The sequence below is a fragment of the Hypanus sabinus genome (assembly GCF_030144855.1).
Source record: "Hypanus sabinus isolate sHypSab1 chromosome 1 unlocalized genomic scaffold, sHypSab1.hap1 SUPER_1_unloc_5, whole genome shotgun sequence".
Classification (NCBI taxonomy): Eukaryota; Metazoa; Chordata; class Chondrichthyes; order Myliobatiformes; family Dasyatidae; genus Hypanus; species Hypanus sabinus.
The window spans coordinates 331,017-403,105 of record NW_026778912.1 but is presented as its reverse complement, the minus strand read 5'-3'; the positions used below and the strand labels follow the sequence as shown (position 1 = coordinate 403,105).

At 48.8% G+C, this 72,089-nt stretch overlaps 1 protein-coding gene across 3 annotated transcripts; it reads left to right on the top strand.

Moving 5' to 3' along the window:
• The first annotated feature begins 50,543 nt into the window (after positions 1–50,543).
• Positions 50,544–67,061, top strand: rbm42 (RNA binding motif protein 42). 3 transcript variants are annotated; one of them, XM_059957452.1, is made up of 10 exons: positions 50,544–51,071; positions 55,116–55,248; positions 58,678–58,765; positions 59,746–59,814; positions 59,943–60,088; positions 62,484–62,609; positions 63,541–63,651; positions 63,803–63,920; positions 64,713–64,907; positions 66,427–67,061. In XM_059957452.1, the coding sequence occupies exons 1-10, from the start codon at positions 51,001–51,003 to the stop codon at positions 66,537–66,539; spliced, it is 1,170 nt and encodes a 389-aa protein (XP_059813435.1). In that variant the 5' UTR covers positions 50,544–51,000; the 3' UTR covers positions 66,540–67,061. The 3 variants fall into 3 exon arrangements, with proteins under 3 accessions (XP_059813435.1, XP_059813434.1, XP_059813433.1); XM_059957451.1 differs by having other exon boundaries at positions 50,879–51,071; positions 59,943–60,073; XM_059957450.1 differs by having other exon boundaries at positions 50,882–51,071; positions 59,946–60,088.
• Positions 67,062–72,089: the final 5,028 nt, after the last annotated feature.

The following is a 72,089-nucleotide window of genomic DNA, read 5'->3' as shown; positions in this document are numbered from 1 at the left end:
GAGAGTGGACAAACCAGACTAAACACTGTCTTCTGAGTGAATAGGACACTGTACTCGCAGTGTGGACAAACCAGACTAAACACTGTCTTCTGAGTGAATAGGGCACTGTACTCCCAGTGTGGACAAACTAGATTAAACACTGTCTTCCGAGTGAATAGGACACTGTACTCCCAGTGTGGACAAACCAGACTAAACACCGTCTACCGAGTGAAGAGGACACTGTACTCCCAGTGTGGACAAACCAGACTAAACACCGTCTTCCGAGTGAATAGGACACTGTACTCCCAGTGTGGACAAACCAGACTAAACACCGTCTACCGAGTGAATAGGACACTGTACTCCCAGTGTGGACAAACTGGACTAAACACTGTCTTCCGAGTGAATAGGACACTGTACTCCCAGTGTGGACAAACCAGACTAAACACCGTCTACCGAGTGAATAGGACACTGTACTCCCAGTTTGGACAAACCAGACTAAACACTGTCTTCCGAGTGAATAGGACACTGTACTCCCAGTGTGGACAAACTAGACTAAACACTGTCTTCCGAGTGAATAGGACACTGTACTCCCAGTGTGGACAAACTAGACTAAACACTGTCTTCCGAGTGAATAGGACACTGTACTCCCAGTGTGGACAAATCAGACTAAACACCGTCTTCCGAGTGAATAGGACACTGTACTCCCAGTGTGGACAAACCAGAGTAAACACTCTCTTCCGAGTGAATAGGACACTTTACTCCCAATGTGGACAAACCAGACTAAACACCGTCTTCCGAGTGAATAGGACACTGTACTCCCAGTGTGGACAAATCAGACTAAACACTGTCTTCTTAGTGAATAGGTCACTGTACTCCCAGTGTGGACAATCCAGACTAAACACGGTGTCCCGAGTGAATATGACTCTGTACTCCCAGTGTGGACAATCCAGACTAAACACGGTGTTCCGAGTGAATAGGACACTGTACTCCCAGTGTGGACAATCCAGACTAAACACTGTCTTCCGAGTGAATAGGACACTGCACTCCCAGTGTGGAGAATCCAGACTAAACACGGTGTTCCGAGTGAATAGGACAATGTACTCCCAGTGTGGACAATCCAGACTAAACACTGTCTTCCGAGTGAATAGGACACTGTACTCCCAGTGTGGACAAACCAGACTAAACACTGTCTTCCGAGTGAATAGGACACTGTACTCCCAGTGTGGACAAACCAGACTAAACACTGTCTTCCGAGTGAATAGGACACTGTACTCCCAGTGTGGACAAACCAGACTAAACACTGTCTACCGAGTGAATAGGACACTGTACTCCCAGTGTGGAAAAACGAGACTAAACGCTGTCTTCCGAGTGAATAGAACACTGTACCCCCAGTGTGGACAAACCAGAGTAAACACCGTCTTCCGAGTGAATAGGACACAGTACTCCCAGTGTGGACAAACCAGACAAAACACCGTCTTCTGAGTGAATAGGACACTGTACACCCAGTGTGGACAGACCAGACTAAACACTGTCTTCCGGGTGAATAGGACACTGTACTCCCAGTGTGGACAATCCAGACTAAACACTGTCTTCTGAGTGAATAGGACACTTTACTCCCAGTGTGGACAAACCAGACTAAACACTGTCTTCCGAGTGAATAGGACACTGTATTCCAAGAGTGGACAAAGCAGACTAAACACTGTCTTCTGAGTGAATAGGACACTGTACTCCCAGTGTGGACAATCCAGACTAAACGCTGTCTTCCGAGAGAATAGGACACTGTACTCCCAGTGTGGACAAACCAGACTAAACACTGTCTTCCGAGTGAATAGGACACTGTACTCCCAGTGTGGACAATCCAGACTAAACGCTGTCTTCCGAGTGAATAGGACACTGTACTCCCAGTGTGGACAAACCAGACTAAACACCGTCTTCCGAGTGAATAGGACACTGTACTGCCTGTGTGGACAAACCAGACTAAACACTGTCTTCCGAGTGAATAGGACACTGTACTCCCAGTGTGGACAAACCAGAGTAAACGCTGTCTTCCGAGTGAATAGGACACTGTACTCCCAGTGTGGACAATCCAGACTAAACACTGTCCTCCGAGTTAATAGGACACTGTACACCCAGTGTGGACAATACAGACTAAACGCTGTCTTCCGAGTGAATAGGACACTGTACTCCCAGTGTGGACAACCAGACTAAACACCGTCTTCCGAGTGAATAGGACACTGTACTCCCTGTGTGGACAAACCAGACTAAACACTGTCTTCCGAGTGAATAGGACACTGTACTCCCAGTGTGGACAAACCAGAGTAAACGCTGTCTTCCGAGTGAATAGGACACTGTACTCCCAGTGTAGACAAACCAGACTAAACACCGTCTTCCGAGTGAATAGGACACTGTACTCCCTGTGTGGACAAACCAGACTAAACACTGTCTTCCGAGTGAATAGGACACTTTACTCCCAGTGTGGACAAACCAGAGTAAACGCTGTCTTCCGAGTGAATAGGACACTGTACTCCCAGTGTGGACAATCCAGACTAAACACTGTCCTCCGAGTGAATAGGACAAAGTACTCCCAGTGTGGACAAACCAGACTAAACACCGTCTTCCGAGTGAATAGGACACTGTACTCCCTGTGTGGACAAACCAGACTAAACACTGTCTTCCGAGTGAATAGGACACTGTACTCCCAGTGTGGACAAACCAGAGTAAACGCTGTCTTCCGAGTAAATAGGACACTGTACTCCCAGTGTGGACAATCCAGACTAAACACTGTCTTCCGAGTGAATAGGACACTGTACTCCCGGTGTGGACAAACCAGAGTAAACACCGTCTTCCCAGTGAATAGGACACTGTACACCCAGTGTGGACAATACAGACTAAACACTGTCTTCCGAGTGAATAGGACACTGTACTCCCAGTGTGGACAATCCAGACTAAACACTGTCTTCCGAGTGAATAGGACACTGTACTCCCAGTGTGGACAATCCAGACTAAACACGGTGTTCCGAGTGAATAGGACACTGTAATCCCAGTGTGGACAATCCAGACTAAACACTGTCTTCCGAGTGAATAGGACACTGTACTCCCAGTGTGGACAAACCAGACTAAACACTGTCTTCCGAGTGAACAGGACACTGTACTCCCAGTGTGGATAATCCAGACTAAACACTGACTTCCTAGTGAATAGGACACTGTACTCCCATTGTGGACAAACTAGACTAAACACCGTCTTCCGAGTGAATAGGACACTGTACTCCCAGTGTGGACAAACCAGACTAAACTCTGTCTTCCGAGTGAATAGGACGCTGTACTCCCAGTGTGGACAATCCAGACTAAACACTGTCTTCCGAGTGAATAGGACTGTACTCCCAGTGTGGACAATCCAGACTAAACACGGTGTTCCGAGTGAATAGGACACTGTACTCCCAGTGTGGACAATGCAGACTAAACACTCTCTTCCGAGTGAATAGGACACTGTACTCCCAGTGTGGACAAACCAGACTAAACACTGTCTTCCGAGTGAGTACGGCACTGTATTCCCAGTGTGGACAATCCAGACTAAACGCTGACTTCCGAGTCAATAGGACACTGCACTCCCAGTGTGGACAAACCAGACTAAACACTGTCTTCCGAGTGAATAGGACACTGTACTCCCAGTGTGGACAATGCAGACTAAACACTGTCTTCCGAGTGAATAGGACACTGTACTCCCAGTGTGGACAAACCAGACTAAACACTGTCTTCCGAGTGAGTAGGGCACTGTAGTCCCAGTGTGGACAATCCAGACTAAACGCTGTCTTCCGAGTCAATAGGACACTGTACTCGCAGTGTGGACAAACCAGACTAAACACTGTCTTCCGAGTGAAAAGGACACTGTACTCCCAGTGTGGAGAAACCAGACTAAACACTGTCTTCCGAGTGAATAGGACACTGTACTCCCAGTGTGGACAAACCAGACTAAACACTGTCTTCCGAGTGAATAGGACACTGTACTCCCAGTGTGGACAAACCAGACTAAACACAGTATTCCGAGTGAATAGGACACTGTACTCCCAGTGTGGATAATCCAGACTAAACACTGACTTCCTAGTGAATAGGACACTGTACTCCCATTGTGGACAAACTAGACTAAACACCGTCTTCCGAGTGAATAGGACACTGTACTCCCAGTGTGGACAAACCAGACTAAACACTGTCTTCCGAGTGAATAGGACGCTGTACTCCCAGTGTGGACAATCCAGACTAAACACTGTCTTCCGAGTGAATAGGACACTGTACTCCCAGTGTGGACAATGCAGACTAAACACTGTCTTCCGAGTGAATACGACACTGTACTCCCAGTGTGGACAAACCAGACTAAACACTGTCTTCCGAGTGAATAGGACACTGTACTCCCAGTGTGGACAATGCAGACTAAACACTGTCTTCCGAGTGAATAGCACACTGTACTCCCAGTGTGGACAAACCAGACTAAACACTGTCTTCCGAGTGAGTAGGGCACTGTAGTCCCAGTGTGGACAATCCAGACTAAACGCTGTCTTCCGAGTCAATAGGACACTGTACTCCCAGTGTGGACAAACCAGACTAAACACTGTCTTCCGAGTGAATAGGACAATGTACACCCAGTGTGGACAAACCAGACTAAACACTGTCTTCCGAGTGAATAGGACACTGTACTCCCAGTGTGGACAAACCAGACTAAACACTGTCTTCCGAGTGAATAGGACACTGTATTCCAAGAGTGGACAAAGCAGACTAAACACTGTCTTCTGAGTGAATAGGACACTGTACTCCCAGTGTGGACAATCCAGACTAAACGCTGTCTTCCGAGAGAATAGGACACTGTACTCCCAGTGTGGACAAACCAGACTAAACACTGTCTTCCGAGTGAATAGGACACTGTACTCCCAGTGTGGACAATCCAGACTAAACGCTGTCTTCCGAGTGAATAGGAAACTGTACTCCCAGTGTGGACAAACCAGACTAAACACCGTCTTCCGAGTGAATAGGACACTGTACTCCCTGTGTGGACAAACCAGACTAAACACTGTCTTCCGAGTGAATAGGACACTGTACTCCCAGTGTGGACAAACCAGAGTAAACGCTGTCTTCCGAGTGAATAGGACACTGTACTCCCAGTGTGGACAATCCAGACTAAACACTGTCCTCCGTGTGAATAGGACACTGTACTGCCAGTGTGGACAAACTAGACTAAACACTGTCTTCCGATTGAATAAGACACTCTACTCCCAGTGTGGACAAACCAGACTAAACACTGTCTTCCGAGTGAATAGGACACTGTACTCCCAGTGTGGACAAACCAGAGTAAACACCGCCTTCCCAGTGAATAGGACACTGTACACCCAGTGTGGACAATACAGACTAAACGCTGTCTTCCGACTGAATAGGACACTGTACTCCCAGTGTGGACAAACCAGACTAAACACCGTCTTCCGAGTGAATAGGACACTGTACTCCCTGTGTGGACAAACCAGACTAAACACTGTCTTCCGAGTGAATAGGACACTGTACTCCCAGTGTGGACAAACCAGACTAAACACTGTCTACCGAGTGAATAGGACACTGTACTCCCAGTGTGGAAAAACGAGACTAAACGCTGTCTTCCGAGTGAATAGGACACTGTACCCCCAGTGTGGACAAACCAGAGTTAACACCGTCTTCCGAGTGAATAGGACACAGTACTCCCAGTGTGGACAAACCAGACAAAACACCGTCTTCTGAGTGAATAGGACACTGTACACCCAGTGTGGACAGACCAGACTAAACACTGTCTTCCGGGTGAATAGGACACTGTACTCCCAGTGTGGACAATCCAGACTAAACACTGTCTTCTGAGTGAATAGGACACTTTACTCCCAGTGTGGACAAACCAGACTAAACACTGTCTTCCGAGTGAATAGGACACTGTATTCCAAGAGTGGACAAAGCAGACTAAACACTGTCTTCTGAGTGAATAGGACACTGTACTCCCAGTGTGGACAATCCAGACTAAACGCTGTCTTCCGAGAGAATAGGACACTGTACTCCCAGTGTGGACAAACCAGACTAAACACTGTCTTCCGAGTGAATAGGACACTGTACTCCCAGTGTGGACAATCCAGACTAAACGCTGTCTTCCGAGTGAATAGGACACTGTACTCCCAGTGTGGACAAACCAGACTAAACACCGTCTTCCGAGTGAATAGGACACTGTACTGCCTGTGTGGACAAACCAGACTAAACACTGTCTTCCGAGTGAATAGGACACTGTACTCCCAGTGTGGACAAACCAGAGTAAACGCTGTCTTCCGAGTGAATAGGACACTGTACTCCCAGTGTGGACAATCCAGACTAAACACTGTCCTCCGAGTTAATAGGACACTGTACACCCAGTGTGGACAATACAGACTAAACGCTGTCTTCCGAGTGAATAGGACACTGTACTCCCAGTGTGGACAACCAGACTAAACACCGTCTTCCGAGTGAATAGGACACTGTACTCCCAGTGTGGACAAACCAGAGTAAACACCGCCTTCCCAGTGAATAGGACACTGTACACCCAGTGTGGACAATACAGACTAAACGCTGTCTTCCGAGTGAATAGGACACTGTACTCCCTGTGTGGACAAACCAGACTAAACACTGTCTTCCGAGTGAATAGGACACTGTACTCCCAGTGTGGACAAACCAGACTAAACACTGTCTACCGAGTGAATAGGACACTGTACTCCCAGTGTGGAAAAACGAGACTAAACGCTGTCTTCCGAGTGAATAGGACACTGTACCCCCAGTGTGGACAAACCAGAGTTAACACCGTCTTCCGAGTGAATAGGACACAGTACTCCCAGTGTGGACAAACCAGACAAAACACCGTCTTCTGAGTGAATAGGACACTGTACACCCAGTGTGGACAGACCAGACTAAACACTGTCTTCCGGGTGAATAGGACACTGTACTCCCAGTGTGGACAATCCAGACTAAACACTGTCTTCTGAGTGAATAGGACACTTTACTCCCAGTGTGGACAAACCAGACTAAACACTGTCTTCCGAGTGAATAGGACACTGTATTCCAAGAGTGGACAAAGCAGACTAAACACTGTCTTCTGAGTGAATAGGACACTGTACTCCCAGTGTGGACAATCCAGACTAAACGCTGTCTTCCGAGAGAATAGGACACTGTACTCCCAGTGTGGACAAACCAGACTAAACACTGTCTTCCGAGTGAATAGGACACTGTACTCCCAGTGTGGACAATCCAGACTAAACGCTGTCTTCCGAGTGAATAGGACACTGTACTCCCAGTGTGGACAAACCAGACTAAACACCGTCTTCCGAGTGAATAGGACACTGTACTGCCTGTGTGGACAAACCAGACTAAACACTGTCTTCCGAGTGAATAGGACACTGTACTCCCAGTGTGGACAAACCAGAGTAAACGCTGTCTTCCGAGTGAATAGGACACTGTACTCCCAGTGTGGACAATCCAGACTAAACACTGTCCTCCGAGTTAATAGGACACTGTACACCCAGTGTGGACAATACAGACTAAACGCTGTCTTCCGAGTGAATAGGACACTGTACTCCCAGTGTGGACAACCAGACTAAACACCGTCTTCCGAGTGAATAGGACACTGTACTCCCAGTGTGGACAAACCAGAGTAAACACCGCCTTCCCAGTGAATAGGACACTGTACACCCAGTGTGGACAATACAGACTAAACGCTGTCTTCCGAGTGAATAGGACACTGTACTCCCTGTGTGGACAAACCAGACTAAACACTGTCTTCCGAGTGAATAGGACACTGTACTCCCAGTGTGGACAAACCAGACTAAACACTGTCTACCGAGTGAATAGGACACTGTACTCCCAGTGTGGAAAAACGAGACTAAACGCTGTCTTCCGAGTGAATAGGACACTGTACCCCCAGTGTGGACAAACCAGAGTTAACACCGTCTTCCGAGTGAATAGGACACAGTACTCCCAGTGTGGACAAACCAGACAAAACACCGTCTTCTGAGTGAATAGGACACTGTACACCCAGTGTGGACAGACCAGACTAAACACTGTCTTCCGGGTGAATAGGACACTGTACTCCCAGTGTGGACAATCCAGACTAAACACTGTCTTCTGAGTGAATAGGACACTTTACTCCCAGTGTGGACAAACCAGACTAAACACTGTCTTCCGAGTGAATAGGACACTGTATTCCAAGAGTGGACAAAGCAGACTAAACACTGTCTTCTGAGTGAATAGGACACTGTACTCCCAGTGTGGACAATCCAGACTAAACGCAGTCTTCCGAGAGAATAGGACACTGTACTCCCAGTGTGGACAAACCAGACTAAACACTGTCTTCCGAGTGAATAGGACACTGTACTCCCAGTGTGGACAATCCAGACTAAACGCTGTCTTCCGAGTGAATAGGACACTGTACTCCCAGTGTGGACAAACCAGACTAAACACCGTCTTCCGAGTGAATAGGACACTGTACTGCCTGTGTGGACAAACCAGACTAAACACTGTCTTCCGAGTGAATAGGACACTGTACTCCCAGTGTGGACAAACCAGAGTAAACGCTGTCTTCCGAGTGAATAGGACACTGTACTCCCAGTGTGGACAATCCAGACTAAACACTGTCCTCCGAGTTAATAGGACACTGTACACCCAGTGTGGACAATACAGACTAAACGCTGTCTTCCGAGTGAATAGGACACTGTACTCCCAGTGTGGACAACCAGACTAAACACCGTCTTCCGAGTGAATAGGACACTGTACTCCCTGTGTGGACAAACCAGACTAAACACGGTCTTCCGAGTGAATAGGACACTGTACTCCCAGTGTGGACAAACCAGAGTAAACGCTGTCTTCCGAGTGAATAGGACACTGTACTCCCAGTGTGGACAAACCAGACTAAACACCGTCTTCCGAGTGAATAGGACACTGTACTCCCTGTGTGGACAAACCAGAGTAAACACTGTCTTCCGAGTGAATAGGACACTTTACTCCCAGTGTGGACAAACCAGAGTAAACGCTGTCTTCCGAGTGAATAGGACACTGTACTCCCAGTGTGGACAATCCAGACTAAACACTGTCCTCCGAGTGAATAGGGCAAAGTACTCCCAGTGTGGACAAACCAGACTAAACACCGTCTTCCGAGTGAATAGGACACTGTACTCCCTGTGTGGACAAAACAGACTAAACACTATCTTCCGAGTGAATAGGACACTGTACTCCCAGTGTGGACAAACCAGAGTAAACGCTGTCTTCCGAGTGAATAGGACACTGTACTCCCAGTGTGGACAATCCAGACTAAACACTGTCTTCCGAGTGAATAGGACACTGTACTCCCAGTGTGGACAAACCAGAGTAAACACCGTCTTCCCAGTGAATAGGACACTGTACACCCAGTGTGGACAATACAGACTAAACACTGTCTTCCGAGTGAATAGGACACTGTACTCCCAGTGTGGACAATCCAGACTAAACACTGTCTTCCGAGTGAATAGGACACTGTACTCCCAGTGTGGACAATCCAGACTAAACACGGTGTTCCGAGTGAATAGGACACTGTAATCCCAGTGTGGACAATCCAGACTAAACACTGTCTTCCGAGTGAATAGGACACTGTACTCCCAGTGTGGACAAACCAGACTAAACACTGTCTTCCGAGTGAACAGGACACAGTACTCCCAGTGTGGATAATCCAGACTAAACACTGTCTTCCGAGTGAATAGGACTGTACTCCCAGTGTGGACAATCCAGACTAAACACGGTGTTCCGAGTGAATAGGACACTATACTCCCAGTGTGGACAATGCAGTCTAAACACTCTCTTCCGAGTGAATAGGACACTGTACTCCCAGTGTGGACAAACCAGACTAAACACTGTCTTCCGAGTGAGTAGGGCACTGTATTCCCAGTGTGGACAATCCAGACTAAACGCTGACTTCCGAGTCAATAGGACACTGCACTCCCAGTGTGGACAAACCAGACTAAACACTGTCTTCCGAGTGAATAGGACACTGTACTCCCAGTGTGGACAAACCAGACTAAACACTGTCTTCTGAGTGAATAGGACACTGTACACCCAGTGTGGACAAACTAGACTATACACCGTCTTCCGAATGAATAGGACACTGTACACCCAGTGTGGACCAACCAGACTAATCACCGTCTTCCGAGTGAATAGGACACTGTACTCCCAGTGTGGAGAAACCAGACTAAACACCGTCTTCCGAGTGAATATGACACTGTATTCCGAGAGTGGACAAACCAGACTGAACACCGTCTTTCGAGTGAATAGGACACTGTACTCCCAGTGTGGACAAACCAGACTAAACACTGTCTTCCGAGTGAATAGGACACTGTACTCCCAGTGTGGACAAACCAGACTAAACACTGTCTTCCGAGTGAATAGGACACTGTACTCCCAGTGTGGACAAACCAGACTAAACACTGTCTTCCGAGTGAATAGGACACTGTACTCCCAGTGTGGACAAACCAGACTAAACACTGTCTACCGAGTGAATAGGACACTGTACTCCCAGTGTGGAAAAACGAGACTAAACGCTGTCTTCCGAGTGAATAGGACACTGTACTCCCAGTGTGGACAAACCAGAGTAAACACCGTCTTCCGAGTGAATAGGACACAGTACTCCCAGTGTGGACAAACCAGACAAAACACCGTCTTCTGAGTGAATAGGACACTGTACACCCAGTGTGGACAAACCAGACTAAACACTGTCTTCCGGGTGAATAGGACACTGTACACCCAGTGTGGACAATACAGACTAAACACTGTCTTCCGACTGAATAGGACACTGTACTCCCAGTGTGGACAAACCAGACTAAACACTGTCTTCCGAGTGAATAGGACACTGTACTCCTAGTGTGGACTAATCAGATTAAACACCGTCTTCCGAGTGAATAGGACACGTTACACCCAGTGTGGACAAACCAGACTAAACACCGTCTTCCAAGTGAATAGGACTCTGTACTCCTATTGTGGACAAACAAGACTAAACACCGTCTTCCGAGTGAATAGGACACTGTACTCCCAGTGTGGACAAACTAGTCTAAACACTGTCTTCCGAGTGAATAGGACACTGTACTCCCAGTGTGGACAAACTAGACTAAACACTGTCTTCCGAGTGAATAGGACACTGTACTCCCAGTGTGGACAAATTAGACTAAACACTGTCTTCCGAGTGAATAGGACACTGTACTCCCAGTGTGGACAAATCAGACTAAACACCTTCCTCCGAGTGAATAGGACACTGTACTCCCAGTGTGGACAAACCAGAGTAAACACTCTCTTCCGAGTGAATAGGACACTTTACTCCCAATGTGGACAAACCAGACTAAACACCGTCTTCCGAGTGAATAGGACACTGTACTCCCAGTGTGGACAAATCAGACTAAGCACTGTCTTCTTAGTGAATAGGTCACTGTACTCCCAGTGTGGACAATCCAGACTAAACACGGTGTCCCGAGTGAATATGACACTGTACTCCCAGTGTGGACAATCCAGACTAAACACGGTGTTCCGAGTGAATAGGACACTGTACTCCTAGTGTGGACAATCCAGACTAAACACTGTCTTCCGAGTGAATAGGACACTGTACTCCCAGTGTGGACAATCCAGACTAAACACTGTCTTCCGAGTGAATAGGACACTGCACTCCCAGTGTGGAGAATCCAGACTAAACACGGTGTTCCGAGTGAATAGGACACTGTACTCCCAGTGTGGACAATCCAGACTAAACACTGTCTTCCGAGTGAATAGGACACTGTACTCCCAGTGTGGACAAACCAGACTAAACACTGTCTTCCGAGTGAATAGGACACTGTACTCCCAGTGTGGACAAACCAGACTAAACACTGTCTTCCGAGTGAATAGGACACTGTACTCCCAGTGTGGACAAACCAGACTAAACACTGTCTACCGAGTGAATAGGACACTGTACTCCCAGTGTGGAAAAACGAGACTAAACGCTGTCTTCCGAGTGAATACGACACTGTACTCCCGGTGTGGACAAACCAGAGTAAACACCGTCTTCCGACTGAATAGGACACTGTACTCCCAGTGTGGACAAACCAGACAAAACACCGTCTTCTGAGTGAATAGGACACTGTACTCCCAGTGTGGACAATCCAGACTAAACACTGTCTTCCGAGTGAATAGGACACTGTATTCCGAGAGTGGACAAACCAGACTAAACACTGTCTTCCGAGTGAATAGGACACTGTACTCCCAGTGTGGTCAATCCAGACTAAACACTGTCTTCCGAGTGAATAGGACACTGTATTCCGAGAGTGGACAAACCAGACTAAACACTGTCTTCCGAGTGAATAGGACACTGTACTCCCAGTGTGGACAATCCAGACTAAACACTGTCTTCCGAGTGAATAGGACACTGTATTCCGAGAGTGGACAAACCAGACTAAACACTGTCTTCCGAGTGAATAGGACACTGTACTCCCAGTGTGGTCAATCCAGACTAAACACTGTCTTCCGAGTGAATAGGACACTGTATTCCGAGAGTGGACAAACCAGACTAAACACTGTCTTCCGAGTGAATAGGACACTGTACTCCCAGTGTGGACAAATCAGACTAAACACTGTCTTCCGAGTGAATAGGACACTGTATTCCCAGTGTGGACAAACTAGATTAAACACTGTCTTCCGAGTGAATAGGACACTGTATTCCCAGTGTGGACAAACCAGACTAAACACTGTCTTCCGAGTGAATAGGACACTGTATTCCGAGAGTGGACAAACCAGACTCAACACCGTCTTTCGAGTGAATAGGACACTGTATTCCGAGAGTGGACAAACCAGACTAAACAACGTCTTTCGAGTGAATAGGACACTGTATTCCAAGAGTCGACAAACCAGACAAAACACCGTCTTTCGAATGAATAGGACACTGTATTCCGAGAGTGGACAAACCAGACTAAACACTGTCTTCCGAGTGAATAGGAAACTGTATTCCGAGAGTGGACAAACCAGACTGAACACCGTCTTCTGAGAGAATAGGACACTGTACTCCCAGTGTGGACAATCCAGACTAAACACTGTCTTCCGAGTGAATAGGACACTGTATTCCGAGAGTGGACAAACCAGACTAAACACTGTCTTCCGAGTGAATAGGACACTGTATTCCGAGAGTGGACAAACCAGACTAAACACTGTCTTCCGAGTGAATAGGACACTGTACTCCCAGTGTGGACAATCCAGACTAAACACTGTCTTCCGAGTGAATAGGACACTGTATTCCGAGAGTGGACAAACCAGACTAAACACTGTCTTCCGAGTGAATAGGACACTGTATTCCGAGAGTGGACAAACCAGACTAAACACTGTCTTCCGAGTGAATAGGACACTGTACTCCCAGTGTGGTCAATCCAGACTAAACACTGTCTTCCGAGTGAATAGGACACTGTATTCCGAGAGTGGACAAACCAGACTAAACACTGTCTTCCGAGTGAATAGGACACTGTACTCCCAGTGTGGACAAATCAGACTAAACACTGTCTTCCGAGTGAATAGGACACTGTATTCCCAGTGTGGACAAACTAGATTAAACACTGTCTTCCGAGTGAATAGGACACTGTATTCCCAGTGTGGACAAACCAGACTAAACACTGTCTTCCGAGTGAATAGGACACTGTATTCCGAGAGTGGACAAACCAGACTCAACACCGTCTTTCGAGTGAATAGGACACTGTATTCCGAGAGTGGACAAACCAGACTAAACAACGTCTTTCGAGTGAATAGGACACTGTATTCCAAGAGTCGACAAACCAGACAAAACACCGTCTTTCGAATGAATAGGACACTGTATTCCGAGAGTGGACAAACCAGACTAAACACTGTCTTCCGAGTGAATAGGAAACTGTATTCCGAGAGTGGACAAACCAGACTGAACACCGTCTTCTGAGTGAATAGGACACTGTATTCCGAGAGTGGACAAACCAGACTAAACACTGTCTTCTGAGTGAATAGGACACTGTACTCGCAGTGTGGACAAACCAGACTAAACACTGTCTTCTGAGTGAATAGGGCACTGTACTCCCAGTGTGGACAAACTAGATTAAACACTGTCTTCCGAGTGAATAGGACACTGTACTCCCAGTGTGGACAAACCAGACTAAACACCGTCTACCGAGTGAAGAGGACACTGTACTCCCAGTGTGGACAAACCAGACTAAACACCGTCTTCCGAGTGAATAGGACACTGTACTCCCAGTGTGGACAAACCAGACTAAACACCGTCTACCGAGTGAATAGGACACTGTACTCCCAGTGTGGACAAACTGGACTAAACACTGTCTTCCGAGTGAATAGGACACTGTACTCCCAGTGTGGACAAACCAGACTAAACACCGTCTACCGAGTGAATAGGACACTGTACTCCCAGTTTGGACAAACCAGACTAAACACTGTCTTCCGAGTGAATAGGACACTGTACTCCCAGTGTGGACAAACTAGACTAAACACTGTCTTCCGAGTGAATAGGACACTGTACTCCCAGTGTGGACAAATCAGACTAAACACCGTCTTCCGAGTGAATAGGACACTGTACTCCCAGTGTGGACAAACCAGAGTAAACACTCTCTTCCGAGTGAATAGGACACTTTACTCCCAATGTGGACAAACCAGACTAAACACCGTCTTCCGAGTGAATAGGACACTGTACTCCCAGTGTGGACAAATCAGAATAAACACTGTCTTCTTAGTGAATAGGTCACTGTACTCCCACTGTGGACAATCCAGACTAAACACGGTGTCCCGAGTGAATATGACACTGTACTCCCAGTGTGGACAATCCAGACTAAACACGGTGTTCCGAGTGAATAGGACACTGCACTCCCAGTGTGGAGAATCCAGACTAAACACGGTGTTCCGAGTGAATAGGACACTGTACTCCCAGTGTGGACAATCCAGACTAAACACTGTCTTCCGAGTGAATAGGACACTGTACTCCCAGTGTGGACAAACCAGACTAAACACTGTCTTCCGAGTGAATAGGACACTGTACTCCCAGTGTGGACAAACCAGACTAAACACTGTTAACCGAGTGAATAGGACACTGTACTCCCAGTGTGGAAAAACGAGACTAAACGCTGTCTTCCGAGTGAATAGGACACTGTACCCCCAGTGTGGACAAACCAGAGTAAACACCGTCTTCCGAGTGAATAGGACACAGTACTCCCAGTGTGGACAAACCAGACAAAACACCGTCTTCTGAGTGAATAGGACACTGTACACCCAGTGTGGACAGACCAGACTAAACACTGTCTTCCGGGTGAATAGGACACTGTACTCCCAGTGTGGACAATCCAGACTAAACACTGTCTTCTGAGTGAATAGGACACTTTACTCCCAGTGTGGACCAATCAGACAAAACACTGTCTTCCGAGTGAATAGGACACTGTACACCCAGTGTGGTCAATCCAGACTAAACACTGTCTTCCGAGTGAATAGGACACTGTATTCCGAGAGTGGACAAACCAGACTAAACACTGTCTTCCGAGTGAATAGGACACTGTACTCCCAGTGTGGTCAATCCAGACTAAACACTGTCTTCCGTGTGAATAGGACACTGTATTCCGAGAGTGGACAAACCAGACTAAACACTGTCTTCCGAGTGAATAGGACACTGTACTCCCAGTGTGGACAAACCAGACTAAACACTGTCTTCCAAGTGAATAGGACACTGTATTCCGAGAGTGGACAAACCAGACTGAACACCGTCTTTCGAGTGAATAGGACACTGTATTCCGAGAGTGGACAAACCAGACTAAACACTGTCTTCCGAGTGAATAGGACACTGTACTCCCTGTGTGGACAAACCAGACTAAACACTGTCTTCCGAGTGAATAGGACACTGTACTCCCAGTGTGGACAAACCAGACTAAACACCGTCTTCCGAGTGAATAGGACACTGTACTCCCTGTGTGGACAAACCAGACTAAACACTGTCTTCCGAGTGAATAGGACACTGTACTCCCTGTGTGGACAAACCAGACTAAACACCGTCTTCCGAGTGAATAGGACACTGTATTCCGAGAGTGGACAAACCAGACTAAACACCGTCTTCCGAGTGAATAGGACACTGTACTCCCTGTGTGGACAAACCAGACTAAACACTGTCTTCCGAGTGAATAGGACACTGTACTCCCTGTGTGGACAAACCAGACTAAACACCGTCTTCCGAGTGAATAGGACACTGTATTCCGAGAGTGGACAAACCAGACGGAACACCGTCTTTCGGGTGAATAGGACACTGTATTCCGAGAGTGGACAAACCAGACTGAACACCGTCTTCTGAGTGAATAGGACACTGTATTCCGAGAGTGGACAAACCAGACTAAACACTGTCTTCTGAGTGAATAGGACACTGTACTCGCAGTGTGGACAAACCAGACTAAACACTGTCTTCTGAGTGAATAGGACACTGTACTCCCAGTGTGGACTAACCAGACTAAACACCGTCTTCCGAGTGAATAGGACACTGTATTCCGAGAGTGGACAAACCAGACTAAACACTGTCTTCCGAGTGAATAGGACACTGTACTCCCAGTGTGGACAAACCAGACTAAACACTGTCTTCCGAGTGAATAGGACACTGTACTCCCAGTGTGGACAAATCAGACTAAACACTGTCTTCCGAGTGAATAGGACACTGTATTCCCAGTGTGGACAAACTAGATTAAACACTGTCTTCCGAGTGAATAGGACACTGTATTCCCAGTGTGGACAAACCAGACTAAACACTGTCTTCCGAGTGAATAGGACAATGTATTCCGAGAGTGGACAAACCAGACTGAACACCGTCTTTCGAGTGAATAGGACACTGTATTCCGAGAGTGGACAAACCAGACTAAACACCGTCTTTCGAGTGAATAGGACACTGTATTCCGAGAGTGGACAAACCAGACTAAACACTGTCTGCCGAGTGAATAGGACACTGTATTCCGAGAGTGGACAAACCAGACTGAACACCGTCTTCTGAGTGAATAGGACACTGTATTCCGGGAGTGGACAAACCAGACTAAACACTGTCTTCTGAGTGAATAGGACACTGTACTCCCAGAGTGGACAAACCAGACTAAACACTGTCTTCTGAGTGAATAGGGCACTGTACTCCCAGTGTGGACAAACCAGACTAAACACTGTCTTCCGAGTGAATAGGACACTGTACTCCCTGTGTGGACAAACCAGACTAAACACCGTCTTCCGAGTGAATAGGACACTGTATTCCGAGAGTGGACAAACCAGACGGAACACCGTCTTTCGGGTGAATAGGACACTGTATTCCGAGAGTGGACAAACCAGACTGAACACCGTCTTCTGAGTGAATAGGACACTGTATTCCGAGAGTGGACAAACCAGACTAAACACTGTCTTCTGAGTGAATAGGACACTGTACTCGCAGTGTGGACAAACCAGACTAAACACTGTCTTCTGAGTGAATAGGACACTGTACTCCCAGTGTGGACTAACCAGACTAAACACCGTCTTCCGAGTGAATAGGACACTGTATTCCGAGAGTGGACAAACCAGACTAAACACTGTCTTCCGAGTGAATAGGACACTGTACTCCCAGTGTGGACAAACCAGACTAAACACTGTCTTCCGAGTGAATAGGACACTGTACTCCCAGTGTGGACAAATCAGACTAAACACTGTCTTCCGAGTGAATAGGACACTGTATTCCCAGTGTGGACAAACTAGATTAAACACTGTCTTCCGAGTGAATAGGACACTGTATTCCCAGTGTGGACAAACCAGACTAAACACTGTCTTCCGAGTGAATAGGACACTGTATTCCGAGAGTGGACAAACCAGACTGAACACCGTCTTTCGAGTGAATAGGACACTGTATTCCGAGAGTGGACAAACCAGACTAAACACCGTCTTTCGAGTGAATAGGACACTGTATTCCGAGAGTGGACAAACCAGACTAAACACTGTCTGCCGAGTGAATAGGACACTGTATTCCGAGAGTGGACAAACCAGACTGAACACCGTCTTCTGAGTGAATAGGACACTGTATTCCGGGAGTGGACAAACCAGACTAAACACTGTCTTCTGAGTGAATAGGACACTGTACTCCCAGAGTGGACAAACCAGACTAAACACTGTCTTCTGAGTGAATAGGGCACTGTACTCCCAGTGTGGACAAACTACATTAAACACTGTATTCCGAGTGAATTGGACACTGTACACCCAGTGTGGACAAACCAGACTAAACACCGTCTTCCGAGTGAATAGGACACTGTACTCCCAGTGTGGACAAACCAGACTAAACACCGTCTACCGAGTGAATAGGACACTGTACTCCCAGTGTGGACAATCCAGACTAAACACTCTCTTCCGAGTGAATAGGACACTTTACTCCCTATGTGGACAAACCAGACTAAACACCCTCTTCCGAGTGAATAGGACACTGTACTCCCAGTATGTACAAACCAGACTAAACACTGTCTTCCGAGTGAATAAGACACTGTACTCCCAGTTTGGACAAACCAGACTAAACACCGTCTACCGAGTGAATAGGACACTGTACTCCCAGTTTGGACAAACCAGACTAAACACCGTCTACCGAGTGAATAGGACACTGTACTCCCAGTTTGGACAAACCAGACTAAACACTGTCTTCCGAGTGAATAGGACACTGTACTCCCAGTGTGGACAAACTAGATTATACACTGTCTTCCGAGTGAATAGGACACTGTACACCCAGTGTAGACAAACCAGACTAAACACGGTGTTCCGAGTGAATAGGACACTGTACTCCCAGTGTGGACAAACCAGACTAAACACCGTCTTCCGAGTGAATAGGACACTGTACTCCCAGTGTGGACAAACCAGACTAAACACCGTCTTCCGAGTGAATAGGACACTGTACTCCCAGTGTGGACAAACCAGACTAAACACTGTCTTCCGGGTGAATAGGACACTGTACTCCCAGTGTGGACAATCCAGACTAAACACTGTCTTCTGAGTGAATAGGACACTTTACTCCCAGTGTGGACCAACCAGACTAAACACTGTCTTCCGAGTGAATAGGACACTGTACTCCCAGTGTGGACAAACCAGACTACACACCGTCTTCCGAGTGAATAGGACACTGTACTCCCAGTGTGGACAAACCAGACTACACACCGTCTTCCGAGTGAATAGGACACTGTACTCCCAGTGTGGACAAACAATTGTAAACACCGTCTTCCGAGTGAATAGGACTCTGTACTCCCAGTGTGGACAAACCATTGTAAACACCGTCTTCCGAGTGAATAGGACACTGTACACCCAGTGTGGACAAACCAGACTAAACTCTGTCTTCTGAGTGAATAGGACACTTTACCCCCAGTGTGGACCAACCAGACTAAACACTGTCTTCCGAGTGAATAGCACACTGTATTCCGAGAGTGGACAAACCATACAAAACACCGTCTTCTGAGTGAATAGGACACTGTACACCCAGTGTGGACCAACCAGACTAATCACCGTCTTCCGAGTGAATAGGACACTGTACTCCCAGTGTGGAGAAACCAGACTAAACACCGTCTTCCGAGTGAATATGACACTGTATTCCGAGAGTGGACAAACCAGACTGAACACCGTCTTTCGAGTGAATAGGACACTGTACTCCCAGTGTGGACAAACCAGACTAAACACTGTCTTCCGAGTGAATAGGACACTGTACTCCCAGTGTGGACAAACCAGACTAAACACTGTCTTCCGAGTGAATAGGACACTGTACTCCCAGTGTGGACAAACCAGACTAAACACTGTCTTCCGAGTGAATAGGACACTGTACTCCCAGTGTGGACAAACCAGACTAAACACTGTCTACCGAGTGAATAGGACACTGTACTCCCAGTGTGGAAAAACGAGACTAAACGCTGTCTTCCGAGTGAATAGGACACTGTACTCCCAGTGTGGACAAACCAGAGTAAACACCGTCTTCCGAGTGAATAGGACACAGTACTCCCAGTGTGGACAAACCAGACAAAACACCGTCTTCTGAGTGAATAGGACACTGTACACCCAGTGTGGACAAACCAGACTAAACACTGTCTTCTGGGTGAATAGGACACTGTACTCCCAGTGTGGACAATCCAGATTAAACACTGTCTTCTGAGTGAATAGGACACTTTACTCCCAGTGTGGACCAATCAGACAAAACACTGTCTTCCGAGTGAATAGGACACTGTACACCCAGTGTGGTCAATCCAGACTAAACACTGTCTTCCGAGTGAATAGGACACTGTATTCCGAGAGTGGACAAACCAGACTAAACACTGTCTTCCGAGTGAATAGGACACTGTACTCCCAGTGTGGTCAATCCAGACTAAACACTGTCTTCCGAGTGAATAGGACACTGTATTCCGAGAGTGGACAAACCAGACTAAACACTGTCTTCCGAGTGAATAGGACACTGTACTCCCAGTGTGGACAAACCAGACTAAACACCGTCTTCCAAGTGAATAGGACACTGTACTCCCAGTGTGGACAAATCAGACTAAACACTGTCTTCCGAGTGAATAGGACACTGTATTCCGAGAGTGGACAAACCAGACTGAACACCGTCTTTCGAGTGAATAGGACACTGTATTCCGAGAGTGGACAAACCAGACTAAACACTGTCTTCCGAGTGAATCGGACACTGTACTCCCAGTGTGGACAAACCAGACTAAACACTGTCTTCCGAGTGAATAGGACACTGTACTCCCAGTGTGGACAAACCAGACTAAACACTGTCTTCCGAGTGAATAGGACACTGTACTCCCTGTGTGGACAAACCAGACTAAACACCGTCTTCCGAGTGAATAGGACACTGTATTCCGAGAGTGGACAAACCAGACTGAACACCGTCTTTCGAGTGAATAGGACACTGTATTCCGAGAGTGGACAAACCAGACTAAACACTGTCTTCTGAGTGAATAGGACACTGTATTCCGAGAGTGGACAAACCAGACTAAACACTGTCTTCTGAGTGAATAGGACACTGTACTCCCAGTGTGGACTAACCAGACTAAACACCGTCTTCCGAGTGAATAGGACACTGTATTCCGAGAGTGGACAAACCAGACTAAACACTGTCTTCCGAGTGAATAGGACACTGTACTCCCAGTGTGGACAAACCAGACTAAACACTGTCTTCCGAGTGAATAGGACACTGTACTCCCAGTGTGGACAAATCAGACTAAACACTGTCTTCCGAGTGAATAGGACACTGTATTCCCAGTGTGGACAAACTAGATTAAACACTGTCTTCCGAGTGAATAGGACACTGTATTCCCAGTGTGGACAAACCAGACTAAACACTGTCTTCCGAGTGAATAGGACACTGTATTCCGAGAGTGGACAAAACAGACTGAACACCGTCTTTCGAGTGAATAGGACACTGTATTCCGAGAGTGGACAAACCAGACTAAACACCGTCTTTCGAGTGAATAGGACACTGTATTCCGAGAGTGGACAAACCAGACTAAACACTGTCTTCCGAGTGAATAGGACACTGTATTCCGAGAGTGGACAAACCAGACTGAACACCGTCTTCTGAGTGAATAGGACACTGTATTCCGGGAGTGGACAAACCAGACTAAACACTGTCTTCTGAGTGAATAGGACACTGTACTCCCAGTGTGGACAAACCAGACTAAACACTTTCTTCTGAGTGAATAGGGCACTGTACTCCCAGTGTGGACAAACTAGATTAAACACTGTCTTCCGAGAGAATAGGACACTGTACTCCCATTGTGGACAAACCAGACTAAACACTGTCTTCCGAGTGAATAGGACACTGTACTCCCAGTGTGGACAAACCAGACTAAACACTGTCTTCCGAGTGAATAGGACACTGTACTCCCAGTGTGGACAAACCAGACTAAACACTGTCTTCCGAGTGAATAGGACACTGTACTCCCAGTGTGGACAAACCAGACTAAACACTGTCTACCGAGTGAATAGGACACTGTACTCCCAGTGTGGAAAAACGAGACTAAACGCTGTCTTCCGAGTGAATAGGACACTGTACTCCCAGTGTGGACAAACCAGAGTAAACACCGTCTTCCGAGTGAATAGGACACAGTACTCCCAGTGTGGACAAACCAGACAAAACACCGTCTTCTGAGTGAATAGGACACTGTACACCCAGTGTGGACAAACCAGACTAAACACTGTCTTCCGGGTGAATAGGACACTGTACTCCCAGTGTGGACAATCCAGATTAAACACTGTCTTCTGAGTGAATAGGACACTTTACTCCCAGTGTGGACCAATCAGACAAAACACTGTCTTCCGAGTGAATAGGACACTGTACACCCAGTGTGGTCAATCCAGACTAAACACTGTCTTCCGAGTGAATAGGACACTGTATTCCGAGAGTGGACAAACCAGACTAAACACTGTCTTCCGAGTGAATAGGACACTGTACTCCCAGTGTGGTCAATCCAGACTAAACACTGTCTTCCGAGTGAATAGGACACTGTATTCCGAGAGTGGACAAACCAGACTAAACACTGTCTTCCGAGTGAATAGGACACTGTACTCCCAGTGTGGACAAACCAGACTAAACACCGTCTTCCAAGTGAATAGGACACTGTATTCCGAGAGTGGACAAACCAGACTGAACACCGTCTTTCGAGTGAATAGGACACTGTATTCCGAGAGTGGACAAACCAGACTAAACACTGTCTTCCGAGTGAATCGGACACTGTACTCCCAGTGTGGACAAACCAGACTAAACACTGTCTTCCGAGTGAATAGGACACTGTACTCCCAGTGTGGACAAACCAGACTAAACACTGTCTTCCGAGTGAATAGGACACTGTACTCCCTGTGTGGACAAACCAGACTAAACACCGTCTTCCGAGTGAATAGGACACTGTATTCCGAGAGTGGACAAACCAGACTGAACACCGTCTTTCGAGTGAATAGGACACTGTATTCCGAGAGTGGACAAACCAGACTAAACACTGTCTTCTGAGTGAATAGGACACTGTATTCCGAGAGTGGACAAACCAGACTAAACACCGTCTTCCGAGTGAATAGGACACTGTATTCCGAGAGTGGACAAACCAGAGTAAACACTGTCTTCTGAGTGAATAGGACACTGTACTCCCAGTGTGGACTAACCAGACTAAACACCGTCTTCCGAGTGAATAGGACACTGTATTCCGAGAGTGGACAAACCAGACTAAACACTGTCTTCCGAGTGAATAGGACACTGTACTCCCAGTGTGGACGAACCAGACTAAACACTGTCTTCCGAGTGAATAGGACACTGTATTCCCAGTGTGGACAAACTAGATTAAACACTGTCTTCCGAGTGAATAGGACACTGTATTCCCAGTGTGGACAAACCAGACTAAACACTGTCTTCCGAGTGAATAGGACACTGTATTCCGAGAGTGGACAAAACAGACTGAACACCGTCTTTCGAGTGAATAGGACACTGTATTCCGAGAGTGGACAAACCAGACTAAACACCGTCTTTCGAGTGAATAGGACACTGTATTCCGAGAGTGGACAAACCAGACTAAACACTGTCTTCCGAGTGAATAGGACACTGTATTCCGAGAGTGGACAAACCAGACTGAACACCGTCTTCTGAGTGAATAGGACACTGTATTCCGGGAGTGGACAAACCAGACTAAACACTGTCTTCTGAGTGAATAGGACACTGTACTCCCAGTGTGGACAAACCAGACTAAACACTTTCTTCTGAGTGAATAGGGCACTGTACTCCCAGTGTGGACAAACTAGATTAAACACTGTCTTCCGAGTGAATAGGACACTGTATTCCGGGAGTGGACAAACCAGACTAAACACTGTCTTCTGAGTGAATAGGACACTGTACTCCCAGTGTGGACAAACCAGACTAAACACTTTCTTCTGAGTGAATAGGGCACTGTACTCCCAGTGTGGACAAACTAGATTAAACACTGTCTTCCGAGTGAATAGGACACTGTACTCCCAGTGTGGACAAACCAGACTAAACACCGTCTACCGAGTGAATAGGACACTGTACTCCCAGTGTGGACAAACCAGACTAAACACTCTCTTCCGAGTGAATAGGACACTGTACTCCCAGTGTGGTCAAACCAGACAAAACACCGTCTACCGAGTGAATAGGATACTGTACTCCCAGTTTGGACAAACCAGACTAAACACCGTCTACCGAGTGAATAGGATACTGTACTCCCAGTTTGGACAAACCAGACTAAACACCGTCTACCGAGTGAATAGGACACTGTACTCCCAGTGTGGACAAACCAGACTAAACACTGTCTTCCGAGTGAATAGGACACTGTATTCCGAGAGTGGACAAACCAGACTGAACACCGTCTTTCGAGTGAATAGGACACTGTATTCCGAGAGTGGACAAACCAGACTAAACACCGTCTTTCGAGTGAATAGGACACTGTATTCCGAGAGTGGACAAACCAGACTAAACACTGTCTTCCGAGTGAATAGGACACTGTATTCCGAGAGTGGACAAACCAGACTGAACACCGTCTTCTGAGTGAATAGGACACTGTATTCCGGGAGTGGACAAACCAGACTAAACACTGTCTTCTGAGTGAATAGGACACTGTACTCCCAGTGTGGACAAACCAGACTAAACACTTTCTTCTGAGTGAATAGGACACTTTACTCCCAGTGTGGACCAACCAGACTAAACACTGTCTTCCGAGTGAATAGGACACTGTACTCCCAGTGTGGACAAACCAGACTACACACCGTCTTCCGAGTGAATAGGACACTGTACTCCCAGTGTGGACAAACCAGACTACACACCGTCTTCCGAGTGAATAGGACACTGTACTCCCAGTGTGGACAAACCAGACTAAACACTGTCTTCCGAGTGAATAGGACACTGTATTCCGAGAGTGGACAAACCAGACTGAACACCGTCTTTCGAGTGAATAGGACACTGTATTCCCAGTGTGGACAAACCAGACTAAACACCGTCTTCCGAGTGAATAGGACACTGTACTCCCAGTTTGGACAAACCAGACTAAACACTGTCTTCCGAGTGAATAGGACACTGTACTCCCAGTGTGGACAAACCAGACTAAACACTGTCTTCCGAGTGAATAGGACACTGTATTCCGAGAGTGGACAAACCAGACTGAACACCGTCTTCTGAGTGAATAGGACACTGTATTCCGGGAGTGGACAAACCAGACTAAACACTGTCTTCTGAGTGAATAGGACACTGTACTCCCAGTGTGGACAAACCAGACTAAACACTTTTTTCTGAGTGAATAGGGCACTGTACTCCCAGTGTGGACAAACTAGATTAAACACTGTCTTCCGAGTGAATAGGACACTGTACACCCAGTGTGGACAAACCAGACTAAACACCGTCTTCCGAGTGAATAGGACACTGTACTCCCAGTGTGGACAAACCAGACTAAACACCGTCTTCCGAGTGAATAGGACACTGTACTCCCAGTGTGGACAAACCAGACTAAACACTGTCTTCCGGGTGAATAGGACACTGTACTCCCAGTGTGGACAATCCAGACTAAACACTGTCTTCTGAGTGAATAGGACACTTTACTCCCAGTGTGGACCAACCAGACTAAACACTGTCTTCCGAGTGAATAGGACACTGTACTCCCAGTGTGGACAAACCAGACTACACACCGTCTTCCGAGTGAATAGGACACTGTACTCCCAGTGTGGACAAACCAGACTACACACCGTCTTCCGAGTGAATAGGACACTGTACTCCCAGTGTGGACAAACCATTGTAAACACCGTCTTCCGAGTGAATAGGACACTGTACTCCCAGTGTGGACAAACCATACAAAACACCGTCTTCTGAGTGAATAGGACACTGTACACCCAGTGTGGACAAACCAGACTAAACACTGTCTTCTGAGTGAATAGGACACTTTACCCCCAGTGTGGACAAACCAGACTAAACTCTGTCTTCTGAGTGAATAGGACACTGTACACCCAGTGTGGACAAACCAGACTAAACACTGTCTACCGAGTGAATAGGACACTGTACTCCCAGTGTGGACAAACCAGACTAAACTCTGTCTTCTGAGTGAATAGGACACTTTACCCCCAGTGTGGACCAACCAGACTAAACACTGTCTTCCGAGTGAATAGGACACTGTACTCCCAGTGTGGACAAACCATACAAAACACCGTCTTCTGAGTGAATAGGACACTGTACACCCAGTGTGGACCAACCAGGCTAATCACCGTCTTCCGAGTGAATAGGACACAGTACTCCCAGTGTGGACAAACCAGACAAAACACCGTCTTCTGAGTGAATAGGACACTGTACACCCAGTGTGGACAGACCAGACTAAACACTGTCTTCCGGGTGAATAGGACACTGTACTCCCAGTGTGGACAATCCAGACTAAACACTGTCTTCTGAGTGAATAGGACACTTTACTCCCAGTGTGGACAAACCAGACTAAACACTGTCTTCCGAGTGAATAGGACACTGTATTCCAAGAGTGGACAAAGCAGACTAAACACTGTCTTCTGAGTGAATAGGACACTGTACTCCCAGTGTGGACAATCCAGACTAAACGCTGTCTTCCGAGAGAATAGGACACTGTACTCCCAGTGTGGACAAACCAGACTAAACACTGTCTTCCGAGTGAATAGGACACTGTACTCCCAGTGTGGACAAACTGGACTAAACACTGTCTTCCGAGTGAATAGGACACTGTACTCCCAGTGTGGACAAACCAGACTAAACACCGTCTACCGAGTGAATAGGACACTGTACTCCCAGTTTGGACAAACCAGACTAAACACTGTCTTCCGAGTGAATAGGACACTGTACTCCCAGTGTGGACAAACCAGACTAAACACCGTCTACCGAGTGAATAGGACACTGTACTCCCAGTTTGGACAAACCAGACTAAACACTGTCTTCCGAGTGAATAGGACACTGTACTCCCAGTGTGGACAAACCAGACTAAACACTGTCTTCCGAGTGAATAGGACACTGTATTCAGAGAGTGGACAAACCAGACTAAACACTGTCTTCCGAGTGAATAGGACACTGTACTCCCAGTGTGGACAAATCAGACTAAACACTGTCTTCCGAGTGAATAGGACACTGTATTCCCAGTGTGGACAAACTAGATTAAACACTGTCTTCCGAGTGAATAGGACACTGTATTCCCAGTGTGGACAAACCAGACTAAACACTGTCTTCCGAGTGAATAGGACACTGTATTCCGAGAGTGGACAAACCAGACTCAACACCGTCTTTCGAGTGAATAGGACACTGTATTCCGAGAGTGGACAAACCAGACTAAACAACGTCTTTCGAGTGAATAGGACACTGTATTCCAAGAGTGGACAAACCAGACAAAACACCGTCTTTCAAATGAATAGGACACTGTATTCCGAGAGTGGACAAACCAGACTAAACACTGTCTTCCGAGTGAATAGGAAACTGTATTCCGAGAGTGGACAAACCAGACTGAACACCGTCTTCTGAGTGAATAGGACACTGTATTCCGAGAGTGGACAAACCAGACTAAACACTGTCTTCTGAGTGAATAGGACACTGTACTCGCAGTGTGGACAAACCAGACTAAACACTGTCTTCTGAGTGAATAGGACACTGTACTCGCAGTGTGGACAAACCAGACTAAACACTGTCTTCTGAGTGAATAGGGCACTGTACTCCCAGTGTGGACAAACTAGATTAAACACTGTCTTCCGAGTGAATAGGACACTGTACTCCCAGTGTGGACAAACCAGACTAAACACCGTCTACCGAGTGAAGAGGACACTGTACTCCCAGTGTGGACAAACCAGACTAAACACCGTCTTCCGAGTGAATAGGACACTGTACTCCCAGTGTGGACAAACCAGACTAAACACCGTCTACCGAGTGAATAGGACACTGTACTCCCAGTGTGGACAAACTGGACTAAACACTGTCTTCCGAGTGAATAGGACACTGTACTCCCAGTGTGGACAAACCAGACTAAACACCGTCTACCGAGTGAATAGGACACTGTACTCCCAGTTTGGACAAACCAGACTAAACAGTGTCTTCCGAGTGAATAGGACACTGTACTCCCAGTGTGGACAAACTAGACTAAACACTGTCTTCCGAGTGAATAGGACACTGTACTCCCAGTGTGGACAAACTAGACTAAACACTGTCTTCCGAGTGAATAGGACACTGTACTCCCAGTGTGGACAAATCAGACTAAACACCGTCTTCCGAGTGAATAGGACACTGTACTCCCAGTGTGGACAAACCAGAGTAAACACTCTCTTCCGAGTGAATAGGACACTTTACTCCCAATGTGGACAAACCAGACTAAACACCGTCTTCCGAGTGAATAGGACACTGTACTCCCAGTGTGGACAAATCAGACTAAACACTGTCTTCTTAGTGAATAGGTCACTGTACTCCCAGTGTGGACAATCCAGACTAAACACGGTGTCCCGAGTGAATATGACACTGTACTCCCAGTGTGGACAATCCAGACTAAACACGGTGTTCCGAGTGAATAGGACACTGTACTCCTAGTGTGGACAATCCAGACTAAACACTGTCTTCCGAGTGAATAGGACACTGTACTCCCAGTGTGGACAATCCAGACTAAACACTGTCTTCCGAGTGAATAGGACACTGCACTCCCAGTGTGGAGAATCCAGACTAAACACGGTGTTCCGAGTGAATAGGACAATGTACTCCCAGTGTGGACAATCCAGACTAAACACTGTCTTCCGAGTGAATAGGACACTGTACTCCCAGTGTGGACAAACCAGACTAAACACTGTCTTCCGAGTGAATAGGACACTGTACTCCCAGTGTGGACAAACCAGACTAAACACTGTCTTCCGAGTGAATAGGACACTGTACTCCCAGTGTGGACAAACCAACTAAACACTGTCTACCGAGTGAATAGGACACTGTACTCCCAGTGTGGAAAAACGAGACTAAACGCTGTCTTCCGAGTGAATTGGACACTGTACCCCCAGTGTGGACAAACCAGAGTAAACACCGTCTTCCGAGTGAATAGGACACAGTACTCCCAGTGTGGACAAACCAGACAAAACACCGTCTTCTGAGTGAATAGGACACTGTACACCCAGTGTGGACAGACCAGACTAAACACTGTCTTCCGGGTGAATAGGACACTGTATTCCCAGTGTGGACAATCCAGACTAAACACTGTCTTCTGAGTGAATAGGACACTTTACTCCCAGTGTGGACAAACCAGACTAAACACTGTCTTCCGAGTGAATAGGACACTGTATTCCAAGAGTGGACAAAGCAGACTAAACACTGTCTTCTGAGTGAATAGGACACTGTACTCCCAGTGTGGACAATCCAGACTAAACGCTGTCTTCCGAGAGAATAGGACACTGTACTCCCAGTGTGGACAAACCAGACTAAACACTGTCTACCGAGTGAATAGGACACTGTACTCCCAGTGTGGACAATCCAGACTAAACACGGTGTCCCGAGTGAATATGACACTGTACTCCCAGTGTGGACAATCCAGACTAAACACGGTGTTCCGAGTGAATAGGACACTGTACTCCTAGTGTGGACAATCCAGACTAAACACTGTCTTCCGAGTGAATAGGACACTGTACTCCCAGTGTGGACAATCCAGACTAAACACTGTCTTCCGAGTGAATAGGACACTGCACTCCCAGTGTGGAGAATCCTGACTAAACACGGTGTTCCGAGTGAATAGGACAATGTACTCCCAGTGTGGACAATCCAGACTAAACACTGTCTTCCGAGTGAATAGGACACTGTACTCGCAGTGTGGACAAACCAGACTAAACACTGTCTTCAGAGTGAATAGGACACTGTACTCCCAGTGTGGACAAACCAGACTAAACACTGTCTTCCGAGTGAATAGGACACTGTACTCCCAGTGTGGACAAACCAGACTAAACACTGTCTACCGAGTGAATAGGACACTGTACTCCCAGTGTGGAAAAACGAGACTAAACGCTGTCTTCCGAGTGAATAGGACACTGTACCCCCAGTGTGGACAAACCAGAGTAAACACCGTCTTCCGAGTGAATAGGACACAGTACTCCCAGTGTGGACAAACCAGACAAAACACCGTCTTCTGAGTGAATAGGACACTGTACACCCAGTGTGGACAGACCAGACTAAACACTGTCTTCCGGGTGAATAGGACACTGTACTCCCAGTGTGGACAATCCAGACTAAACACTGTCTTCTGAGTGAATAGGACACTTTACTCCCAGTGTGGACAAACCAGACTAAACACTGTCTTCCGAGTGAATAGGACACTGTATTCCAAGAGTGGACAAAGCAGACTAAACACTGTCTTCTGAGTGAATAGGACACTGTACTCCCAGTGTGGACAATCCAGACTAAACGCTGTCTTCCGAGAGAATAGGACACTGTACTCCCAGTGTGGACAAACCAGACTAAACACTGTTCTCCGAGTGAATAGGACACTGTACTCCCAGTGTGGACAATCCAGACTAAACGCTGTCTTCCGAGTGAATAGGACACTGTACTCCCAGTGTGGACAAACCAGACTAAACACCGTCTTCCGAGTGAATAGGACACTGTACTCCCAGTGTGGAAAAACGAGACTAAACGCTGTCTTCCGAGTGAATAGGACACTGTACCCCCAGTGTGGACAAACCAGAGTAAACACCGTCTTCCGAGTGAATAGGACACAGTACTCCCAGTGTGGACAAACCAGACAAAACACCGTCTTCTGAGTGAATAGGACACTGTACACCCAGTGTGGACAGACCAGACTAAACACTGTCTTCCGGGTGAATAGGACACTGTACTCCCAGTGTGGACAATCCAGACTAAACACTGTCTTCTGAGTGAATAGGACACTTTACTCCCAGTGTTGACAAACCAGACTAAACACTGTCTTCCGAGTGAATAGGACACTGTATTCCAAGAGTGGACAAAGCAGACTAAACACTGTCTTCTGAGTGAATAGGACACTGTACTCCCAGTGTGGACAATCCAGACTAAACGCTGTCTTCCGAGAGAATAGGACACTGTACTCCCAGTGTGGACAAACCAGACTAAACACTGTCTTCCGAGTGAATAGGACACTGTACTCCCAGTGTGGACAATCCAGACTAAACGCTGTCTTCCGAGTGAATAGGACACTGTACTCCCAGTGTGGACAAACCAGACTAAACACCGTCTTCTTAGTGAATAGGTCACTGTACTCCCAGTGTGGACAATCCAGACTAAACACGGTGTCCCGAGTGAATATGACACTGTACTCCCAGTGTGGACAATCCAGACTAAACACGGTGTTCCGAGTGAATAGGACACTGTACTCCTAGTGTGGACAATCCAGACTAAACACTGTCTTCCGAGTGAATAGGACACTGTACTCCCAGTGTGGACAAACCAGACTAAACACTGTCTTCCGAGTGAATAGGACACTGTACTCCCAGTGTGGACAAACCAGACTAAACACTGTCTTCTGAGTGAATAGGACACTTTACTCCCAGTGTGGACAAACCAGACTAAACACTGTCTTCCGAGTGAATAGGACACTGTATTCCAAGAGTGGACAAAGCAGACTAAACACTGTCTTCTGAGTGAATAGGACACTGTACTCCCAGTGTGGACAATCCAGACTAAACGCTGTCTTCCGAGAGAATAGGACACTGTACTCCCAGTGTGGACAAACCAGACTAAACACTGTTCTCCGAGTGAATAGGACACTGTACTCCCAGTGTGGACAATCCAGACTAAACGCTGTCTTCCGAGTGAATAGGACACTGTACTCCCAGTGTGGACAAACCAGACTAAACACCGTCTTCCGAGTGAATAGGACACTGTACTCCCAGTGTGGAAAAACGAGACTAAACGCTGTCTTCCGAGTGAATAGGACACTGTACCCCCAGTGTGGACAAACCAGAGTAAACACCGTCTTCCGAGTGAATAGGACACAGTACTCCCAGTGTGGACAAACCAGACAAAACACCGTCTTCTGAGTGAATAGGACACTGTACACCCAGTGTGGACAGACCAGACTAAACACTGTCTTCCGGGTGAATAGGACACTGTACTCCCAGTGTGGACAATCCAGACTAAACACTGTCTTCTGAGTGAATAGGACACTTTACTCCCAGTGTTGACAAACCAGACTAAACACTGTCTTCCGAGTGAATAGGACACTGTATTCCAAGAGTGGACAAAGCAGACTAAACACTGTCTTCTGAGTGAATAGGACACTGTACTCCCAGTGTGGACAATCCAGACTAAACGCTGTCTTCCGAGAGAATAGGACACTGTACTCCCAGTGTGGACAAACCAGACTAAACACTGTCTTCCGAGTGAATAGGACACTGTACTCCCAGTGTGGACAATCCAGACTAAACGCTGTCTTCCGAGTGAATAGGACACTGTACTCCCAGTGTGGACAAACCAGACTAAACACCGTCTTCTTAGTGAATAGGTCACTGTACTCCCAGTGTGGACAATCCAGACTAAACACGGTGTCCCGAGTGAATATGACACTGTACTCCCAGTGTGGACAATCCAGACTAAACACGGTGTTCCGAGTGAATAGGACACTGTACTCCTAGTGTGGACAATCCAGACTAAACACTGTCTTCCGAGTGAATAGGACACTGTACTCCCAGTGTGGACAATCCAGACTAAACACTGTCTTCCGAGTGAATAGGACACTGCACTCCCAGTGTGGAGAATCCAGACTAAACACGGTGTTCCGAGTGAATAGGACAATGTACTCCCAGTGTGGACAATCCAGACTAAACACCGTCTTCCGAGTGAATAGGACACTGTACTCCCAGTGTGGACAAACCAGACTAAACACTGTCTTCCGAGTGAATAGGACACTGTACTCCCAGTGTGGACAAACCAGACTAAACACTGTCTTCCGAGTGAATAGGACACTGTACTCCCAGTGTGGACAAACCAGACTAAACACTGTCTTCCCAGTGAATAGGACACTGTACCCCCAGTGTGGACAAACCAGAGTAAACACCGTCTTCCGAGTGAATAGGACACAGTACTCCCAGTGTGGACAAACCAGACAAAACACCGTCTTCTGAGTGAATAGGACACTGTACACCCAGTGTGGACAGACCAGACTAAACACTGTCTTCCGGGTGAATAGGACACTGTATTCCCAGTGTGGACAATCCAGACTAAACACTGTCTTCTGAGTGAATAGGACACTTTACTCCCAGTGTGGACAAACCAGACTAAACACTGTCTTCCGAGTGAATAGGACACTGTATTCCAAGAGTGGACAAAGCAGACTAAACACTGTCTTCTGAGTGAATAGGACACTGTACTCCCAGTGTGGACAATCCAGACTAAACGCTGTCTTCCGAGAGAATAGGACACTGTACTCCCAGTGTGGACAAACCAGACTAAACACTGTCTACCGAGTGAATAGGACACTGTACTCCCAGTGTGGACAATCCAGACTAAACACGGTGTCCCGAGTGAATATGACACTGTACTCCCAGTGTGGACAATCCAGACTAAACACGGTGTTCCGAGTGAATAGGACACTGTACTCCTAGTGTGGACAATCCAGACTAAACACTGTCTTCCGAGTGAATAGGACACTGTACTCCCAGTGTGGACAATCCAGACTAAACACTGTCTTCCGAGTGAATAGGACACTGCACTCCCAGTGTGGACAAACCAGACTAAACACTGTCTTCCGAGTGAATAGGACACTGTACTCCCAGTGTGGACAAACCAGACTAAACACTGTCTTCCGAGTGAATAGGACACTGTACTCCCAGTGTGGACAAACCAGACTAAACACTGTCTACCGAGTGAATAGGACACTGTACTCCCAGTGTGGAAAAACGAGACTAAACGCTGTCTTCCGAGTGAATAGGACACTGTACCCCCAGTGTGGACAAACCAGAGTAAACACCGTCTTCCGAGTGAATAGGACACAGTACTCCCAGTGTGGACAAACCAGACAAAACACCGTCTTCTGAGTGAATAGGACACTGTACACCCAGTGTGGACAGACCAGACTAAACACTGTCTTCCGGGTGAATAGGACACTGTACTCCCAGTGTGGACAATCCAGACTAAACACTGTCTTCTGAGTGAATAGGACACTTTACTCCCAGTGTGGACAAACCAGACTAAACACTGTCTTCCGAGTGAATAGGACACTGTATTCCAAGAGTGGACAAAGCAGACTAAACACTGTCTTCTGAGTGAATAGGACACTGTACTCCCAGTGTGGACAATCCAGACTAAACGCTGTCTTCCGAGAGAATAGGACACTGTACTCCCAGTGTGGACAAACCAGACTAAACACTGTCTTCCGAGTGAATAGGACACTGTACTCCCAGTGTGGACAATCCAGACTAAACGCTGTCTTCCGAGTGAATAGGACACTGTACTCCCAGTGTGGACAAACCAGACTAAACACCGTCTTCCGAGTGAATAGGACACTGTACTCCCAGTGTGGAAAAACGAGACTAAACGCTGTCTTCCGAGTGAATAGGACACTGTACCCCCAGTGTGGACAAACCAGAGTAAACACCGTCTTCCGAGTGAATAGGACACAGTACTCCCAGTGTGGACAAACCAGACAAAACACCGTCTTCTGAGTGAATAGGACACTGTACACCCAGTGTGGACAGACCAGACTAAACACTGTCTTCCGGGTGAATAGGACACTGTACTCCCAGTGTGGACAATCCAGACTAAACACTGTCTTCTGAGTGAATAGGACACTTTACTCCCAGTGTGGACAAACCAGACTAAACACTGTCTTCCGAGTGAATAGGACACTGTATTCCAAGAGTGGACAAAGCAGACTAAACACTGTCTTCTGAGTGAATAGGACACTGTACTCCCAGTGTGGACAATCCAGACTAAACGCTGTCTTCCGAGAGAATAGGACACTGTACTCCCAGTGTGGACAAACCAGACTAAACACTGTCTTCCGAGTGAATAGGACACTGTACTCCCAGTGTGGACAATCCAGACTAAACGCTGTCTTCCGAGTGAATAGGACACTGTACTCCCAGTGTGGACAAACCAGACTAAACACGGTGTTCCGAGTGAATAGGACACTGTACTCCCAGTGTGGACAAACCAGACTAAACACTGTCTTCCGAGTGAATAGGACACTGTACTCCCAGTGTGGACAAACCAGACTAAACACTGTCTTCCGAGTGAATAGGACACTGTACTCCCAGTGTGGACAAACCAGACTAAACACTGTCTTCCGAGTGAATAGGACACTGTACTCCCAGTGTGGACAAACCAGACTAAACACTGTCTACCGAGTGAATAGGACACTGTACTCCCAGTGTGGAAAAACGAGACTAAACGCTGTCTTCCGAGTGAATAGGACACTGTACTCCCAGTGTGGACAAACCAGAGTAAACACCGTCTTCCGACTGAATAGGACACTGTACTCCCAGTGTGGACAAACCAGACAAAACACCGTCTTCTGAGTGAATAGGACACTGTACTCCCAGTGTGGACAATCCAGACTAAACACTGTCTTCCGAGTGAATAGGACACTGTATTCCGAGAGTGGACAAACCAGACTAAACACTGTCTTCCGAGTGAATAGGACACTGTACTCCCAGTGTGGTCAATCCAGACTAAACACTGTCTTCCGAGTGAATAGGACACTGTATTCCGAGAGTGGACAAACCAGACTAAACACTGTCTTCCGAGTGAATAGGACACTGTACTCCCAGTGTGGACAATCCAGACTAAACACTGTCTTCTGAGTGAATAGGGCACTGTACTCCCAGTGTGGACAAATCAGACTAAACACTGTCTTCCGAGTGAATAGGACACTGTATTCCGAGAGTGGACAAACCAGACTAAACACTGTCTTCCGAGTGAATAGGACACTGTACTCCCAGTGTGGACAAATCAGACTAAACACTGTCTTCCGAGTGAATAGGACACTGTATTCCCAGTGTGGACAAACTAGATTAAACACTGTCTTCCGAGTGAATAGGACACTGTATTCCCAGTGTGGACAAACCAGACTAAACACTGTCTTCCGAGTGAATAGGACACTGTATTCCGAGAGTGGACAAACCAGACTCAACACCGTCTTTCGAGTGAATAGGACACTGTATTCCGAGAGTGGACAAACCAGACTAAACAACGTCTTTCGAGTGAATAGGACACCGTATTCCAAGAGTGGACAAACCAGACAAAACACCGTCTTTCGAATGAATTGGACACTGTATTCCGAGAGTGGACAAACCAGACTAAACACTGTCTTCCGAGTGAATAGGAAACTGTATTCCGAGAGTGGACAAACCAGACTGAACACCGTCTTCTGAGTGAATAGGACACTGTATTCCGAGAGTGGACAAACCAGACTAAACACTGTCTTCTGAGTGAATAGGACACTGTACTCGCAGTGTGGACAAACCAGACTAAACACTGTCTTCTGAGTGAATAGGGCACTGTACTCCCAGTGTGGACAAACTAGATTAAACACTGTCTTCCGAGTGAATAGGACACTGTACTCCCAGTGTGGACAAACCAGACTAAACACCGTCTACCGAGTGAAGAGGACACTGTACTCCCAGTGTGGACAAACCAGACTAAACACCGTCTTCCGAGTGAATAGGACACTGTACTCCCAGTGTGGACAAACCAGACTAAACACCGTCTACCGAGTGAATAGGACACTGTACTCCCAGTGTGGACAAACCAGACTAAACACCGTCTACCGAGTGAATAGGACACTGTACTCCCAGTTTGGACAAACCAGACTAAACACTGTCTTCTGAGTGAATAGGACACTGTACTCCCAGTGTGGACAAACCAGACTAAACACCGTCTTCCGAGTGAATAGGACACTGTACTCCCAGTGTGGACAAACTAGACTAAACACTGTCTTCCGAGTGAATAGGACACTGTACTCCCAGTGTGGACAAACTAGACTAAACACTGTCTTCCGAGTGAATAGGACACTGTACTCCCAGTGTGGACAAATCAGACTAAACACCGTCTTCCGAGTGAATAGGACACTGTACTCCCAGTGTGGACAAATCAGACTAAACACCGTCTTCCGAGTGAATAGGACACTGCACTCCCAGTGTGGACAAACCAGAGTAAACACTCTCTTCCGAGTGAATAGGACACTTTACTCCCAATGTGGACAAACCAGACTAAACACCGTCTTCCGAGTGAATAGGACACTGTACTCCCAGTGTGGACAAATCAGACTAAACACTGTCTTCTTAGTGAATAGGTCACTGTACTCCCAGTGTGGACAATCCAGACTAAACACGGTGTCCCGAGTGAATATGACACTGTACTCCCAGTGTGGACAATCCAGACTAAACACGGTGTTCCGAGTGAATAGCACACTGTACTCCTAGTGTGGACAATCCAGACTAAACACTGTCTTCCGAGTGAATAGGACACTGTACTCCCAGTGTGGACAAACCAGACTAAACACTGTCTTCCGAGTGAATAGGACACTGTACTCCCAGTGTGGACAAACCAGACTAAACACTGTCTTCCGAGTGAATAGGACACTGTACTCCCAGTGTGGACAAACCAGACTAAACACTGTCTACCGAGTGAATAGGACACTGTACTCCCAGTGTGGAAAAACGAGACTAAACGCTGTCTTCCGAGTGAATAGGACACTGTACCCCCAGTGTGGACAAACCAGAGTAAACACCGTCTTCCGAGTGAATAGGACACAGTACTCCCAGTGTGGACAAACCAGACAAAACACCGTCTTCTGAGTGAATAGGACACTGTACACCCAGTGTGGACAGACCAGACTAAACACTGTCTTCCGGGTGAATAGGACACTGTACTCCCAGTGTGGACAATCCAGACTAAACACTGTCTTCTGAGTGAATAGGACACTTTACTCCCAGTGTGGACAAACCAGACTAAACACTGTCTTCCGAGTGAATAGGACACTGTATTCCAAGAGTGGACAAAGCAGACTAAACACTGTCTTCTGAGTGAATAGGACACTGTACTCCCAGTGTGGACAATCCAGACTAAACGCTGTCTTCCGAGAGAATAGGACACTGTACTCCCAGTGTGGACAAACCAGACTAAACACTGTCTTCCGAGTGAATAGGACACTGTACTCCCAGTGTGGACAATCCAGACTAAACGCTGTCTTCCGAGTGAATAGGACACTGTACTCCCAGTGTGGACAAACCAGACTAAACACCGTCTTCCGAGTGAATAGGACACTGTACTGCCTGTGTGGACAAACCAGACTAAACACTGTCTTCCGAGTGAATAGGACACTGTACTCCCAGTGTGGACAAACCAGAGTAAACGCTGTCTTCCGAGTGAATAGGACACTGTACTCCCAGTGTGGACAATCCAGACTAAACACTGTCCTCCGAGTTAATAGGACACTGTACACCCAGTGTGGACAATACAGACTAAACGCTGTCTTCCGAGTGAATAGGACACTGTACTCCCAGTGTGGACAACCAGACTAAACACCGTCTTCCGAGTGAATAGGACACTGTACTCCCTGTGTGGACAAACCAGACTAAACACTGTCTTCCGAGTGAATAGGACACTGTACTCCCAGTGTGGACAAACCAGAGTAAACGCTGTCTTCCGAGTGAATAGGACACTGTACTCCCAGTGTGGACAAACCAGACTAAACACCGTCTTCCGAGTGAATAGGACACTGTACTCCCTGTGTGGACAAACCAGACTAAACACTGTCTTCCGAGTGAATAGGACACTTTACTCCCAGTGTGGACAAACCAGAGTAAACGCTGTCTTCCGAGTGAATAGGACACTGTACTCCCAGTGAGGACAATCCAGACTAAACACTGTCCTCCGAGTGAATAGGACAAAGTACTCCCAGTGTGGACAAACCAGACTAAACACCGTCTTCCGAGTGAATAGGACACTGTACTCCCAGTGTGGACAAACCAGAGTAAACGCTGTCTTCCGAGTAAATAGGACACTGTACTCCCAGTGTGGACAATCCAGACTAAACACTGTCTTCCGAGTGAATAGGACACTGTACTCCCAGTGTGGACAAACCAGAGTAAACACCGTCTTCCCAGTGAATAGGACACTGTACACCCAGTGTGGACAATACAGACTAAACACTGTCTTCCGAGTGAATAGGACACTGTACTCCCAGTGTGGACAATCCAGACTAAACACTGTCTTCCGAGTGAATAGGACACTGTACTCCCAGTGTGGACAAACCAGACTAAACACGGTCTTCCGAGTGAATAGGACACTGTACTCCCAGTGTGGACAAACCAGAGTAAACGCTGTCTTCCGAGTGAATAGGACACTGTACTCCCAGTGTGGACAAACCAGACTAAACACCGTCTTCCGAGTGAATAGGACACTGTACTCCCTGTGTGGACAAAACAGACTAAACACTGTCTTCCGAGTGAATCGGACACTGTACTCCCAGTGTGGACAAACCAGACTAAACACTGTCTTCCGAGTGAATAGGACACTGTACTCCCTGTGTGGACAAACCAGACTAAACACCGTCTTCCGAGTGAATAGGACACTGTATTCCGAGAGTGGACAAACCAGACTGAACACCGTCTTTCGAGTGAATAGGACACTGTATTCCGAGAGTGGACAAACCAGACTAAACACTGTCTTCTGAGTGAATAGGACACTGTATTCCGAGAGTGGACAAACCAGACTAAACACCGTCTTCCGAGTGAATAGGACACTGTATTCCGAGAGTGGACAAACCAGAGTAAACACTGTCTTCTGAGTGAATAGGACACTGTACTCCCAGTGTGTACTAACCAGACTAAACACCGTCTTCCGAGTGAATAGGACACTGTATTCCGAGAGTGGACAAACCAGACTAAACACTGTCTTCCGAGTGAATAGGACACTGTACTCCCAGTGTGGACAAACCAGACTAAACACTGTCTTCCGAGTGAATAGGACACTGTACTCCCAGTGTGGACAAATCAGACTAAACACTGTCTTCCGAGTGAATAGGACACTGTATTCCCAGTGTGGACAAACTAGATTAAACACTGTCTTCCGAGTGAATAGGACACTGTATTCCCAGTGTGGACAAACCAGACTAAACACTGTCTTCCGAGTGAATAGGACACTGTATTCCGAGAGTGGACAAACCAGACTGAACACCGTCTTTCGAGTGAATAGGACACTGTATTCCGAGAGTGGACAAACCAGACTAAACACCGTCTTTCGAGTGAATAGGACACTGTATTCCGAGAGTGGACAAACCAGACTAAACACTGTCTTCCGAGTGAATAGGACACTGTATTCCGAGAGTGGACAAACCAGACTGAACACCGTCTTCTGAGTGAATAGGACACTGTATTCCGGGAGTGGACAAACCAGACTAAACACTGTCTTCCGAGTGAATAGGACACTGTATTCCGAGAGTGGACAAACCAGACTGAACACCGTCTTCTGAGTGAATAGGACACTGTATTCCGGGAGTGGACAAACCAGACTAAACACTGTCTTCCGAGTGAATAGGACACTGTATTCCGGGAGTGGACAAACCAGACTAAACACTGTCTTCTGAGTGAATAGGACACTGTACTCCCAGTGTGGACAAACCAGACTAAACACTTTCTTCTGAGTGAATAGGACACTGTACTCCCAGTGTGGACAAACCAGACTAAACACCGTCTACCGAGTGAATAGGACACTGTACTCCCAGTGTGGACAAACCAGACTAAACACTCTCTTCCGAGTGAATAGGACACTTTACTCCCTATGTGGACAAACCAGACTAAACACCCTCTTCCGAGTGAATAGGACTGTACTCCCAGTGTGGTCAAACCAGACAAAACACGGTGTTCCGAGTGAATAGGACACTGTATTCCGGGAGTGGACAAACCAGACTAAACACTGTCTTCTGAGTGAATAGGACACTGTACACCCAGTGTGGACAGACCAGACTAAACACCGTCTTCCGAGTGAATAGGACACTGTACTCCCAGTGTGGACAAACCAGACTAAACACTGTCTTCCGGGTGAATAGGACACTGTACTCCCAGTGTGGACAATCCAGACTAAACACTGTCTTCTGAGTGAATAGGACACTTTACTCCCAGTGTGGACCAACCAGACTAAACACTGTCTTCCGAGTGAATAGGACACTGTACTCCCAGTGTGGACAAACCAGACTACACACCGTCTTCCGAGTGAATAGGACACTGTACTCCCAGTGTGGACAAACCAGACTACACACCGTCTTCCGAGTGAATAGGACACTGTACTCCCAGTGTGGACAAACCAGACTAAACACTGTCTTCCGAGTGAATAGGACACTGTATTCCGAGAGTGGACAAACCAGACTGAACACCGTCTTTCGAGTGAATAGGACACTGTATTCCGAGAGTGGACAAACCAGACTAAACACCGTCTTTCGAGTGAATAGGACACTGTATTCCGAGAGTGGACAAACCAGACTGAACACCGTCTTTCGAGTGAATAGGACACTGTATTCCGAGAGTGGACAAACCAGACTAAACACCGTCTTTCGAGTGAATAGGACACTGTATTCCGAGAGTGGACAAACCAGACTAAACACTGTCTTCCGAGTGAATAGGACACTGTATTCCGAGAGTGGACAAACCAGACTGAACACCGTCTTCTGAGTGAATAGGACACTGTATTCCGGGAGTGGACAAACCAGACTAAACACTGTCTTCTGAGTGAATAGGACACTGTACTCCCAGTGTGGACAAACCAGACTAAACACTTTCTTCTGAGTGAATAGGGCACTGTACTCCCAGTGTGGACAAACTAGATTAAACACTGTCTTCCGAGTGAATAGGACACTGTACACCCAGTGTGGACAAACCAGACTAAACACCGTCTTCCGAGTGAATAGGACACTGTACTCCCAGTGTGGACAAACTAGGTTATACACTGTCTTCCGAGTGAATAGGACACTGTACTCCCAGTATGTACAAACCAGACTAAACACCGTCTTCCGAGTGAATAGGACACTGTACTCCCAGTTTGGACAAACCAGACTAAACACTGTCTTCCGGGTGAATAGGACACTGTACTCCCAGTGTGGACAAACCAGACTAAACACTGTCTTCCGAGTGAATAGGACACTGTATTCCGAGAGTGGACAAACCAGACTACACACCGTCTTCCGAGTGAATAGGACACTGTACTCCCAGTGTGGACAAACCAGACTAAACACTGTCTTCCGAGTGAATAGGACACTGTATTCCGAGAGTGGACAAACCAGACTAAACACCGTCTTTCGAGTGAATAGGACACTGTATTCCGAGAGTGGACAAACCAGACTAAACACTGTCTTCCGAGTGAATAGGACACTGTATTCCGGGAGTGGACAAACCAGACTAAACACTGTCTTCTGAGTGAATAGGACACTGTACTCCCAGTGTGGACAAACCAGACTAAACACTTTCTTCTGAGTGAATAGGACACTGTACTCCCAGTGTGGACAAACCAGACTAAACACTGTCTTCCGAGTGAGTAGGTCACGGTACTCCCAGTGTGGACAAACCAGACTAAACACCGTCTTCCGAGTGAATAGGACACTGTACTCCCAGTGTGGACAAACCAGACTAAACACCGTCTTCCGAGTGAATAGGACACTGTACTCCCAGTGTGGACAAACCAGACTAAACACCGTCTTCCGAGTGAATAGGACACTGTACTCCCAGTGTGGACAAACCAGACTAAACACTGTCTTCTGAGTAAATAGGACACTGTACTCCCAGTGTGGACAATCCAGACTAAACACTGTCTTCTGAGTGAATAGGACACTGTACTCCCAGTGTGGACAATCCAGACTAAACACTGTCTTCCGAGTGAATAGGACACTTTACTCCCAGTGTGGACCAACCAGACTAAACACTGTCTTCCGAGTGAATAGGACACTGTACTCCCAGTGTGGACAATCCAGACTAAACACTGTCTTCCGAGTGAATAGGACACTGTACTCCCAGTGTGGACAATCCAGACTAAACACTGTCTTCCGAGTGAATAGGACACTGTACTCCCAGTGTGGACAATCCAGACTAAACACTGTCTTCTGAGTGAATAGGACACTTTACTCCCAGTGTGGACAAACCAGACTACACACCGTCTTCCGAGTGAATAGGACACTGTACTCACAGTGTGGACAAACCAGACTAAACACCGTCTTCTGAGTGAATAGGACACTTTACCCCCAGTGTGGACAAACCAGACTAAACACTGTCTTCTGAGTGAATAGGACACTGTACACCCAGTGTGGACAAACCAGACTAAACACTGTCTTCTGAGTGAATAGGACACTTTACCCCCAGTGTGGACAAACCAGAGTAAACGCTGTCTACCGAATGAATAGGACACTGTACACCCAGTGTGGACCAACCAGACTAATCACCGTCTTCCGAGTGAATAGGACACTGTATTCCGAGAGTGGACAAACCAGACTGAACACCGTCTTTCGAGTGAATAGGACACTGTACTCCCAGTGTGGACAAACCAGACTAAACACCGTCTTCCGAGTGAATATGACACTGTATTCCGAGAGTGGACAAACCAGACTGAACACCGTCTTTCGAGTGAATAGGACACTGTACTCCCAGTGTGGACAAACCAGACTAAACACCGTCTTCCGAGTGAATAGGACACTGTACTCCCAGTGTGGACAAACTAGACTAAACACCGTCTTCCGAGTGAATAGGACACTGTACTCCCAGTGTGGACAAACCAGAGTAAGCACTGTCTTCCGAGTGAATAGGACACTGTACTCCCAGTGTGGAGAATGCAGACTAAACACTGTCTTCTGAGTGAATAGGACACTGTACTCCCAGTGTGGACAATCCAGACTAAACACCGTCTTCTGAGTGAATACAACACTGTACTCCCAGTGTGGACAAACCAGACTAAACACTGTCTTCCGAGTGAATAGGAGACTGTACACCCAGTGTGGACAAACCAGACTAAACACTGTCTTCCGAGTGAACAGGACACTGTACTCCCAGTGTGGACAAACCAGACTAAACACTGTCTTCCGAGTGAATAGGACACTGTACTCCCAGTGTGGACAAACCAGACTAAACACTCTCTTCCGAGTGAATCGGACACTGTACTCCCAGTGTGGACAAACCAGACAAAACTCCATCTTCTGAGTGAATAGGACACTGTACTCCCAGTGTGGACAAACCAGACTAAACACTGTCTTCCGAGTGAATAGGACTCTGTACTCCTATTGTGGACAAACCAGACTAAACACTGTCTTCTGAGTGAATCGGACACTGTACTCCCAGTGTGGAGAAACCAATGTTTTATTCAGCTTCAAGGTGATTTCCTGACTTCTACGCTCAACGACCTGTGCCATCCGTGTTCTGTGCTAGTCACTGTGAATTGTAGAGGCAGAGAAGGATGTTGGCAGTGGAAGGCGCTGAAGGCAGACTGGTCAGTGTGGGAATGGAGAGGGGGAATTAAAATGGCTGGCAGGCAGGAGATTCAGGGAGACTGGAGGCAGGTGCTCTGCGACCAATCTCCCCGACGTACGCTGCTAACACTCTCCCGTTGTTATCGAAGTGCTAAAGGGGGAGTTCAGTTGTTCCTGTGTGTCAATGTCTCAGAGGATCAGTCCTGGACCTATATTGGTGCATCGTGAGGCACGCCAGCAGTGACTCTGCTCCAGGGGTTTCTAGAGATTTGCAAACTTACACAGGTGCACAGAGGGAGTATTTTGCCCGGTATTGAGGCTCCACTGCATAATGTTAACCTCGCATCAGACAGGAAGCACCGGGTCATCAGGGCAGGGGTTCCCAGGGCTGGAGCTTAGGAGATGACTGCACCTCCTTTGCTTACATCTTCGGAAACAGCTCTATTTCCATCTTTAATATCTCTATCTTTCCCTTTCAGGGTAGTTTTGAAGCTCCTGACCTGGAGTTACACTGACTTCGGTTCCTTGCTGAACAAGGACCCACTCTCGGGGTCTCACTGGCCGCTATCAGATATGCCAAGGAGGAGGCCGAGAAGACTGGGATTTCGAGGCTTCGGAGGCGGGCAGGCGGATTGCAGGCCTGTGCCGCTGCCTGATGCATCGTGGGAGATGGACGATCGTAAGCAGTGAGCTGGCTGCGGGCTTTGCGTGCAGAGACCCGAGTCCTTTGGGCACAGAACTCGGAAACGCGACACAACAGACTTTTAACATCGTAAATCACCGAGATGTTTGTTATGTCTCCCCTCTCTCTGTGAAATGGGGACACCTCTTTTCCCTTATTAGTGAGAGAGGGTGAATGAGTAGTCTTTATTGATGTCTTGCTGCACACTTGAATGCTTGGGGGGGGGGGTTAGCGCCAATGATTTTTTTGTTGCTGCTTACGTGTGGGAGGGGTAGCTGGGGGAGGGGGTCTTTGGGGTTCCAACATTTTACTGTCATCCATTCTTTGGGGAACTCCTCTATTTTTGTGGATGTTTGTGAAGAAAAGGAATTTCAGGGTGTACATTGTGTACATTTCCTGACGTTAAATGCACCTATTGAACCTTTGAACCTGTGTTATGCCATGGGGTCTCACCATTAAAGAAGGGGACTGTGGGCTCACGCATCAGGACAAGCCTCTTTCCCCCGGGTTGGGAGACTACTGAACCGCCTGCTGCCACCCAGCTCTCATCACAGATGGAATGCCAGTAGTGTTATACTGTTTAATTTTTAACTTGTGTCGTAAATGTGGCTTATCATTTGTTAATTTATTTGTGGTAACTTTACGCGTGACGTGTGTGGTTTCTATGTACTCTCTTGTTGAGCTTTGTCTGGAAGAACACTGTTTCATTTGGCAGTGTGCGTGTGTGTTTGGTTGAACGATAATAAACCGAACTCGAACTCGAACTTGATAGAGGCTGCAGAGTAGACTCAGCTAGTTCATCATGGAGCAACCCTTCCCACCACCGAAGACATCTTCAAAACGCTTTCCCTCAAGAAGGGGGCTTCTCTCACTCAGGACTCTTACGGTGTGAGCCATGCCCTCCTCTCATTACTACCACCAGGGGGAGCCTGCAGACCCACTCTCAGTACTAGGAACAGCCTCTTCCCCTCCACTATCCGGTGGTTCTCATTGGTCCATGAACACCACCTCACTCTCATTTTGTACCACTAATTTGTTTTGTTATAACGTGCAGTTATTTTTTAGTCTTTTGCACCTTACAGCTGCCACACAAGAGCACATTTCAGGATTACGTCAGTGATAATGATTCTGATTTGCCGAGCTCTGACGACAGCTCTCTATAGTTTCTATAGGTTCTCTCTCTCCGTCTCTGGAGACAAACTGTCTACTTACATCTTTTATAAACCTACTGATTCCCATGGCCACCTTCATTCTACCTCTTGCCACCCTGGCTCCTGTAAAAATACTTCCCCCTTCCCCCTTCCTTCATCTCTGCTAAGATCCCAGGATGAGGTCTTCCTATTCAGGACATCAAAGAAGTCACCCTTCAAAGCACGAAGTTTCCCCTCCTCCACCAGAGATGGTGCCCTCACCTGTATTCCTCGGTTTCCCGGAGATCCACGCTCACACCTTCTTCCGGCTGCCTTAACGGGGATAGAGTTCCTCTTGCCCTCCCTTTTGCGTCTAAAACATCATTCTTCGCAACTGCTGCCATCTTCAATGGGATCGGACCACATCTTCACCTCCTCCCGCCATCCACACTCCAACTTTCCGTGGGTTCACTCCATCCGTGACTCACTTGTCTACCCGTCCCTCCTCACTAATCTCCCTCCCCGCAAGTGATAGAAACGCTACCCCTGCCCACTCACCTCCGCTCAGCTGAGGCAACCCTTCACCTGCAAATCTTCTGGGGTTATCCGCTGCTCCAGATGCGATCTTCTCTACATCGCTGACGCTCGAGGCGAATCGAAGGGAACCCATTTATTAAGCACCTCCACTCCATGATCCAAAAGCAGAATTTCCTGGTGGCCATTCCCCTTCCAACATGTCGGTTCACGGCCTCCTCTTTTGCCATGACGAAGCCGTTTTTGGGGTAGAGAAGCAACTTCACAATCTCTAGGATGCTTCCAACCTGACATCATGAACACCAATTTCTCCTTCAGGTCCTGCTTTTTCTCTTCCCTCCCCCTTCCCTCTTCTTCTATGCCTCACTCTGATTTCTCACCTCTCCTCCTCATCTGCCTGATGCCCTTCCTTCTTCTCTTTCCCCCACGGTCCACTCTCCTCTCCTATCAGATCCCTTCTTCTCCAGTAAATTGGCTTATTATTGTCACGTGCAGTGAAGAGTTTGTCTTGCTCACTGTTCATTCAGATCAGATCAGAGGTAGAACAATGACAATGCAGGACGAAGTGTAACAGCTACAGAGGAAGTACAGAACAGGCAGGCAAGATCACGGTAAGGGAGATTGTGAGGTGAAGAGTCCAATTTATTGTACTAGGTGGCCTCTCCTTGAGCCCGGGCGAGGGTACGTGCTTTCAGGGTTTTGTATCTTCTGCCCGATGGGAGGGCGGGGGGAAGAGAGAAGGTCCAGGTGAGTGGGGGGGGGGGGGGTCTTTGATTATGTTGTATTAGATTAAATCAGATTAGATTCAACTTTGTCGTCATTGTGCTGAGTACAGATACAAAGCCAAATGAAATGCAGTTAGTGTCTAACCGGAAATGCAACGAATAGTGTTACTTACAAAATAACTGCGAGTAAAAAGTAAGTGCTACAGCACACAAATATAAAAGTACTGAGGCAGTACAATATGGGCGCAATACTGCTTAGCACTGTGATGTGAGGTTCAGCAGGGTCACAGCCTCAGGGAAGAAGCTCTTCCTGTGCCTGCTGGTGCGGGAGCGGAGGCTCCTGTAGCGCCTACTGGATGGGAGGAGAGTAAATAGTCCATGGTTAGGGTGAGATGCATCCTTGATAATGCTTTTCACCCTGCCCAGGCAGCGTTTATGGTAGATGTTCTCAATGGTGGGCAATCGGGTGCCGGTAATCCGTTGGGCAGTTTTCACCACGCGCTGGAGTGCTTTGCGGCCTGATACGGGACAGTTGCCATACCACACTGAGATGCAGTTGGTGAGTATGCTCTCAGTGGTACAGCGGTAAACGTCCGTCAGTATCCTGGGACAGAGGTGAGCTTTCTTGATGCTCCGCAGGAAATAAAGGTGCTGTTGCTGAGGCAGTGGGGAGTGTAGAAAGAGTCCGTGGAGGGGAGACTGAGCTGAAGTGTGTCCACAACTCTCTGTGGTTCCTTGCGGTCACGGGCAGAGCAGTTGCCGTGCCAGGCGGTGACGCGTCGGGACAAGATGGCTTCTATGGTGCTTCTGTAAAGATCGGTGAGTGTCGAAGGCACCGTGCCAGGTTTCTTCAGCCTCCTGAGAAGGTGGAGGTGTTGCTGAGTTCTTTTTTGCCGCGACGTCTATATGGTTGGACCAGGACAGGTCACCTGGAAACTTGAAGCTATCAACCCTCTCGACCTCAGCAATGCTGACGCAAACAGGAGTGTGTTTTTAGCACAGAGCGAGGAATGACCGACCAGAGGAGGTGAGAGAGGCAGAAACGGGAGCAGCTTTGAAGTACTAATGGCCCAGGTAAAGAGTGAGCTGACGTACAAAAATCCAAGTTTAGACAGATTACCACAATGCAATTTTTGAGCAAGTAACAAGAATAATAAAGCGTTTCGTGGGTATTCATTAATGATGGGATACTGTATATTCCATGAGATTAATTATACTGGACAACAAATTTTTCTAAAGTGTTGCTTCCATAGAAATCTTTGTTTCTGATAGATCCTTGAAGCTGAACACAAATATAATTTCAGACTACTTGTATCACATAGGAATTTGGAGAGACAAGGCAGTAATCAATGCATCTAACTGGATAATGGTCCTAACACTTTGCAATAGTTCAAATAAGTTAAACATGTTATGTTGATGATTTTTATTTGTACTCAGTGTCTGAGGCTTCTCCCTTATGAATCCAACAAAAATCAGCCGGACTGATGGATTCCAGTTGCCCTGATACCATTTCTCCATTCTTTCACCATGCCCATCACTGACAGGGCCGAGATTTGCGGGGAAGAAGTCTAAATGGGAATGCAGAAAATGAATCTTTAGTGACGTTGCAGTTCCCAGTATTGTCTGCCTGAAGCAGGTTGTCAAAGCTGCACAGAGTTTGCTGCTCTGTCGTTGCCAAGAAAAATTTCAGCAAGAGCCTCGGGGGTCTGGCATGCGATTTTCTCCAGTCCCGCTGAGAGGTCCTCAAATTGCCCGTCATTCATGACCTGGTTGATTTGTACATCAACAAAATGGTTTGTTAATCCTGACATTAGTTATTCTGACTTGAATTATCAATTGAAATGACAAATATAGGTGATTTTTTAAAAAAGTGCGTGATAGTGAAATTTCATGGTGATGTTCATGATGCGCCCAAAAGTACTGAGGAAGCAAACTTTTTGTTGACCAGAGTTATGGGTAGAATTTGGGCAACTCTGTGGGAGGCAAATGCAAAACTTGCAGGAGCTGTAGCAGAGATACTTAAATCATCCACTGTGACAGGTGAGGTGCCAGCGGGTTGGAGGATTGCTAATGTTGTTCTGCTGTTTAAGAAAGGTTCTAAAGTTAAACCAGGAAGTTATAGGCTGGAGAGCATGACATCAGAGTGGGAAAATTATTGGAACGTATTCAGAGAGCCCGGATATATGAGTATTTGGATAGAGATGGACTGTTCAGGGATATCAGCAAGGCCTTGTGCATGCTAGGTCATATTGAATTTTGCGAGGATGCTACCAGTAAAGCTGATGAAGTCAAGGCAGTGGATGCTGTCTACACAGACTTTAGCAAGGCACTTGACAAGTTCAGTCACTCAGCATTCAAGATGAGCTAGTAAATTGGATTAGATGCCTGTGGGCGGAGCTAGAGACTGGTGGTTGCCTCTGTGAGAGGAGGACTATGATTAGTGGAGTGCCACAGGGATCGTTGCTGGGTCCATTGACTGGACCGTTGGGTCTGGTGATATAGATTGTCATCTATATCATTGATCTGGGTGATAATGTGGCAAAATGGATCAGTAGATTTCCGGATGACACCAACACTGTGGATGTAATGGACGGTGAGGAATTCTATCGGAGCTTGTAGTGCAATCTGGACCAGCTGGAAAAATGGGCTGAAAAAATGACAAACTGAATTTAATGGAGACAGGTGTGAGGTGTTGCACTTTGGGAGGACCAACCAGAGTAGGTCTAACACAGTGAATGGCAGGGCACTGAGGAGTGCGGTAGAACAAAGGTTCATAATTCATTGAAAGTGGCATCACAGGTAAATAAGGTTGTAAAGAAAGCTTTTCTCATATTGACCTTCATAAATCAAAGTACAGGATATAGGATGTCCTGATCTAGTTATATCAGGATTTAGACTAGACTGGCTGAATGGCTTGTTTCTGTAACACTAGGAGAAGCTGAGACATGTCCCCTAGGCCGGCAGAGGCGGAGCTGTGGTCCTCCGGGCGGCAGAGGGCGAAGCGGTGGGACCTCCGGGCGGCAGAGGGCGAAGCGGTGGGACCTCCGGGCGGCTGAGGCGGAGCTGTGGGTCCTCCGGGCGGCAGAGGGCGAAGCGGTGGGACCTCCGGGCCGGCTGAGGCGGAGCTGTGGTCCTCCGGGCGGCAGAGGGCGAAGCGGCGGAACCTCCGGGCCGGCAGAGGCGGAGCTGTGGTCCTCCGGGCGGCAGAGGGCGAAGCGGCGGAACCTCCGGGCCGGCAGAGGCGGAGCTGTGGTCCTCCGGGCGGCAGAGGGCGAAGCGGTGGGACCTCCGGGCGGCTGAGGCGGAGCTGTGGGTCCTCCGGGCGGCAGAGGGCGAAGCGGCGGAACCTCCGCGCCGGCAGAGGCGGAACTGTGGTCCTCCGGGCGGCTGAGGCGGAGCTGTGGTCCTCCGGGCGGCAGAGGGCGCGGCGCCGTGCCGTGCCGGGAGGACAGGAGGTGGCGGCCGTAGGCGGAGGCCCCGCGGACCGGAGTTGGGGCGGCGAGGGCGGCGTGAGCGGAGCCATGATGGCGGCCCCCGCGCCCAGGAAGATCGGCGAGGAGAAGATGAAGGAGATGGAGGCGGAGATGGCGCTGTGAGTGGGGCAGGGGGAACTCGGGCCGACCCGCACCGGTATGGGAGTGAAGCCAGCTCCGGGGGGTGGCAGACCGAAGCCCGCCACTTTCCGGGCCGGGCTTCTCCCCCACACCCCAGCCGCGGTGTTCAAACCCTCCTGGGCACCTGAATGTTTTGGAATCGGTTCATTATTGTCACATGCACCGAGACACAGTGAGAAGTTTGCCTTGCTCACAGATCAGACCAGGCAGGGGCAAACTGAGGTAAATAATGATTCAGAATGAAGTGTAAAAGTTACCGGGAAAGCGCAGAGAGGGTAAACAACAAGGTGCAGGATCATCGCACAAGAGTTCTGTTCAAACTGCGGGGGGAGCTCTGGGGAGAGACAGGGAGCTTTCCAGGCATTGGGAAGTGGAGAGGGGAGGCTGGTTGCTCTGATGTGCCGAGCTGTGTCCACAACTCTCCGCAGCAGTGGGCAGAGCAGGATAGGATGCTTTCTATGGTACATCATTAAAAATGGGTAAAACTTGACGGGGTCGTGGAGAACTCCTGAGAAAGCTGGTGGACATAAGACACAGAAGCAGAATGAGGCCATTCAGCCCATCGAGTCCGCTCCGCCATTTCATCATGGCTGATCCCGGATCCCATTCAACCCCATACCCCTGCCCTCTCACCATATCACCTGATGCCCTGGCCAATCAGGTGTCTTATCAACTTCTGCTTGAAATATACCCACGGACTTGGCCTTCACCGCAGTTTGTGGCAGAGCATTCCATAGATTCACCACTCTTTGGCGAAAAAAAAATTCTCCTTACTTCTGTTCTAAAAGGTTGCCTCTCAGTTTTGAGGCTGTGCCCTCCAGTACTGGATGGCCCCACCACAGGAAACATCCTCTCCACATTCACCTTATCTAGTCCTTTCAACATTCGGTAGGTCTCAATGAAATCCCCATGCATTCTTCCAAATTACATTGAGTACAGGTCCAAAGCTGCCAAACACTCCTCATATGTTAACCCCTTCATTCACAGACTCATCCTTGTGAACCTCCTCTGGACTCTCTCCAATGACAATACATCCTTTCTAAGATAAGGGGCCCAAAACTGTTGACAATGAGGACCAACTAATGTCTTATAAAGCGTCAGCATTGCCTCCTTGTTTTTATTTTCTATTCTCTCTGAAATAAATACCAACTCTGCATTTGCCTTCTTTAGCACAGGCTCAACCTGCGAATTGACCTTTTGGGAGTCTTGCTCGAGGACTCCCAAGTCCCTCTGCACCTCTGATGTTTGAGTTTTGATATCAACAAGGTCGGACCAGGACAGGCTGTTGCTGAGGAACTTGAAGCTCAACTTCGGCCAGCAGCGTGGGCACCATCCCCTTTCTGAAGACAATGACCAGCTGTTTAGCTGACTTTGAGGGAAAGATTGTTCTCACGACCGCTCTGTTTGAGATGTGGACCACTATGGTGGTATCATCCACAAACATGTAGATGGAGTAGGGTAGAGGTTGGCCACACAGTCATGAGTGTACAGGAGGTAGAGTAGGAGGTTCAGGATACAAACTGTGGGGTCCCAGCGCTTGAACCTGGGAGAGATTGGAGGAATATGGATCATGTACAACCAGAAGAGAAATTGGGTGTTTTCAAATGCCTTTCTGTCAGTTTGCTTATATTGTAATTTTTATGTCTTGTCACAAAACAACAAATTACACGTCAAACACTCAGTGGCCACTTTATTGAGTACACCTCGTTAATGCAGATATCCAATCAGCCAATAATATGGCAGCAACTCAGTGCATTAAAGCATGCAGACATGTTCGAGAGGTTCAGTTGCTGTTCAGAGCAAATGTCAGAATGGGGAAAGAAATGTGATCTAGCTGACTTTGACAGTGGAATTGCTGGTGCCAGACGGGGTGGTCTGAGTATCTCAGAAACTGCTGATCTTCTGGGACTTCTGTGCACAACAGTCTCTAGAGTTTGTTCAGAATGGTACGAGAAACAAAAGTCTTCTATTCAGCGGCAGTTCTATGGGCAAAAATGCCTTGTTATTGAGAAAGGGCAGAGGAGAATGGCCAAGCAACCATACAAAATGCCAGAGGAACTCAGCAGGCCAGGCAACATCTATGGAAAAGAACATTGTTGACGTTTCGGGCTGGAACATCGACGATATTTTTCCCCACAGATGCTGCCCAGCCTGCTGAGTTCCTCCAGCATTTTGTGTGCGTTGCTTGGATTTCCAGCATCTGTCAATGATCGCTTGTTTGTGATGGGGGAATGGCCTATCATACTGATCCAAACTGTTTTTGAAAGTAACGACGTGGCACAGTGTGCGGAAGCCCACCTCAGTACGTCGGACTGGAAGAGCACACTGGGTTGGTTCTCCTGTAGCTAATGAAGTGGCCATTGAGTGTACGTTAGTGTATCTGCTAGTGGTGAATGTGGAAATGCAGTGAGTCAGAATCAGAAACAGGAGCTACTGCAGACGCTGGAAATCCACAGCAACGCTCACACAATGCCGCAGGGACTCAGCAGGTCAGGCAGCATCTGTGGAGGGATAAGCAGCTGATGTTTTGGACCGAGACCCCCCCCCCCCCAGTGAAGCCAGAATAAGGTGGTGGGGGAGGTGAAAGTTTAGAAGCTGGCAGGTGAGGGGAAGAATCAGACATTTGTTGCATTGTGGCAGCGGTATAGTCCCAACACCTAGAAATCACCATTAATTACTAAATGCAGACTAAAATAACAATAATAAGTTAATATTCATGGGTTTATGGACCGATCAGAAATCTGATGGCGGACAGGAAGAAGCTGTTTCTGAATTGTTGAGTGCAGGTCTTTGTAGCTCCTGTACCTCCTCCCCGGTGGCAGTAACAAGATGGTGAGGGGTCTTAGTGAATGATTGAGGCCCCACCTCTTGAAGATGTCCTCGATGATAGGGAGGGTTGTGCCACGACGGTACTGGCTGAGTCTACAACCCTCTGCAGCCTCTTGCGATCCTGTGCATTGGGCAGTGACGCAGCTTGTCAGAATGCTTTATGCCATACATCTGGAGAAATTTGCTAGTCTTTGGTGACTTACCGAGTCTCTTCAGACTTCTAATTAAGTCCCTGAGTTACCCCGTGGTAGGCAGCCCTCGATCCCAGCGGATCATGGGTTTGTGCCCCTGCTGAACTGTGTCCTCTCCTGGGTGAAGAACCGGCTGTTGCCCATTCAGCGGGTCCCCCCTCTCCACGTCATTGACGTAGTCCAAGGGAAGGGCAAGTGCCGATGCAGCTCGGCACCAGTGTCAAAGCAGGGGTTGCCAGAGTGAAGTTGTAAGAAATATCAAACTGCCTCAGGGACCCCGGCTCCAGATTTCTTCTTTGGGGTTTACTCCCAAAGCCTTTCCCATGGGTGGGTATGGCCGCAAGGCAGCGGAGGTTTAAAATCAGAGTTTCCCTTCTAGGCGGGCTGCCGTCCCACCTGCCCGAACCCTGAGTAACTGATACAACAACATTCACAAGAAAAACACAAATATGAATGATGCTCAATTTTTACAAGAAAGAACACCATTACAAAATCAATCAGTATAGTGTAAAGTGGTCCTGGTGCTGCTGTACTGAGATAATGATTAGGGGTGTGCCGGATGGCTCAGGATCCAAACGGTTGAAGGGAAGTAGCTGTTCCTGAACCTGGTGATGTGGGACTTCAGGCATCTGTACTCCCTGCCGGATGGGAGCTGTAAGGAGGTGGGGTGGCTCAGATGGTGGGGATCCTATGGATGGTAGGGAGGGATGTGCCCTGGATTCATTGGGCTTGTATTCCTGCGCCAGACCGTAAAACAGCCAGTAGGACATCTGTAGGAGTTTGTTAGAGTGTTCAGGGACAAGTTGAACCTCCTTAACCTCCGTCTGTTCCTGCACGTTCAGTTTGCTGGACCGCACTGATGTGGGCGGTCTGGATAAGTCGGTCTGCACTGGGCAGAGTCCACTGGCGTCGTGGTCAGAAAGGGAGGACCCGTTCCTCTGCTGCATTGCCCTGTCTTCTGGAGGTGCCGCCTCACTGATTCTCCCTTCCTCACTCCCACAGCTTTGAACAAGAGGTGCTCGGGGGCCCGGTCGCCAATCCGCCTGCAGCCACGACAGCTTCAGAAAGCGTGCCCGTGGCAGTGATACCGGTTCCCGTCGCTCGTCCGATCATCGGAACCAACACCTACCGGCAGGTGAGGCGGGCGAGGGCCAGGGTGGGTGGGAGCAAGCGTGTTGGCTGTGAGGGAGCATTCAAGATGTTGTCACCTGTGGCTTTCGTCACCCTCCCTCATCATATGGTTATCAAACAATCAGTGTTCCTCGTTTCTTTACGAAAATAATGCTAAAAATACTCAGCAGGTCAGGCAGTATCCGAGGAGAGAAAGAGTGAATGATTCAGGTCTAAAATGCAGGAAACACTAGACAGGTCAGGCAGCATCGGTGGGGAGAGAGGAAGCATCAGTGTTATAGGGAAAAAGTCAAAAACGTTAACTGCTGAAACACTAACTCTATTTCTCCCAGACAACTTCGGTTGTTTTCAGAAATTTGTTTATACCTGAGATGTGAGACTTTCCACACAAAGATGCTGCCTCACCTGACATGTGTTTGCACCATTTACTGCTTTATTTTAGAGTAAAGCTTTACTCCTCAACTCGCTTTTATATCTTTTCCTCCTCATCTTTAATCTATGCTGGCTAGATTTACATTCCCCTAACCAAAGGAAACCAGGCCTGGTCTCGTCTCTCTGGTGACCAGTCCGTACCTGTGGGTAACCGGGCCTGGTCTCGTCTCTCTGGTATCCAGTCTGTACCGGTGGGTAACCAGGCCTGGTCTCGTCTCTCTGGTGTCCAGTCCGTACCCTTGGGTAACCAGGCCTGGTCTCGTCTCTCTGGTGTCCAGTCCGTACCTGTGGGTAACCAGGCCCGGTCTCGTCTCTCTGGTGTCCGGTCCGTACCTGTGGGTAACCAGGCCCGGTCTCGTCTCTCTGGTGTCCGGTCCGTACCTGTGGGTAACCAGGCCCGGTCTCGTCTCTCTGGTGTCCAGTCCGTACCTGTGGGTAACCAGGCCTGGTCTCGTCTCTCCGGTGTCCAGTCTGTACCTGTGGGTAACCAGGCCCGGTCTCGTCTCTCTGGTGTCCAGTCCGTACCTGTGGGTAACCAGGCCTGGTCTCGTCTCTCTGGTGTCCAGTCCGTACCTGTGGGTAACCAGGCCCGGTCTCGTCTCTCTGGTGTCCAGTCCGTACCTGTGGGTAACCAGGCCTGGTCTCGTCTCTCTGGTGTCCAGTCCGTACCGGTGGGTAACCGGGCCTGGTCTCGTCTCTCTGGTGTCCAGTCCGTACTGGTGGGTAACCAGGCCCGGTCTCGTCTCTCTGGTGTCCAGTCCGTACCTGTGGGTAACCAGGCCTGGTCTCGTCTCTCTGGTGTCCAGTCCGTACCGGTGGGTAACCGGGCCTGGTCTCGTCTCTCTGGTGTCCAGTCCGTACTGGTGGGTAACCAGGCCTGGCCTTGTCTCTCTGGTGTCCAGTCCGTACTGGTGGGTAACCAGGTCTGGTCTCGTCTCTCTGGTGTCCAGTCTGTACCGGTGAGTAACCAGGCCCGGTCTCGTCTCTCTGGTGTCCAGTCCGTACCTGTGGGTAACCGGGCCTGGTCTCGTCTCTCTGGTGTCCAGTCCGTACCTGTGGGTAACCGGGCCCGGTCTCGTCTCTCTGGTGTCCAGTCCGTACCTGTGGGTAACCAGGCCTGGTCTTGTCTCTCTGGTGTCCAGTCTGTACCTGTGGGTAACCAGGCCTGGTCTTGTCTCTCTGGTGTCCAGTCTGTACCTGTGGGTAACCGGGCCCGGTCTCGTCTCTCTGGTGTCCAGTCCGTACCGGTGGGTAACCGGGCCTGGTCTCGTCTCTCTGGTGTCCAGTCCGTACCTGTGGGTAACCGGGCCTGGTCTCGTCTCTCTGGTGTCCTGTCCGTACCGGTGGGTAACCAGGCCTGGTCTCGTCTCTCTGGTGTCCTGTCCGTACCTGTGGGTAACCAGGCCCGGTCTCGTCTCTCTGGTGTCCAGTCTGTACCGGTGGGTAACCAGGTCTGGTCTCGTCTCTCTGGTGTCCAGTCCGTACCTGTGGGTAACCAGGCCTGGTCTTGTCTCTCTGGTGTCCAGTCCGTACCTGTGGGTAACCAGGCCTGGCCTTGTCTCTGGTATCCAGTCCGTACCTGTGGGTAACCGGGCCTGGTCTCGTCTCTCTGGTGTCCAGTCCGTACCTGTGGGTAACCGGGCCTGGTCTCGTCTCTCTGGTGTCCAGTCCGTACCTGTGGGTAACCAGGCCTGGTCTCGTCTCTCTGGTGTCCAGTCTGTACCTGTGGGTAACCAGGCCTGGTCTTGTCTCTCTGGTGTCCAGTCCGTACCTGTGGGTAACCAGGCCTGGCCTTGTCTCTGGTGTCCAGTCCGTACCGGTGAGTAACCAGGCCTGGTCTCGTCTCTCTGGTGTCCTGTCCGTACCTGTGGGTAACCAGGCCCGGTCTCGTCTCTCTGGTGTCCAGTCTGTACCGGTGGGTAACCAGGTCTGGTCTCGTCTCTCTGGTGTCCAGTCCGTACCTGTGGGTAACCAGGCCTGGTCTTGTCTCTCTGGTGTCCAGTCCGTACCTGTGGGTAACCAGGCCTGGCCTTGTCTCTGGTATCCAGTCCGTACCTGTGGGTAACCGGGCCTGGTCTCGTCTCTCTGGTGTCCAGTCCGTACCTGTGGGTAACCGGGCCTGGTCTCGTCTCTCTGGTGTCCAGTCCGTACCTGTGGGTAACCAGGCCTGGTCTCGTCTCTCTGGTGTCCAGTCTGTACCTGTGGGTAACCAGGCCTGGTCTTGTCTCTCTGGTGTCCAGTCCGTACCTGTGGGTAACCAGGCCTGGCCTTGTCTCTGGTGTCCAGTCCGTACCGGTGAGTAACCAGGCCTGGTCTCGTCTCTCTGGTGTCCAGTCCGTACCTGTGGGTAACCGGGCCTGGTCTCGTCTCTCTGGTGTCCAGTCCGTACATGTGGGTAACCAGGCCTGGTCTCGTCTCTCTGGTGTCCAGTCTGTACCGGTGGGTAACCGGGCCTGGTCTCGTCTCTCTGGTGTCCAGTCCGTACCTGTGGGTAACCAGGCCTGGCCTCGTCTCTCTGGTGTCCAGTCCGTACCGGTGGGTAACCAGGCCTGGTCTCGTCTCTCTGGTATCCAGTCCGTGCCGGTGAGTAACCAGGCCCGGTCTCGTCTCTCTGGTGTCCAGTCCGTACCTGTGGGTAACCAGGCCTGGTCTCGTCTCTCCGGTGTCCAGTCCGTACCTGTGGGTAACCAGGCCCGGTCTCGTCTCTCTGGTGTCCAGTCTGTACCGGTGGGTAACCAGGCCTGGTCTCGTCTCTCTGGTGTCCAGTCCGTACCTGTGGGTAACCAGGCCCGGTCTCGTCTCTCTGGTGTCCAGTCTGTACCGGTGGGTAACCAGGCCTGGTCTCGTCTCTCTGGTATCCAGTCCGTGCCGGTGAGTAACCAGGCCCGGTCTCGTCTCTCTGGTATCCAGTCTGTACCGGTGGGTAACCGGGCCCGGTCTCGTCTCTGTGGTATCCAGTCTGTACCGGTGGGTAACCAGGCCTGGCCTTGTCTCCCTGCAGGTACAGCAGAGCCTGGAGGCACGAGCTGCAGCTGCTGCCACGGTTATGCCTCCCAACGTGGGACCGCCACCCCCCTTTGTGGGGCCAGGTATGTCGCCTCAGCCGAATCATCTTCCCATTTCTGCATGGTGTCCCCTCTCCCCGAGCACCAGCTATTCCAACAATCTGCCTCCAGAGAACCAGGTTCAATCCCAACCTATAACTGCCTGAGATCTGTCCCCCAGTGAGGTTGGGTGGGTGTGTGTCCCGTCCCCCAGTGGAGGTTAGTATGAGAGTGGAGTCTACACCTCCCTGGGTTTTTCCTGGTGCTCTGGTTGCCTCTGCAGACATGCAGATTGGGTGGGTTAATCAGCTGCTGTGTATTCTACTCAGGTCACCCCCCACTTCATGTTGAATCTGGGGGAGGGTGGATGGGAATGTGGTGATGGTTGGAACACACTTGGTGGAATGGCTTGTACAGCTTTGTAACCAAGGCGATGCACACACAGACGCGCAAATGCACAGCCGGAAGTCAGATTCAAACACAGGCCTCCCGAGAAGAGTGACAGAAGTTTTACTGACTGAGCCACAAGCCTGGGGATCTGCGGCCATGGGAGACAGAGACAGGCTCAGCGGATGCATTGTGCTCAGTGTCCGGTTGGTTTCTGGGATCTTGCACCAGTAAAACACTTCACCCTCTGCACAGTTAGATCCCACAGGCAGCTCACACCTCACCACCCTCTGCAGCACTTCCTCCTCGACACCCTTCCCTTGGTACTCCGTCCTTGCTACTGCCGAGGTGCCCCTCCTGTGATGCTCCCTCCTCGCTGACCTTTCTACAGTGCAGCACTCCCTATTTGCCACCTCTACCCCTCCTCATTATCCCCTCCCGCAGCACGCGCTCCCTCAGCACTGAAGTGGAGGTGTTCACTGTAGTGCTGTACTTGCAGTTTCATGGGGAAGTGAACTGATTCACTGGATAACGACAGGGTCAGAGATGCCACCACTGCTACCTAGTTATGGGTGTCTCACAGAGTCCCTCTCCCATGGTTCTACCTTCTCTGACTCCGCGTCTGTCTCTTTCCACAGTGATGCCTCCTCCGAGACCTCCCTCCATAATGCGCCCAGTGTTCGTGCCGCACGTGTTACAGAGACCAGGTACGTGAGCTACTCTGTTGTCAGCATCCTGCTACAGAGACTCCCCAAATCCCTGGATTGGATCCCAGCCTCGCTGGCGATTGTTCATAGCCTCATCTGAGTGTTGTTAACGCCTCCCTTGTTTTCAGCAGGTCCACGAATGCCCCCCATGCGACCCCCACCACCCCCACCGCTGATGGGCTCTCCGATGCGGACGCCCCCTCCGCTGATGATGGGCCACCCGATGCCCCCTCCCCCTCCGATGGGACCCCTGCCGCCCGTAAGTTTCAGCAGTGTGAGTATGCAATAATTATTTTTTTTTTGAGTTCCTTCACCCGTCCTGCTCTCCTGCCGCAGGGAGATCCCACCCCCACCGCCCGCTGTGCGTAATCCCCTCTCTGGCAAACACCCAAGCCAATCTGGCATTCAGAATCAGCTTTAATATCACCAGCATATGTCATGAAACTCGTTAACTTTGCAGTAGTGGTACAATGAAATGATAAATCTAGAGAACAAATACTGAATTACAGTAAGTATTTAATATGGCTATTAAATAGTTAAATTAAAATTCAGACCAAAAAAAACAGAAAGACAAAGTAGTGAGGCAGTGTTCATGGGTTCAATGACCATTTAGAAATCGAACGGCAGTGGGGAAGAAGTTGGTCCTGAGCCGCTGAGCGTGTGCCTTCAGGCTCCTGTACCTCCTTCCTGATGGTAACTGTGAGAGGAGGGCATGTGCTGGGGGTCCTTAATGATGGATGCCACCTTGAAAATGGAGGCTGGTACTCCTGCTGGAGCTGACTAATTTTACGAGTTTCTGCAACTTACTTTGATCTTGTGCAGTAGCCCCCCTTCCCCCTGCCCTGATATCAAATGGTGATGCAGCCAGTCAGAATTCTCTCCACTGTAGAAGTTTTCGAGTGCTTTAATTGACAAAACTCCGAATGAGGTACAGCTGCTGTCTTGCCTTCCTAACAGCTGCATCAATATGTTGCGTCCAGGTTCTGTCCTCAGAGCTATTGACACCTGGGAACTGGAAATTGCTCACTCACTCCACTCTGTGAGGATTGGTTTGTGTTCCCTCATCTCACCCTTCCTGAAATCCACAATCAGCTCTTTGGTCTTGCTGACGATGAGTGCAAGGTTGTTGTTGTGACACTACTCATCTAACTGCTGTATTTCGCTCCTGTACGCCCTCTCGTCACCATCTGAAATTCTGCCAACAATGGTTGTGTCATCAGTAACTTTATAGATGCTGAATGAGCTGTGCCTCGCCACACGGTCGTGCGTGCAGAGAGAGTAGAGCAGTGGACTAAGCAGACACCTCTGAGGTGCACCAGTGTTGATTGTCAGTGAGGTGGGGGTATTATCACTAATCCACAGAGACTGTGGTCTTCCAGTTAGGAAGTCGAGGATCCATTTGCAGAGGGAGATTGAGGCCCAGGTTCTGTAGGACTGTAGAAATGATGGTGGTAGATGCTGAGCTGTAGTCAATAAACAATATCCTGACAGGGTGTTTACATTGTTAGCTGCATTTATTCCCTATGCCTGTGTCTACATGGGTCATACCACACTGTGAGCACCGTGCACAGTTCCAGTCTCCGTATCCCTGGGTCAGACTCACACCGGGAGCACCGTGCACAGTTCCAGTCTCCGTATCCCTGGGTCAGACCCACACCAGGAGCACCGTGCACAGTTCCAGTCTCCGTATCCCTGGGTCAGACTCACACCGGGAACACCGTGCACGTTTCCAGTCTCCGTATCCCTGGGTCAGACTCACACCGGGAGCACCGTGCACAGTTCCAGTCTCCGTATCCCTGGGTCAGACCCAGACCGGGAGCACTGTGCACTGTTCCTGTCTCCGTATCCCTGGGTCAGACCCACACCAGGAGCACCGTGCACAGTTCCAGTCTCCGTATCCCTGGGTCAGACCCGCACCGTGCACAGTTCCAGTCTCCGTATCCCTGGGTCAGACCCACACCAGGAACACCGTGCACATTTCCAGTTTCCGTATCCCTGGGTCGGACCCACACCGGGAGCACCGTGCACTGTTCCTGTCTCCGTATCCCTGGGTCAGACCCACACCAGGAGCACCGTGCACAGTTCCAGTCTCCATATCCCTGGGTCAGACCCACACCGGGAGCACCGTGCACGGTTCCAGTCTCCGTGTCCCTGGGTCAGACCCACACCGGGACAGGCATTGACTATGTTCTGTGTGTGATTGAAGGCCTGTCCTTATATCCTAACAGAGCTCTGTGTTCAAATGTGGGGCAGGTACAGAGGTCGAGCATCAATTTTAAAACTAAGATGTGTTTCAGAGATTGGAACGTGTACAGAGATGGGGAGGGTTGTTGGGGCTGGAGGTTATCATGAGACAGTTTGGATTGTAGGGGCTGGAGGGGTTACAGACAGGAGGGGTGTTGGTGTAGGAGTATCAATGGATGGGGAATGAAGGGGAGGGGTTCAGAATGGAGTAAATTTGAACGGGGGTGTGGAGATCCATTTCCAGACGATGAGGGAGTGGAGGGAACTCACTGAACGGAGTGAGTGGTTACAGGCCCCGCTTCACAGATGGGTGTTGGACAACGAACTGCCTGAGCAGGTAGGGAGGGGCTGGTATTGCCATGATGGGCTGCAGGGTGGGGGCCTGCGGTGTTGATTGACCTGTTGACAACTGCCGCCCCCTTCAGGTCACCCACCTGCCCCCGATGATGCCCGTACCTCAGCCGGTGCTGCAGCCGATGCCCAAAGCCAACCTCACCATCATCCAGGCCGCGCCCACCGTCTACAGACCGCCACCCTCCAAACCCAAAGAGGTGAGTGCTCTCTGTTCCTCTCTGCTACCCCCAGTCCATCTCCGTCACTCTCCCCAGCTGCAGCTAACACGTCACCCTGTGTCTGTCACCCCTGCCCCACGTCTCTGTTCCCCCATCCTCTCTGCGACCACCACGTCACCATACCATCTCCATCATCCCTTACGGCTCCGATCCCCACCCCACCTGCAGCTGACACATCACCCTGTGTCTGTCACCCCTGTCCCACGTCTCTGTCCCCCATCCTCTCTGCGACCACCACATCACCATACCATCTCCATCATCCCACACGGCTCCGATCCACATCACCCTGTGTCTGTCACCCCCGTCCCACGTCTCTGTCCCCCATCCTCTCTGCGACCACCACGTCACCATACCATCTCCATCATCCCACACGGCTCCAATCCCCACCCCACCTGCAGCTAACTCATCGCCCTGTGTCTGTCACCCCCGTCTCATGTCTCTGTCCCCCATCCTCTCTGCGACCACCACGTCACCATACCATCTCCATCATCCCACACGGCTCTGATCCCCACCCCACCTGCAGCTGACACATCGCCTCGTCGCTGTCACCACCCCCCCATGTCTTCATCCCCCACCCCATTGGCGGTTAGCACACCGCTACATCTCTGTCACCTCTCAATCTTATTTACAGCTAGACACCCTCTTCCCCTGCCTCTGTCTCCATCCCTCCCACATCATCGGGGGTAACACACCCCTCTGTCTCCATGTCAGTCCCCACCCCATATCTGACTCCCAACAGCCCCATCTCCATTTTGCCCTCATTTCTGTCACACGCCCTGCTTTCTCTGACTCCCCCTAATTCTCGAACACCCACCTTCAGTACTCCACTTTTCTCTCCACATCGCTCCTCTCCTGCTGTCCCGCCTGTGTGTGAGTACATTGTTGTGAGTATGTCTCTCTGCCCCCACAGGTGGAGATTCCTGAACCCCACCACCCTCCCCAGCCCGAGGAGAAGGAGCCTCTGCCCTCTGAGGACAATCTGATTGGACCCAGCATGCCCGAACCCGAACCCCCGCATGAGGTAAGGTTTCCTATTCCCCGTCACTGCCCTGTGAGAAGTGAGGGAGGAGGGGGAGAGAGTCAATCAGCCAAGGCTCCTGCTCCATGTCACTTGGTGCAACTTTGTATGAAATGATGCCTTTGGACCTCATTGACGTGTCTCGTTCCCACAGGTTGGGGAGGTGGCCACTGAAGATAAGAAGAAGAACAAACAGGAGAAGGTGAAGAGGTGCATCCGCACGGCCGCAGGAATCTCCTGGGAGGATCCCAGCCTCCTGGAGTGGGAGAGTGGTCAGTGACACTCCCTCTGACCCCTACACCCCTCTCCGTCTCTGTGACTCCCTCTGGTCCCTACAGCCCTCTACGTCTCTGTGACTCCTATCCTTCCCCATCTCTCTGAGCCCTTCTGACCCCTACAACTGTCCCTGACTCTGTGACCCTATCTGGCCCTTCCACCCCTCCCTGTCTCTGTGATGCCCTCTGGCCCCTATAACCCTCACGACCTCTGTGATCTCCTCTAGTCCCTAAACCCCCTCCCCAACTCCATGACCCCTCTGGCCCCTACATCCGTCCCTGTCTCTGTGACCCTCTTTGCCCTCTACAACCCTCCCCGTTTCTGTAACCATCTCTAGCTCCTAGACATTTCTTTGTTTGAAGAACGTGGGGATTGGGGTCCTGGTGATTTTAAAAGGAGTGGGAAACGGGGTTCCGGTGGGTTTAAAGGGAGTGGGAAATGGGGTCCAGGTGGGTTTAAAGGGAGTGGGAAACGGGGTCCTGGTGGGTTTAAAGGGAGTGGGAAACGGGGTCCTGGTGGGTTTAAAGGGAGTGGGAAACGGGGTCCTGGTGGGTTTAAAGGGTGGGAAACAGGGTCCCAATGAGTAAATGTGTAACAGGATAACATCACCCAGTGATGCAGATTCTGATCCATCTGTGACAGGGAACAGTGGGATAGTGGGATCATTTTACTGCACTGCTCACACAACCTGGATATGATGGTGGTGGCCTGCAGGGTCCTGGCTGCTTACCAGCACTCTATTGCTAGGGACTACGTAATGTTCACCAATGTAGTCTCGGTCATTCCAGATGACTTCCGGATTTTCTGTGGGGACCTTGGGAATGAAGTGAATGATGACATCCTGGCTCGAGCTTTTGGAAAGTACCAGTCATTCCTGAAAGCCAAAGTCATCAGGGACAAACGGACAGGCAAGACAAAGGGCTATGGCTTTGTCAGCTTCAAGGACCCGAACGACTACGTCCGTGCCATGCGTGAGATGAACGGTGAGTTCCACTGGCCAACCCCAACAGGCTCAGATGATGCAGGGTCTAAACCGTATGGAGTGGGTCACAGGCTGGGGTCTAATCCAGGGGTCAGGGGTTTATATACAGAATAACAGATCTCTGGGAGAGGGTCACAGGCTGGGGTCTAATCCAGGGGTCAGGGGTTTATATATTGATTAACAGATCTCTGGGAGAGGGTCACAGGCTGGGATCTAATCCAGGGGTCAGGGGTTTATATACAGAATAACAGATCTCTGGGAGTGGGTCACAGGCTGGGGTCTAATCCAGGGGTCAGGGGTTTATATACAGAATAACAGATCTCTGGGAGAGGGTCACAGGCTGGGGTCTAATCCAGGGGTCAGGGGTTTATATACAGAATAACAGATCTCTGGGAGAGGGTCACAGGCTGGGGTCTAATCCAGGGGTCAGGGGTTTATATATTGATTAACAGATCTCTGGGAGTGGGTCACAGGCTGGGATCTAATCCAGGGGTCAGGGGTTTATATACAGAATAACAGAGCTCTGGGAGTGGGTCACAGGCTGGGGTCTAATCCAGGGGTCGGGTTTACATACAGAATAACAGATCTCTGGGAGTGGGTCACAGGCTGGGATCTAATCCAGGGGTCAGGGGTTTATATACAGAATAACAGAGCTCTGGGAGTGGGTCACAGGCTGGGGTCTAATCCAGGGGTCGGGTTTACATACAGAATAACAGATCTCTGGGAGTGGGTCACAGGCTGGGGTCTAATCCAGGGGTCGGGTTTATATACAGAATAACAGATCTCTGGGAGAGGGTCACAGGCTGGGGTCTAATCCAGGGGTCAGGGGTTTATATATTGAATAACAGATCTCTGGGAGTGGGTCACAGGCTGGGATCTAATCCAGGGGTCAGGGGTTTATATACAGAATATCAGATCTCTGGGAGTGGGTCACAGGCTGGGGTCTAATCCAGGGGTCAGGGGTTTATATACAGAATAACGGATCTCTGGGAGTGGGTCACAGGCTGGGGTCTAATCCAGGGGTTTATATTGTAGAATAACGGAGTGGGTTACAGGCTAGGGTCTAATCCAGGGGTTTATATTGTACAGTAACAGAGCTCTGGGAGTGGGTTACAGGCTGGGGTCTAATCCAGGGAGCAGCGGTTTATATATTGATTAACAGATCTATGGGAGTGGGTCACAGGCCGGGGTCTAATCCAGGGGTCAGGGGTTTATATATTGAATAACAGATCTCTGGGAGTGGGTCACAGGCTGGGGTCTAATCCAGGGGTTTATATATTGAATAACAGATCTCTGGGAGTGGGTCACAGGCTGGGGTCTAATCCAGGGGTCAGGGGTTTATATATTGAATAACAGATCTCTGGGAGTGGGTCACAGGCTGGGGTCTAATCCAGGGGTTTGTAGGTTGGTGCGGTTTACAAAGAGTAACAGATCTGTGGGAATGGGTTGCAGGCTGGAACTAGATGCAGGGTTTGGACTGTGGTCTGTCCCCTGATATCCTGGTCTTCTCCCCTCTCCAGGGAAGTATGTGGGGAGCCGTCCCATTAAGCTGAGGAAGAGCATGTGGCGAGACCGGAATCTGGATGTGGTGCGGAAGAAACAGAAGGAGAAGAAGAAGCTGGGTCTGCGGTGAGGAAGGGCAGAGGGCTGGGGTGCCTCGTGTGAAGTAGGAGGTCCCGCCTCAGCTCCATCCTCTGTTGGGCTGCAGGACCTCGCCTTCTTCCGCACCACCACCCCTGACAGCAGGGTGCGCTGGCTGAGCACTAGGACAAGGCCTTGGCTGCCACGCCTTCCCTGATGGTGGCCAGGTTCCCGTGGGGATCGGGCATCTCCACAGCTGACTGAAGGGTGACTCCTCCCTGCACTGGACTGATGGGGTGGGAGAGGCATGGAGTTGAATCCTCCATGGTCCTGCTGGTGTGGGATGGTCCCAGTTGTAAATAAAGACAGACATGGGCACCACACACACAGGCATGACACAGACAGAGAGAGAGACGGAAGCAGATACACTTGGGGAACACAGTAACATACAAACATGGAACCCCCATGGCCAGACCTCTACTCGACACACACAGACACTCACTGTCTGACATGGGGACACACATTATGAGTATTTGCTACTGTTTGTTGGCTATCAATATATAATTTTCTGAGAGTTTCTAATCTGGTCTCTTTTTTTTTCCCATTTGGGCTTGGGCTGGTGATGGGGTGGATGGGCGGAGGGTGGACAGGGAGGGTCTGCAATTGGGTTGGTGTGGGAGGAGGAAGTGGGACAGTATTGCAGTTGGAGGTGGGAACATGTATGAAGAACGTTGCCTTTTCGTTCAGGCTTATCTAATTACCACTTCATGCTTCCTGCACACCCCCCTCTCTTTTCCTCTGCAACCTCCTGCCCTGCGCTCTCCCCATCCTCTTTCCACACCCTGAGACCCCTCCTCCTTTGAGTTGCCGTCCCATCACTCACTCCTCATGCCATACCTGAGGTCCCTCCTCCCTGAATCACATCAGGAGAATGGCTAAAGAAGGAATATATTGCGGGGAAATTTTTGGTCACGCACTGGTAGAAGGAAGAAAGGCGTAGACTGTTTTCTAAACGGGCAGCAAATTCAGACATTGGAGGTGCAAAGGCACTTGTGCAGGAATCCCTAAAGGTTAACCTGTAGGTGGACTCATTGGTGCGAAAGGCAAACGCAATGTTAGCATTCACTTTGAAAGGACTAGAATATATAAGCAGGGTTGTAATTCTGAGGCTCTGGTCAGACCACACTTGGATTGCCGTTTCAGGGGCTTTATCTGAGAATGAATGTGCTGGTCCAGAGGTTCATGAGATTGCTTCTGAGGAGGACAGCATTGACATATGATGGCTCTGGAAGAATGAGGGGGAATCTCATTGAAAAGCCTTGTAGAGAGGATGTTTCCTATAGTGGTTGAGTTCTAGGACCAGAGGGCACAGCCTCAAAGAGTGTCCCTTTAGAACAGAGATGAGAAATTTCTTTAACCAGAGCCTGGTGAATTGTTGGAATTAATTGCCACAGATGGTTGTGGAGGCCATGTCATTGGCTATATTTACCAAAGATAGAAAAGTTCTTGAATATTAGGGTCGTCAAAAGTTATGGGAACAAGGCAGGAGAATGGGGCTGAGAACGAAAATAAACAAACCATGATTGAATGCCAGACTCAATGCACCGAACTGCTTAATTCTGCTTCAATGTCTTATTCTCCCAGTCCCGCACCGAGGTTCTTTCTGCCTTGCATCACTGCGCTATCACACTCTCCTCTCCGACCCACACTGATCCTACCATGCTCTCTCCACCACTCTCTTCACGTTAACAGTCGTGTTCCGCATCCCACTACCAGGTCTCAGGGCAGAGGGATAGGACTTGTTTGCTCCTGACGCATCACTGTGGCCCATTCTGCCGTCAGTGGTGGGGGTTGCCCCTCTGAAGGTCTATGCAGGAATCCTCCACATTGGCATTCTGGGGTAGAGAGTGTCGTGTAACCGGTTTCTCAGTCGGTTAATGGACTGCACAGTCGCCTGTCACTTCTGCTGACTAAAACAGAGCCACGTTGTAACAGGGAAATATAAAAGTCTTTATTCACGCAGTTAACCTTCAGGAGAGAGCGAATCCTGGAGAATCTCACTCTCCTGACACGATAGTTTATACTTGTTCAACAGAAAGATAACAGTGAACAATGAACCTTCGGTTCAATTGCTATCATCACCTCCTTAACTTGAACATTTGTAATGTAGTCACGTACGTGTACAGAATTACTTACTATGGTTTAGATTAGATTAGCTTTGTCACATGTCCAGTGAAATGTCACAACATACAGTGAAGTGTGTTGTTTGCATCAATGAAAGCACAGTCCGAAGATGTGCTTGGAGCAGCCTGCAAGTATCACCATACACAGCATGGAGTCTCTTGCGCAGCATGGCCAAACCTTACTTTGCAGACCTCTTTCTTCCCTGCCCCCTCCCCAAATAATGAGAATCAGTTTCAATATCATGGACATTGTTGAGAATTTGTGGTTTTGCAGCAGTATAATGTAATACATAAAATATGTGTTTTACACTGTGTTACATATATAACCTCACCAGGCTCATATACAAACTTGGCTCGTTAGCTAACAGCCACGTGACTCAGCTTTCATGATGTATCTGCTGCTTTTTTGAGTCACCACCTTTTGAAGGTGTCCTCAGTACTGGAGAGGCTAGTGCCCATGATGGAGTTTACAACTTTTCTGCAGATTTTTCTGGTCCTGTGCAGAAACCTGACTCTTCAAACCACTAGGAATTCCCACGGCCTTGTCTGTGTATACCACATTCCCATATCTGCTTCAAAGGTTGGTTCATTCTGCACCGACCTCTTCTCTGCTGCACTCATCCTTCAAGGGGTGGTGTGTCCGGGAGAGTGACAGTAGTGATTTCTGTAGATGGTGCACAGTGGTGGAGTGACCAGTATTTAGAGGGGTGTGCATAGTGTGCTGCTCCATCCTGACTCTGTCAAAGTCAAATTTATTGTTAGATGCACAAGTCCATGAAGAGCTTACCTGCAGCAGCATCGCTGGAACATGGCATCAGAGGCACAACATTCACAAGATAAACATGTACACAATTTTACCGAGAGGAAGCATAATTAGAACAAACAAAATCAAAGTTCATTGTAGCGCAAAGTGGTCCTAGCGTTGTGATACTAAGACGGTGATTAAGGTTGTGTTGGTTGGGTCAAGAACCGAATGTTTGAAGGGAAGTAACTGTTCCTGAACCTGGTGGTGTGGGGCTTCAGGCTTCTGTACCTCCTGACTGATGGGGAGCAGTGTGAAAATGGTGTGGCCTGTATGGTGGGGATCTTTGATGGGTGAGGCATCGCCTCCTGCAGATACTATTGAGGGTGGGGAGGGATAAGCCCATGATGTATTGGGCTGTGTCCACTGCTCCCTGCAGCTTCTTACGTTCCTGTGTGTTCATACTAGGCCACGATGCAACCAGTCAAGATACTCTCAGGACATCTGCAGAAGTTTGTTAGCGTTTGATCACAAGCTGAATGTCAGAAAGTCTCTGGGGTTTCTTCCTTAATGAGCTCCTTGAGTGATCTTGGAGCCACACTTATCTCAGCAAGTTAACTCCGCAATGGACAGAGAACGAACAGGACTTTAAGTACCTCCTTCTGACTCCCAGACATGGTCAGGAGGCATGGAATCCAGGGTAACTTGGCTCCCTGGACAGAGGTTGATTGTTGATAGAGCATATTCTGGCTGGAGGATGGTGGCCAGTGGTGTTTGCAGGAATCTGTTCTGGGACCTCTGCTCTTTGTGAGTTTTATAAACGACTTGAGGAAGTGGGAGGGTGGGTTACTAAGTGTGTAGATGACATGAAGGTTGGTGGTGGTATGGTAGCGTAGAAGTTTGTCAGAGGTTATGAGAGGGTGTAGAGAAGATGCAGAGCTGGGCTGAGAAGCAGCGGATGGAGTTCAGTCCAAACGTGAAGTCATTTACTTTGGAAGGTCAAATTTGAAGGCAGGATATGGGGTTAATGACAGGATTCAGCAGTGTGGAGGAACAGAGAGATCTTGAGCTTGATTTCCTTAGGTTCCTGAAAGATGCAAGTAGATAAGGTTTTTTAGAAGGTGTATTGTATGTTGGTCAGGGGACTGAGTTTGAGAACCGTAAGGTGATGTTGCAGCCGGATAGACCGTACTTGAAGTATTGTGTTCAGCTTTGGTTGCCTCATCGTAGGAAGGATGTGGAAGCTTGTGGCTTACTAGGGTGCTGCCTGGATTAGAGAGCATGTCCTATAAAGATACACTAGGGTTATTCCCTTTGGAGAGCATGAGAGGTGACTTGATAGATGTGTATAAGATGGTAAGAGGCATCAGTCGAATGGTTGGCTGGACCATTTTTCCCAGACCATAAGTGGCTGATTTGAAGGGGTGTAACTTTAAGCCATCTGGAGGAAAGTATAGGGAGATGTCAGAGGAAGTTCTTTTTACAGATTGCTAAGTATGTGGAACACACTGCCAGGGGTGGTGGTAGAGGCAGACACATTAGAGACATTAAAGAAACTCTTTGATAGGCACATGAATGAAAGAAAAATGCACAATTATGTAGGCGGGAAGGGTTAGATTGATCTTGGGGTAGGTTAAAAGGTTCATACAACATCGTGGGCAAGAGCTTGTACTGTGCTGTAATGTACATGAATGTGAACCAAATGACTTGTATGACAACGGTTTCAAGAAGATGCAATGTGACCAAGGGCCACATCCTCCAGATGGTTTATGAAATTACTCTGTCCATTATTTTTACATCTTTTTCTTGGCCTCGAGGCCGTATGCTTCACTCTGGTTCTGCTACGGTTGGAGCCTGTGACCTACATTCTGGTGGGGTGTTTTCAGACTGATTGAGTGGCCTGGCATTTTGCTGTCTCTGAGGTTGTTCAGTGTGGTTTCGAGTGAAGCGTGCGGCCTCAAGGCCATGAAGCCCGGAGATGGGGCACAAGCCCGTGATCGACTCCATTTCCCACTGATTAAAGCTTCGAGAAAGATTGAAATAATCAAGGCGAGCAGGTATTCTTCGTCTACCAGGCTCACTCGCTGCCGGATGAAGGTGTCTGTGTGACAATCTTGCTAGCTGCTCCCAGAGGAAGGTTCTTGCATTCAAATGCTCTCTCTCTCCCTCAATGCTATTGGAAGATGGTGCTGAAGTACTGGGTCTTGGGCAAGATTTAATCAAGGCGGTTTGTGGTTTGGACTCTAGTTCACATTACGATGTGTTTCTGGTTTCTGGACACTCCTATTTTTTTGGTATTTTGGGTGATTTTTGTTTTTTTGATGTTCTTTCTGTGTGATTTGTTTATGTTCGCATGTTCGGGAGGCCGGATTCAATGTTTTTCTTTGAACAAGTTCTGTGGTTTTGTTTCTTGATTGTTGTGGGAAGACGAATCTTAGGGTTGAATACTGAATATACAGGCATACTTTGATAATAAATATACTTCAAATTTCTTTTTAAATGATTACTGAGATTAGTTTTTTAAAAATTCCCTTTTATGAGGGGGGAACGTTGGACTACACTTGGAGTATTGCATTCATTTCTGGTCGCCTCATTACAGAAGAGATGTGGAAAGCTTTAGAGGGTGCAGAGGAGATTTACCAGGACACTGGAGTTGTGGATAGTGTAGAATGCAACA

What these genes read in the sequence shown, in the direction of transcription:
- rbm42 (XM_059957452.1), top strand. Translation starts at nt 51,001, where the DNA reads ATGATGGCGGCCCCCGCGCCCAGGAAGATCGGCGAGGAGAAGATGAAG. An exon ending in ATGGAGGCGGAGATGGCGCT is followed by an intron (nt 51,072 to 55,115) that starts GTGAGTGGGGCA and finishes TCACTCCCACAG; the next exon opens with CTTTGAACAAGAGGTGCTCG. An exon ending in AACCCGAACCCCCGCATGAG is followed by an intron (nt 63,652 to 63,802) that starts GTAAGGTTTCCT and finishes TCGTTCCCACAG; the next exon opens with GTTGGGGAGGTGGCCACTGA.